We start from the raw sequence: 72,089 nt of genomic DNA on the forward strand, positions 1-72,089 counted from the left end.
TTACCATTCACGCCAGTCTTGGTATGCAGAGGCAGATTCATTGAAATAAGATATTTCTTTTAGCAAAATATAGCAGTGTGATGAATATGTTGGCAACGATTAAATGACCCCTGGTCCACTGCAACGAGGAGAACATGATTCAATAACTATTCGAAGGCTTTGCATGTACAAATGTAGTACACTGTTTTCTTCTGCCCAAGCTACATTTATGGTTGTGATCATCACAGTCTTGTTAGGCATTGAAGTTTTTTCTCAACCACTCCCTAAATCAAAGGCAGTTACAGATGAATTCAACTCTGAACTCTGCAAGAGATTGGCTCTTAATTGAACCGTAATAGCCATGGAAATTTATTTATAAAAAGTATGCCATCAACCAGACAGTGAATCTGACCTATTCATGCCTCTTTGTTCTCTGAGTTATTGAAGAGAAAAAGTTTTGTTAATGTCGATTGTTTTATCTAAGAAGATGCCTACTTATTCCTTGTGCTTGTAATAAGGCCAAGAAGCCTATGTCACATAAAGCACTGCTATATACTATCATGCTCTGTGAATTTGGCCGACCAGTATAGGTCATTGGGGCTGTGATTTCTTGATCTCCGGGCTATAAAAGAAGAAAGGTGGTGGACTTCTCATTCCACATATTTGTAAGGAAGCGGAGAATCTTTTAAAGGACAGTTCTAAGGCCCTTCATAATTTAAGGAAGTCGAGATTCTGTTTGCATATATTTGCAAGCCTTGAAAAGACAATCAGTGGGCATCCTATGTCATCTATATTAGTAAAATCAAGGAACCCTATTTGTGTATTGAAGAAGAGGCCAAGTCCTTATCACTGTTACAAGCGCATATATATATATATATATATATATATATATACAAGTGTTAAAAGCCTGTTCCATTCAAGCCAACTTGCAAATCAATAAGGAATATATATTCATGTCTTCGAAACCTTCATAAGAGGTGCCCTGAAGCCAATAAAAATAGAGGATGCAGTTATGAGAAGGGATGGTCCCTTTAGACATCAGTCTGAAAATGATTTTTGAAGAATAGTAAAAGCCCTCCATAATGTCATTATCTAGCAGTTGATGTGATTTTGTTGAGAAGGTTTAGTGGCAGCCCTCCATGTGATCCTATTTTTGTCTAGCAGCTGAAGCAAAGGAAGTTCATCCAAGAAAAGTATGCAGCTCCTTTGTGTCGGCACCATTGGATAAGGGTGACAGTACCCTTGGAAGTCTGGAAGATAGAAGAAGTGCGAGGCACTTTGGAGCAGACCCCTGTAGCAGCGTGTATGAACATAAAATCAGAGGTATGGTATCTCTCAAGGTGCCTCATGAAGAACACATTGGAAGAAGGATGTGCATGGCTGATCCTATGTCTTGGCGAGCACAATGAGCAGAGGGCACTGTGAGGACACTGATTTTGGCATCTTGATTAGGTCATTGGGCACTTTGATGCGTTGAGCCAGGATCTTATGAAAGACGGTCTTATGAATATGGATGCCTGGATGCGAAGGACCCCTCCTCATCATGGATTGGGTAATTTAATGCATATTACCCATTTAATGCAGTGATTTATTTTTTTTTAGGTACTTTTGATATGCTATTTGCGGAGGTAATATTTCAATGTTCTTACAATAGGAAAGTCCTCCTTCAGCAGCTAAACCACGTGTCATGATAAGAAGTCAATGAAGAGTTTTGTTTTAAGAATTTGTTGATCTGAGTCCAATCTTCTCAGTGGATAAAGCAGTCAACAATATGTTTGAAGATCTGATCCCTTTGGCACCTCTGCATCAGAATTCTGAAGCTAGCAGTCCTTCCATCCAGTCACCTGTGCTCACATAAATTCAAGTCTTGTAAACAAAGATGTCCAACAAGAAAATTTGTTGAGGATCAAATAAGTGACTCTAGGGATACATATATTTATTTGGATTTGATCAATGAATTAAAGAGAGTCCTATGGAGCAATGAAGAACCAAGTTGTTGGCCTAGTTCTCTGAACCACATTAAGAAGGAGCCAAGTGTTCCTATTGTTCTGAGCACAAGAAACAATAAAGGTCTGCTATGCAATGGAGCTATCTCTCTTTTACATTCTGGGCATAAGTATGCTTTTGGATAAGTCTTTTGAAAATAACTTTATTCTCCTAGGAGGCCAAGAAAAGTGCAAGAACACAAGAATATGCCAAAGGTCATTTCATGAAGCCAACCTTGGAGAAAGGATTACTCTGTTCTCGATCTTGTGGTATGGAGGCAGAAATGTTATGGTGGACTGCTTAATATTAAAAAGCGGACACACCTGCACTTCTCAAAATCCAACATGCATGATCGCTGGCCTCATCCCTTTGAGGGTTACTGCCATTAGGGTAGGGCACACTACAGTAAGAATGGCCAGATGACTAATGCCCTTAAGATCTTAATTAAACAAATAACTTGCTGAATTTAATTAACCAGAAATTAAATTTCAGGCCATATCATCAATCACACAATAGCTGGAAATTAAATAGTGGAAGCATAAAACAGTTTCACACATACAGAGGTAATTTCTCCTTCAAAATCAGATTTTCATTCTTTCAAAAACACTTACGAAGAAACCTTCACAGTGTGCTAAAATCCAACAGCTCTATGGTCAACAAATCACCCTAAACTGAGCAGTACAGTTGGCCCGAGAAGATACGGCATGTTGTATGTCTGGACTGTGTTGCTTTATGGATTGCATGGCCCTATCTGCATGAACATATGGAACTGTTTTGTAAACTACATGGAACTGCCTAGATCCGTATGAATGTACATATCTGCTCTGCATGGTCTCTCCCTGTTGTCGTATATTCTCTCTTGCTCTTCAATTCAGACAGTGAATCCGACCTATTCATGCCTCTTTGTTCTCTGAGTTATTGAAGAGAGAAAGTTTTGTTAATGTCGATTGTTTTATCTAAGAAGATGCCTACTTATTCCTTGTGCTTGTAATAAGGCCAAGAAGCATATGTCACATAAAGCACTGCTATATACTGTCATGCTCTGTGAATTTGGCCAACCAGTATAGGTCATTGGAGCTGTGATTTCTTGATCTCCGGGCTATAAAAGAAGAAAGGTGGTGGACTTGTCATTCCACATATTTGTAAGGAAGCGGAGAATCTTTTAAAGGACAGTTCTAAGGCCGTTCATAATTTAAGGAAGTCGAGATTTTGTATGCATATATTTCCAAGCCTTGAAAATACAATCAGTGGGCATCATATGTCATCTATATTAGTAAAATCAAGGAACCTTATTTTGTGTATTGAAGAAGAGGCCAAGTCCTTATCACTGTTACAAAGAGTTTGGACAGAGTACACAAATTCTACATTTCACAGCCATAAAAATAACGCGATTTTACTGTATACCGTATCTGCTTGTTATTCCATTCGTAATTCAATCTCGATGAATTTCAGTTAATTTGCAGTTTCGCCATTGCAGTCAAAACCTACTAAACATGGCCATTGAATTTCAGCCCTTGACCATTACAGACGAACCATCCACATTTTTTCAAAAATCAATGAAAACCATGGCACGGTAGAAAATCCAGAAATTCAAATTGCAGATCTATTTTATATATTAATATGAATATGAAAATCTTGGAGCCCTAAATCAAACCCAGATACATGAACCATACACTGAAAGTGGCAAATATCTTAAAAACAGGCAAGGGCATCATATATATTCCCATAATTGAAAATTAAAATACATTACAGAGAGAAATGTTTTAAGTTAAGGGACCTTAAGCCCATGAAACTTAAAACTGCATCTACAAGTAGCCTGCTCACTGCCTCTTAAGTGGCTTCTCCAAGATAGTAGAGATATACATTTCTTTGAGCTCAGGCCCTCTATCCAACTTAGGGGCAACAGACCATTTCAGCTTCTTATACCCTAGCTGCTCAATCATGGGCACATAGATCTTCAGCTGATCCTTTGTGCAGAAAAAATGATCTAGCCAGAACAGGCCTCCAGGCCTCAGAATCCTGTAGATATCATAGAGTACAAATTCCAGCAGCTGTGAGGGAATCCAATTGCTCAAGACATGCATAGAATGAACAATGTCCAAAGTATTTTCAAAGAATGGCAGCCTCTGTGTTATAGTGATATACATGGGAATAACCCCTCTGGAGGCAATGAAACTGTTGAAGGGCCCGTTCAAGTTCATGGAAGTCGTACCTGTATGATACAGAAGAAAAGATACTGGTATAGAAATATCAAAAGCACCTGCACTTCAACTCCGCCTCAAGTAGGACACAAAAAATAAGCAAAACCTGATGCTTACTTCAATCTCTAGGGTACCAGGTTCATTGTCGGGACAACTGGTCTTCAAAGAGGTTATATCTGACCAATGAATCTCCATCTTGCTCTTCAGACCACCCTCCAAGACTTCCCAAACAAGTCTACGCTTTGCATCATAGCATTTTACCACCAAGTCTCCTTCATATCTTGAAATACGCTGGCATCATCAGCATCTTTATGTCAATGCAATCTTGCTAAATGTGCATTACTTACTACCATATCATGAGTTTCCATCAGTGGCTATCAAAAGGCTTGTTCAGGTGAACAAAAAATATTTAATATGTTTTGACAAGATTGAAGAATTTAATATGCAAACTTAGCTGTATTAATTTCTTATGCATATTACCTCCCAAGAACCAATTCTCAAAACCAAGGCTGGGAAGTTTGAGGCCTTGTACTTGTCAGCAATAGCCGGTCCTGGTGCACACTTTGATTCATTCTTTCTCCCCACCTCCAGGCTGGAATTATTTATAGCTAAGGGAGCTGCTGAGTCCCCTTCAGAAAGATTCATTTGAATAAGTTCTATGAATGAAGGTGTTTTCTTCAGCGTTAAACCCAATGGACTAGCCTCCTCGAATGGATGCAACAAAAATCCTGGAGAGAATGTCGTGCTTGTTACAGGGCTCCCCTGCTAATCCACCAAAACATGAAATAGAAGCATAATTGCCAAAGAGAAAGAAGGTAGATACAAAAACAAACTAAGGAAATCCACACCATGCAATGCCTCAACGAAGTTTTGTAGAAGCACACAACTTTCTTAAATTCCTCAACAATGTCAAAAGACATATTTTCAATTCTTGATACCCTACAAAAAAATCAAGATTCTCAAGACATTCAAAATTTATTAATGACCAACCAGGTAAAAACAAAAATCTATTTGAGGTTGTAAACAAATTCAGAGTGCCACTAATACGGCAAACATCGTATTATTGACGATTTAAACAAATTTTGGGCAAAAACGTATTTTGAGCAAATGATGTTTTATTTAATTTTGCCCAACAGAATTTCAGGGCTCAAACATAGCTTCATACTTGTAAGTCACCAACATTCTTGAAGTACTCTGGGAGGTTTCAACCAATTGCTTATCCATTTACACTTTCATTCATAACAGTCTTGGTGACCCAGGGTACTCTTCAAATCACTTTTCTCAAAACATTTCAACATAGCCGTTGGAAAAAGGGAGGTGAATTGAATAGTTAAAAACTTAAAGACTCTTTTACTCCACCTCTACAGGTCCTAAGGAGAGATGTTTATTTGGTTTTGCACTAGCAAAGCTCAAGGCTCAATCTTAACTTTATGCTTATGTTCCACTCACGTTATAGATGAGGCTTAGTAGTTCTGCATAAATTTTCAAACATCATAGCCGTTGGAAAAAGGGAGGTAAATTGAATGGTTAAAAACTTAAAAATCTTTAACTCCATCTCTGCATGTCCTAAGGAGAGATGTTTATTTGGTTTTGCTTTCTAGATGTGGCTTATCAGCTCTGCACCAGCTTCTTAGAAATTTTCAAACATTTCATTTCACTCGTTGCAATCATGGTGACCCAGGTCCCTCTCCAAATCACTCTCCCCAACTCCATCTGTATTCTCACAGGTTGATGATACGGATACCTTTAGGCTCCTTTCGGCCTAGAGACCAACCCTGATCCATTTATTTCAAAAATAAAGACTCACCCAAAGCAAACTACACTCCATAAAAATGAAAAGAACAATGAATATGTCCTGTAACAACCATAGGATTAAAGTCTATTTGTTGGTTTTATAACTCATACTACAACATATAATCAAACTCAACATAATCAATGATGGGTATGTTCATGCAGGCCAGATTCGTAATAAAAAAAAAGCTAAAACTCAAATAAAGGACTTGAAAAATAAAAATATAAACAATGAGCATTATTCACTGGGAAAATTACCAGATCATACTTGGTGCGCTTGTGTCTCAGATGGCGTTCTTCACCAGCAGTTTCATCCGCATCTATTTTTGTAGTGCCATCGTGATATTTAGTCATTGTTGGTCGCTTTAATTGTTTTCACAATTCAAGCTCCACATAAATTGTCAACCCGAGGAGGTCTTTTTATTTCAAAGATAATCACGCACTGGATATGCTCAATTTCAAAAGCAGAAACAATGTTGTAGTAAAAGAAGGACACACAATTATTAATCTCATCAATCTACTGATTCACACTCTACTTAATCAAAGCTGAAGTCAATTAAGTTATAACAGAAATGATTTCTCTGTTGCAGTTACAATCCAAACAAAGGAAGATCAATCTACAAGGAAAGAAATCAATCAACCACAGCAGGAACAGGACCCTATTCCTTAGTGAGGAACTTCAGCACCTGATGCCTGACACTTAATCACACTGTAGGAAAAGTAACTCCAAGAGATCAAGGCCCTATTCCCATGAACAGGAACCTTCAGCACTTGTTCTCTTGTTCCTAATCACACTGCAGGCAAAGGAAAACAATCAATGGGAGCAAGACCCTATTCCTTTATGCAGGAATCTTCAGCACATGCTTCCCAACATCATTCATTCATGCATTCAATACATGTAGTGCTAAAGAAACAGAGTGTTACTAAACTGTGTAACTAATGTCCAACAACAGAATTAAGGTGAAGTGCAAACACACAAAGAATTAAACAAACTATAGGAACCAAAAGGGTGAATCTTGTGAGGAAGGCGGGCCCTTTCCTTCTCACAAGATTCCCCAGGAGAAAGAATTAAATTGGAACGCTCAAAAGAAGAATTTATTCATCTGTCAAAGTAACTGATACATTACAGATGGAGACTAGCTCCAGTTCTCACACAATACTCTCCTGTAGCTTACAATTCAACTCCCTTCTAATGATGATGTCTCCTCTTTTTAAAGAGGAGACATCTTTTACAATTTACATGAGAGCGAATCTACATTATCTCAATTCTGTTGTCTTTCCCCAAAACAGGACTATTCTGTTCTTCCAAAAAAAAAGATACTGTTACAACAGAGACAATAAGAATGCTATCTTCAGGATAATCCAGGTAACCGTGTCTTCATGCTGCTGCTACTATTCCACAAAAAGTTCTTCCAGAATCGCAAATTACGCATAACGGGATTTGCGTGCTTGACGGCTGTTTCAGCAACGGGGTTAGCTGTTTCAGCAACGGAGTCAGCTGTTTCAGCAACGGCCGCTTGTTCCTAACAACGCATAACTTATCTGCGATCTTTGGACTTGTGTTAGCAACAATACACTTCAATTAATGATAAAATATAAGAGTATTATGGAATTAAATGTAAGACAGATTAAACATATAATAAAGAAGAGGTTTTCATATACCTTGGGATAAAGTAGATGAAAATGATAATGGAGTTCATGGTTATAAGAGTAAAATGGTGTCAAAGTATATAGCAAAAATGATACATAGTGGAGTCCTAACATCCCCCCCAGCTAAAAATGTTGCATGTCCTCAGGCAACCCCTAGTCTGAATCAGAGTCTGAGTACTGGGACTGAGCATGCAAATTACTCAAGCAGTAGCTGGAGAAGGTGGCATCTGTAGGTCCTCTGAATCCGTTGTTGTTCTGCAAATGTTGCCATGCCAAGGCTTCATCTCTGTCAGTCAACTGGTAATGACATTGATATTTGTCTGAAGGCAGCCATAAAATTGGAAAACGGAAATGATACCCGATCCAGTTTACTCCACAATGTTGAATGCAACCAATGTAATTAGGGACCCTGGATAATGCAGCTTGAAGATTGTGAGGGTTAAAAGGGTGATAATCCTGTCTTTCTTTACATGACTGCTGCCAAAACATATCATTGGCCTTCAATGCAGCAGTACCCTTTACTCTAATGTGCTGTTGACACTTAGAAAGTGTTGAAGCCTGTAATTGCTGCATATACTCGTGCATTCCTGGCTTCTGTAAGAATTCATGATATTGTGCTATGAACACGGCTGGGCCTAAAGGCTCTGGTCTAATCCACAGGAGTTTATTCTCCTCATTATGACTGCTTGCAGTGAACGCAGTTTGCCAAGTGAGCTGGTTAGACAAAAATGAAACAAATGCCCTGATTTGTATATCTCCTGCAATTGGAATAAGATTAACTCTTCTATTGTCGGGAATGGCCTCATTATGAAGATAGAGTTCGCACAGCAGATGCTGGTCACTCTCGGGGGCCTCTTTAAAGGTCTCAACAAATTTCTCTGAAGTCATTAATTCATATGGTCTGCCATTTTTTATTGCTTTTAATTGAAAATAAACTAATCGTTCAGACAGAAAGAGAGAGTAGTTTACAGAGGGTTTGCGCGTAGCCATCAACTTCTGGACTAATGAAAACATCAAGGCTATCTTTGCCTTAGATTCCTTGGCTTCCTTTTTGGACTCCCTGTGCTGTTGCATCATTTGATCCCAACTATCCCAGTTGGCATATACATGGTTCTGCCATTGTAACTTATGTTGGCGTAATATTATATCTTGTTCTTCAGCATATTGCTTCTTCCATTTGTTCATCTGTTCCAATTGATTCCATGGCAGGGTCTGTGTCGTGGCATTAGAAGTAGTGGGTTGGGACGTTGTTTCCTCTGTCTGAATGGCTGCATTAACCTGCAAGGGACGAGATATCTGAGGTTTGATTTCTTTTTCTTGCTTTATAGAGAGCCCTACTGGTTCTTGTGGAGCAGTAGGGCATTCCTCTTTTATTCCAGCTGACGTAGATGCCTCAGATAATTGAACTTTAACTAGTTTGTAACCTGCATCCTGGTAAATGCTGCCACACTCCTGGCACATATATTCCTTGCATGGCTCCTTATTTTGCATTAAGGCTGCGTGTGCTAACGTATGGAGATTCAGTTCTCTTTCAAAAGCCTCTCGAGCCATGGTTAGTTCCTTCTTGTAGGTTTCTAATTCAGACTTCAGGAATTCATTCTCCTCCAATAGAGATGTCATAGTATGTAACCCTTGTGCGCTAGTTGACTCTGTTGGGGTAGTTTGTTGATGCACAGCCGTAGCTGGTTCTTGTGGGACAGCTACTGCTGATTTCCCACTATCGTCATGCTTGGTGTATTCTTGTACCACAGTGGCTGGTTCTTGTGTTTCAGCCACTGGGTAAGTGACTGGTTCTTGTGTGACAGTCACTTCTTGAGCTGTAAACAATGTCGTATTATCCCGGGGCACTGGTTCTTGTGTGGCAGTGCCTCCGGACGAGACGGGTTGGAGGGTTTGAGATGGGGATAAAGGTTTTAATAGAATAGTGGCAGGGTCAGGGGAAATGGAGGTGAGTCCTGTCTCAACAGTCATTTTCATTTTTCTTTTTGGTAGGAAGGCAACAAGATTACTGCCTTTCCTTTTCTTTGAAGGGGAGGGTTCCTTTCTGGGGAGAGGGTTTTCCGAAGAAGTAAGAATTTGGGATGTAGACCTTGTCCGTCGTCTGGAGACTGCGACTGTTGGGGTTCTCTTCTTTTTATAAGTGGGTGGGGGAGGGGGTGTTAGAGAGTCGTCACTAGGGACAGAGATAGTGGGGGCAGTTGACTCTGCTAATTGGGGCGATCTCGGGGTTGGGTCAACTGGGGAATGTGGAATATCGTCCTGCTGTCCTTCATAAGGAATTTCCGGAGTATCATGGGAACTTTCGGGTGGTTGGGACGTTTGAGCCTGCTGAGGAATTTCAGGCGGCTGGGGAACAGGGAGTGGGACATGCAGAGGGGGATTTTGCTGAGCAAAACCCCTCTGTATCAACAACTGGCATAAACGGTGGTGGGTAAGGGATAACATTGGGAATTTAGCGCTTCTACAATAATAAGACATGTTTTTAATACAACCAAGCAGATAATAGGGGATATTAATCAGTTGTCCATTTCTCAAATGATTCATCAAGACAAAATCATGATTGTACACTACCTGGTAACGCCCTTCACATGTTAAGTAGTGTTTGATGAACTCTGCCACCGATGGCCATGGTTGAGGAAGTGAGTGCAGACTAACCCCGCGGCCTCTGGGTTCCACTTGCTCATCTGGGTGAAGAAACTCTTGCTGGGCATTGAGAACAACCTGCTTCCTGCTGAACCAGTGAGTACCAATAGCTGGCAACCCTGATACCTGAACTATGTCCTCCTCTGTCACTGAAATGCGAACCCCTTGGACCACTGAAAAATCGCCTTGAAGGTTTTGTGCAAACTCTAATACTTGTTCCTGGTCAAATTCACCCAATCTTTCAAAATATATTGTCCATCCCGCTTGTTGGAAAATCTGATAGACTTCGGGAAACAATTGAAGAAGATTTATGGAGCCGGGCTCATGTCTAACGGCCGACCCTCCCATGGCTGTAGCTTTGAGTTATACGCAGAGGCACAGACACAGTAAACACAGACCCTGATCGCGCTAGTTGTTGCAACAGAGGCTGCATGGTCTAAATGACGGCAGAAATAGATATGACAAGGGACGGAAGCTTGGTTAATGCGAAATGATTGTTCAATTTTTGGAATTCCCCCCCCTACGTATGGTGTAATAATGATTGGACGTGTGAAGATCTGTAATCATTATGAATGAAATCCTCTCTTTAATATAATTTAACTGAATTACATTAAAACCTCATACCTTACATTTTTACCTTTGGTTTAATAATTCGAAGTGTCGGTTGCTTCAAAATAGCTTATTGTACATGGAAGAATCTGTAGATTTCTCTGAAATTTAGAACAGGAGTGTAATTGGATCTGGTCCGTGCTGAATAATTTTTCACCAAAAGGATCTGAAGTATGATCGTGGAGAACCAAAAAGCTTATATAACAGCGAAGAGAAATACTGTTTTGATGATAACAAGTTGCTGAAACTGGTGTTTCAGCAACGGAAAAAAATCAATGATACGTTGCTGAAACAGGTGTTTCAGCAACGGGAAAAATCAGAGAAATGGGATAAATGACTTAGGTCTGTAAATGGAGAAAATATTTGATAGGGGATAATTTCAGCAGTAAGGGATGGGAAATACTGACTGAAGGAGGATATTTCAGGGATGGTAGGAATGGGAATAATGGAAAAAAAATGGAAATAATGTGGGTATGGAGGGATATTGCTAGGAAAAAGGGGTAAAATGATGGGAACAAGCTTCTGTGATTAAAGCTTCAGATCTTCTCATGATGAATCTGTCCTTCTTACTGCTTTTTCCAGAATCTGCAAAATTCAATTGTAATATGCCAATCCTTGACAGGGATTATTAGTGCTAAATCTAATCTAATACTAAAAAAATATAGTGCAGAAAATTAAATGTTGTGAGGAGCAGGAGACTCCCCTAGAAAAAGATAATGAATATCAGTCATGCAAGCAGTCTTGAAATCCTCTTTAGAAACAGGGCGCTGATATAGACGGAGCCTATGGCCATTGACTAGTAGAGGTGTTTTAGCATCATCAATTGTTACAAGTCTTACTGTTCCATTTGGGAAAACAGCATCCACTTCATATGGTCCAAGCCAGCGTGTACGTAGCTTACCCTGAAAATTTTCAAACCGAGAGTCATACAACAAGGCCCAATTACCTTTTTGGAACTGCTTGTGTTTGATAATTTTATCATGCCACTTCATCCTTTGTTGCTGTATCATGGTTTTTTGATGAATGGCATCTAATCTCTTTTCATCCAACTCCAGAAGCTGCTGCAATCTAGCTGTCTGCACATCAGTCAAATCAAGATTAACAGCTAAAGCAGTCCTTAAAGTTTTAATTTCAAATTCCACAGGAAAAACAACATTTTTACCGTAAACCAATTCATAGGGAGAAAAACCTGTAGTGTTTCTCCAAGTAGTTCTGTAAGCCCATAATGCCTCAGGGAGCCTTTGGGACCAATCCTTCCGGTTGTCCTTCACTGTTTTGGTTAGAATGGCTTCTAAAACTTTGTTTGTGCTTTCCACCTGCCCATTGGCCTGGGGGTGGTATGGTGTAGTCATTCTATGTTGAATATGATATTTGTGAAGGGTAGATTTAAAACCATGAGAATTGAATGGAGGTCCTCCATCAGTAACTAGCTCTCTAGGAATTCCAAATCTAGTGAAGATTTCTTCAAATAAGAAAGCTAGGACAGCCTCTTCATTGGCTCTAATAAGTGCTTTGGCCTCCACCCACTTAGTCATATAGTCTGTACAGACTAATATATAGGTTCTTTGATTGGATGGAGGGTTAATGGGTCCTATGAAGTCCAAGGCCCATCTTTCAAATGGTTCAGAAACTACCTAGGGGTTTAATGGCATTTGGTCTCTATGATTGGGTTGACCCATTCTCTGGCAGCTGTCACAAGCCCTTACATATTTCTTTGCATCCTTGAATAATGAGGTCCAATAGTAACCCATCCTCAGAATTTTGTGTGCTGTTCTTTTATCAGCGAAATGGCCTCCACAAGGGCCATCATGACAAGCTTTCAATATGTCATACACTTCATCCTCTCTAATGCATCTTCGGATCTCCTGATCAAGCCCAGTATAGAAAAGACACCCGCTTATCCAGCTATACCTGGCACTTTGTTGAACAATTCTTCTCTTTTCTCTATATGACAGGTGTGTTGGTAATTTTCCTGCAACCAAATAATTAGCAATATCTGCATACCATGGAGAGTGAGCAGAAACTGCAAACAAATATTCATCAGGAAAAGAATCATCTACTGGAATATCATTGTCAGTTTTTAACCGTCAAGGATAATTTTAGGGGCGAATGTTCGCCCTTTGGCGAAATTAAGGGGTTTTAAATTTTTAGTGGGCGAATATTTTGTATCATAGTACATTTTTACAAATCACCTCAAATAGCCCACCTTATTTTAAGGGAGAGGGTAAAAAAGGTAAATTTAGCCCATGAAATTAGGACTTACAACCTTCCATTCGCCCATTTTCAAGAATAGGTTTTATTTAAGTGAATCCATTCGCCCATTTTCAAGAATAGGTTTTATTTAAGTGAATCCTATGGGCCAAATACCATATTTATAAAAGAGGTATGGTAAATTAATAAAAATATAAATAAATGAGAGGTATGGTAAATAAATAAAACATTTTTTATATTTACTCCATAAGTCACCTTATATACATGTAAGGGTGTAAACAAATAAAAATATAAGTAAAGTGGAGGTATGGTAAATAAATAAAACGTCTTTTTATACTTACTCAAAAGGTATGGTAAATAAATAAAAATATAAATAAACTAGACGTACCGTAAATAAATAAAACCTCTTTTTATATTTAGTCCATAACCCTCGTTCTATTTATGAAGGCTCAAGAAAGAGGTTTTATTTAAGTGAATCCTATGGGCCAAATACCATATTTGTAAACGAGGTATGGTAAATTAATAAAAATATAAATAAACGAGAGGTATGGTAAACAAATAAAACATTTTTTTATATTTACTCCATAAGTCACCTTATAGTTAGGAACACTCAAAAAATGGGTTATATTTAGGTGAAACCTATGGCCAAAATACTATGGGACAAATACCATGGACTAGATTGTTATTAATACCATGCAAAAAACCATTATTAACCCTAATATTAGAATTAATAAAAATAAAAATGGCACATGGTATTGACCCATGGTATTCACCAAAATGGCACATGGTATTGACCCATGGTATTCACCTGGAATGTAGCCTATTTAAATGGGGAATTAAACCAGCATGTAGCCTATGCTAAGATTCACTAGGACTTTACAAAGTTATATTATTTAGTGAAAGACTCACCAAGATCTTACAAGATTTTATAATTGAGTAAAATATTTGCCATGCCTGGTGAGAGATTCGCCAAAAAATTATATATACATATTATATTATTGATAAAATCGCCTTTCATTTTTCTTATATACCATGGAGATTCGCCCATTTATTATATTTATAAATTTAGGGGGGGTTCTTAAAATTTTCCCTGTTAACCGTGAAAGGAAATCAGCCACCACATTTTCTTTACCAGGCCGATCTACAATTGTGATATCAAATTCCTGCAATAATAATAGCCATCTGGTAACTCTAGCATTTGTGACAGATTTGTTCATTAAATATTTAATAGCTGAATGATCAGTGTGCACAAAAGTAGAATAACCAGTGATATAGTGTCGGAATTTATTAATGGTATAGACTACTGCAAGAAATTCTTTCTCGATAACTGTATAGTTAAGCTCAGCAGGGGTCATATTCTTACTGATAAAGTATATAGCATAAGGAAGATGATTTTCCTCTTGTCCCAAAACAGCTCCAATTGCAATGTCTGAAGCATCAGAAGATATGTGAAAAGGAAGATTCCAATCAGGCCCCCTCAAAATAGGAGCAGTAGACAACTGATGCTTGAGTTCTTCAAAAGCTTCCTGACAAGAATTAGTCCACTTAAATTCAGCATTTTTCATAAGCAACACAAATAATGGAGAAGCTATTTTAGAGAAATCTTTAATAAATCTCCTGTAATATCCAGCATGTCCTAGAAAACTTCTCACATCAGTTTGAGTTTTAGGAACAGAAAGATTCTGAATGACCAATATTTTAGATGGGTCTACCTGAATACCTTGAGATGAAATAAAATGTCCAAGCACTATTCCTTCACTCATCATCATATGGCATTTTTCGGTACTTAAGGAGAGGTGAGCTTGTATACATCTTTTAAGTACTTTCTCAAGGTTTTGTAATGCCTCTTCGAAAGACACACCATAAGGGGTAAAATCATCCATAAATATTTCCATAGAATCATTCAGCATATCAGAAAAAATTCCTATAACAGCTCTTTGAAAAGTTGCTGGTGCATTACACAACCCGAATGGAAGAACTCTATAGGCAAAAGTTCCCCAGGGGCTGGTGAAAGTGGTCTTGTCTTGGTCTTGGGGTGCAATTCTTATCTGATTATACCCACTGAATCCATCTAGGAAAGAAAAGAATTTCTTCCCTGCCAGACTGTCCAACACCTGATCAATGAAGGGTAAAGGAAAGTGATCCTTTTGAGTAGCTTTGTTTAAAGCTCTATAGTCAACACATACTCTCCATTTCCCGTTTTTCTTAGGGACAATTACTAATGGGGAAACCCATTCACTGTCAGATATGGGGTATATAAATCCTGCATTAAGCAATTTTTGAAGTTCTTCCTTAACAATTTCTCGTAAATTAGGATTCATTCGTCTTTGGGGTTGACAAACAGGTCGGCATCCCTCTTTAATGTAAATTCAATGAGTACATAATTCAGAAGAAATACCTTTCATATCTGTGTAATCCCAGGCAAATGCCTCCTTATATTCATGCAATAACTTCATTAATTGCTGTGTTTCCACATCTGTTAGATCAGGATTTATGTTTAATGTCTTGCCAGGTTCAATTTCAACTGTTATGCTTTTAGATGAGATCGTGGTTAAAGTCTGAGATGAATCTTCAGATTCAATCTTTTCTTGTGCATCAGTTTCAAAAATTGCAGTTAATTGATTGTGTGTTTCAGCAATGACAGAAGAAGGTCCACAAATAAAATTATTGATTATCTCATCCTCTGTATTGTCTTTAAGAGTTAAAGCTTGTCCTATAGTTAGAATAGGCTGAACAGCATTATCATCATAATCCATCCATATAGAATCTTCGTTATTAACTACCGGTGTAGCATGAGGATAAAGAGTTAACTGTTTTGTTTCATAACCATTAGAAATTGTCATTGAACCAGATCTGCAACTAATAAATGCATCAGCTGTGGCCAGCCATGGCCTTCCTAGAATTAAGGGATGTCCCCCCAGCTTTGTTTTAGTCTGCAATACAACAAAATCAGCTGGGTATTTCCAGGATTCAACTGAAATAAGTAGATCTTCAACAATTCCTTCCGGTTTAATTGTGGAACGGTCAGCCAACTCTAAAATGGTGGGTGTATCTCTGATTGTGTTATTCAGCTGTAACAATTGTGAAGTTTCAAGAGTCATTATATTAATTGCTGCACCTAAATCTACCAGAACTCGGGGAATCATTGTTTTACCAATCTGAACTGTGACTGTAGGATGGCCGGGATCACCATATTTTACAAGAGGGGCTTTTCCGGACATTAATGCAGACAAGTCTCCCATCACATGTACTGTAAGGGGGTCCTTGGTTTTCCTACCAGGTTTCTTAACACAAATATCCCTTAATGTTCTGGCATAAATTGGTACATCTCTTAATGCTTGTAAAAGTGGAATTTTAATATACAAATTTTGCAATTCCCCTAGAAAATTAAAAGCAGGTGTTTCAGCTGTTCTGGTTAAAACCAAACGTTCGGGGAATGGTGGTTCTGTTATTTCAACATTCTTGTTAGGAGGTGGTTGTGCTTCTTTATGTTTCTCGGTTTCGTTCTTATCTGAATCAGAAGAAGTTATGTCATCAATAATAGGCTCTACTATTTTTCCAGATCTCAAATGAATATCATTACATTGCATAGTAGGAAATATAGACTGATTCTGAATATCAATGACTTGCACAACTTTATTATTGGGGTTAGGATTTGGTTGCACAGGTAGCTGGGGTCTCATTTGGTTATTTGGCGGAGCATTTGATGGCAGAGGGAGTGGTTGTTGGAATTGAGGCAATTGATTTGGATACGGGAGTGGTTGACTATTCCAATTTGGATTCCAAGGGTTGAAAGGAGATGGCTGCTGTGGAGGCCAAGGAGTCCACATTGAAGGATCGACAAAGGGAGGGTTTTGCATTTGCATGGGTGGGAAATTCATTTGATTGAAAGGTGGGTATTGCATTTGGTTGAAGGGGGGGTAACTTGTTTGGCCAAAAGCAGAATAATTGTTCCAACGATTAAATGGCATACTAGAGTTCATACCTTGTCCTTTTGGTTGCCATTGTCTTCTTTGAGTTAGCAGGTAAACTGCTTCAGCTTCTTCTTCCGTTGGCTGCAATGCTGCCTTTATTCCTGGTAGAGATGGACATTGTTCCGTCTCATGATCTTTCTCACAAAGGGTGCAAATTGGTATTTTGTCTCTTGGGCATTCCCTTAGTGGATGTTTGTCTCTGCATTTCGGGCAAAAGACAGCCAGAGTTGCTTCTGCTTCGGCCTGCTTCTTTTTAACCTGCAAAGTGTCAATCTGCGAAGCAAAAGAACTTAACATTTCAGTTTTAAATTCTTCAAGTAAATTACCTATTTCAGCTCTTGTTGCTCCTCCATTGGCTGATTTCTGCACTCTTGAATAGGTGGAATCTCTTATTCTGTTTCTTGCAGCTCCCCTAGAGCACCTCTTAGCAAGTTCACAAATCTCATCATATGATTCCTTAGATATATCTCCCTTAGCAAGCATATTTAACATATTTAAACAATCATCCCTTAAACCTCTAAGTAATATTGTTTTACGAATTTCCTTACTTATATCCGGATGATCAGATCTCTGTATGTTGTACTGCAGCCTTTCTATGTAGTCCTCCAGACTCTCATCCGACTTTTGTGCCATGTTGAATAGTTCATCCTTCTTCTCTCTCGTCCGGCAGTAGTCTTGATATTTAAGCAGAAATTTTTGTTTCATCTGCTCCCATGTTGTGATTACCTGACTTCCAAGGCTCATGAACCATCTTAAGGCATTCCCTTTTAAGGTGGCTGGAAACAGTTTCAACTTTTGAGCATTAGTAACATAATCATAACTTCTGCATAATATATCAAATTCAAAAAGAAATTCATCCGGATCCTCAGAGGATAAACCATGAAAGTTAGGTAAAGCAGACAATGGAATATTTTTCATTGTTCCTGCAGGGAGATCACTGATAGGAAATCCCAAGGTAGAGAGGGAATTTTCATCCCTTCTTTCTTCTTCAGGACCTGCACGTCCTCCACCAAAGAAACCATCATTGTTATCTTCCATTGTTGGCCCTCCTACTGCACTTTCTCGATCGTCAAGATCTTCTATTGGCTCTTCAATGTTCTCTACCGGTCGTCCAACGCTTTCTATTATTTCCTCAATGTGCTCTGCTGATCTACTAACACTTTCCTCTGACTCTTCAGTACTGACTGCTGGTTCTTCTATATTTTCAGGACCCACAACTTCCTCTGTTTTGTAATCTGACTGAGGGGAGTGCTGAAGTTTTGATTTTCGAGAACTTAATCTCTGTGATGATTCAGCCTTTGATACAATCTCGTCAATAAAAGTTTTTCGTCCTCCCCAGCCTTTGCCACCTGTGCGGTTAGTTTTCTTCTGGTTTCCGCGTCCTCTCATACAATCTGCACATTTAAAAAGAAAAGATGAATACTTTTGAAATCTATAATTACCTTCCCCGGCAACGGCGCCAAAATGTTGGTCGCTTTAATTGTTTTCACAATTCAAGCTCCACATAAATTGTCAACCCGAGGAGGTCTTTTTATTTCAAAGATAATCACGCACTGGATATGCTCAATTTCAAAAGCAGAAACAATGTTGTAGTAAAAGAAGGACACACAATTATTAATCTCATCAATCCACTGATTCACACTCTACTTAATCAAAGTTGAAGTCAATTAAGTTATAGCAGAAATGATTTCTCTGTTGCAGTTACAATCCAAACAAAGGAAGATCAATCTACAAGGAAAGAAATCAATCAACCACAGCAGGAACAGGACCCTATTCCTTAGTGAGGAACTTCAGCACCTGATGCCTGACACTTAATCACACTGTAGGAAAAGTAACTCCAAGAGATCAAGGCCCTATTCCCATGAACAGGAACCTTCAGCACTTGTTCTCTTGTTCCTAATCACACTGCAGGCAAAGGAAAACAATCAATGGGAGCAAGACCCTATTCCTTTATGCAGGAATCTTCAGCACATGCTTCCCAACATCATTCATTCATGCATTCAATACATGTAGTGCTAAAGAAACAGAGTGTTACTAAACTGTGTAACTAATGTCCAACAACAGAATTAAGGTGAAGTGCAAACACACAAAGAATTAAACAAACTATAGGAACCAAAAGGGTGAATCTTGTGAGGAAGGCGGGCCCTTTCCTTCTCACAAGATTCCCCAGGAGAAAGAATTAAATTGGAACGCTCAAAAGAAGAATTTATTCATCTGTCAAAGTAACTGATACATTACAGATGGAGACTAGCTCCAGTTCTCACACAATACTCTCCTGTAGCTTACAATTCAACCCCCTTCTAATGATGATGTCTCCTCTTTTTAAAGAGGAGACATCTTTTACAATTTACATGAGAGCGAATCTACATTATCTCAATTCTGTTGTCTTTCCCCAAAACAGGACTATTCTGTTCTTCCAAAAAAAAGATACTGTTACAACAGAGACAATAAGAATGCTATCTTCAGGATAATCCAGGTAACCGTGTCTTCATGCTGCTGCTACTATTCCACAAAAAGCTCTTCCAAAATCGCAAATTACGCTTAACGGGATTTGCGTGCTTGACGGCTGTGTCAGCAACGGGGTCAGCTGTTTCAGCAACGGAGTCAGCTGTTTCAGCAACGGCCGCTTGTTCCTAACAACACATAACTTATCTGCGATCTTTGGACTTGTGTTAGCAACAATACACTTCAATTAATGATAAAATATAAGAGTATTATGGAATTAAATGTAAGACAGATTAAACATATAATAAAGAAGAGGTTTTCATATACCTTGGGATAAAGTAGATGAAAATGATAATGGAGTTCATGGTTATAAGAGTAAAATGGTGTCAAAGTATATGGCAAAAATGATACATAGTGGAGTCCTAACAGTCATAATATCGCTAGCCATGATTGCTAAAAACTTTCTCCTAAAACCCGGCTCCATTTCCACCACGGTTAAATCCAGGCCCAAAAACAAGGTTCAGTTCTTATTATTGTTATCATAAAAGCTGCCCTAAATTGCTCCCTGCACCATGATGCCGCTTCACCCGAACTAAAATATATATATAATCAAGCTGAATATAAATAAAAGACAAGCTCACAAGCTCGATTTTCCCTATTATGCCATTATGTTAATTAGCACATTCAATCAAAATCATCAAATTGGCAGCAACCTGCAAATCCACTTATTCTTCTCTCAATAACCTCCTTTCTGCAGATTTCAAAGCTCGATTATAACTGAAACCCAAAGCTCGATTATGACTGAAACCCAAAGCTCGATTATGGCTGAGACCCAATTCACCTAGTACAGAGCAGATAAGAGAAATTTGATCGAAGCCTCGAAAAAAAGGAGGAGGGAATGCCAATGGCTGAGTGGGTTTCTAATCAATTTGTCTGCGTTCGAATCGGAGGAAATTTTTTGACAACAAAATGGAAAGGCCCACCGATAGTTCCTGAATGGGTGATCGAAACATGCAATCTCGATGATGCCCAGTGGCAATCTCGATGATACCCAGTGGCAAATCTGCTCAACCCACCTGTACATACTTTCGATTTTTCCCTTCTTCGCCCCCTTATATTTTCTTTTCTACGGTTTTCTTGTCGCTATTACAGGCATATACGTTCATGTTTGCTGACCCGACGGCCCCGTCATATCATGGGACCGCCTGGCAGCATGCTGTGAGGGAATCCAATTGCTCAAGACATGCATAGAATGAACAATGTCCAAAGTATTTTCAAAGAATGGCAGCCTCTGTGTTATAGTGATATACATGGGAATAACCCCTCTGGAGGCAATGAAACTGTTGAAGGGCCCGTTCAAGTTCATGGAAGTCGTAATAATTGTTACATTCCGCTCCCTCATTCTCACGGCGAAAGTTCCTGTTCCTCCTCCGATGTCCAACCCAATTCGAATTGTCTTCTTCTTCAAATTCAAGACCTCGTCGACAGAGTAATCCATGGAGCCACTGCCATTAGGGTGGGACAGACTATAGGAAGAACGCAATCCTGGTGGACTGCTTAATATCCAATATGCATCATCACCCAGCCTCGCCCCTTTGAGACTCTTGCCTTCAGATAGAACACACTACAGCAAGAATGTAACCCTGGGGGACTGCCTAGGATTCAGTATCCACCATCAACCAGCCTCATACCTTCGAGATTTAGTAGACACGCCTGAACTTCTCAAAATACATTATACCCCGTCTCCCAGCCTCGTGCCTTTGAGATTTCCTGCCATTTGGGTAGGGTCCATTACAGTAAGAATGTAATATGGGTGGACTGCATGGTATCCAATATGCATCGTTACCCCAATCTCATCCCCTTTGAGATTCCTGCCATGAGGATAGGGCATACTGCAGTAAGAATGGAATCCTCGTGGACAGTTTATTTTTAGAAAGTAGACACACCCACTACTCAAAATGAATATGCACCATTTCCCATCCTCATTCCTTTGAGACTTCCTGCCGTTAGGGATCAGGACAGGGCACACTACATTATGAACTGAATACTGATGGAATGCTTAGTGTCTGACATGCACCATCGCACAGTCTCATCCCTTTGAAACTCCTACCATTAGTTTAGGGCAGACTACAACAAGAAAGGAATTCAAGAGGACTGCCTAGTATCTAATATGCACCATCACACATCCTCTGCCCTTTGAGACTCCTGCCATTTGGGTAGGTCATAGTGGACACAACAGTGAAAAATGAAATCCTGGTGGACTGCTTAATATTAGAAAGTGGACACACCTGCACTTCTCAAAATCCAACATGCATGATTGCTGACCTCATCCCTTTGAGGGTTACTGCCATTAGGGTAGGGCACACTATAGTAAGAATGGCCGGATGACTAATGCCGTTATGATCCTAATTAAACAAATAACTTGCTGAATTTAATTAACCAGAAATTAAATTTCAGGCCATATCATCAATCACACAATAGCTGGAAATTAAATAGTGGAAGCATAAAATAGTTTCACACATACAGAGGTAATTTCTCCTTCAAAATCAGATTTTCATTCTTTCAAAAACACTTACGAAGAAACCTTCACAGTGTGCTAAAATCCAGCAGCTCTATGGTCAACAAATCACCCTAAACTGAGCAGCACAGTTGGCCCGAGAAGATACGACATGCTGTATGTCTGGACTGTGTTGCTTTATGGATTGCACGACCCTATCTGCATGAACATATGGAACTGTTTTGTAAACTACATGGAACTGCCTAGATCCGTATGAATGTACATATCTGCTCTGCATGGTCTCGTCGACAGAGTAATCCATGGAGCCACTGCCATTTACCTACCTGGTTTTCTCCCTGCCTTGAAGATTGAAGCAGTCTTTGCAGTCATCGAAGCCCTTCTGGTATTTTCTCTGAATGAGGCACGAGTAATTCTTGCAAGAATATGCAGTCCAGACGACACTGGAATCAGGGGCTTTTCCCATGCTCGGCGCACAGATGTCAAGTGGAAAGTGGAACGTTTTTAAATGTTTTTTAATGTTTTAAAACATTTTTTATTAAATCAGACGACTGATTTTTGTTCAATCGTCTAACAAAAGATCTAACGGCTACGATTAGGACAGAAAGGCATTTGGGGGAGTTCATTTCAGAGGGAAACGCCTTACGGCGTAATTATATATTAAAATATTTTAATTATATGGTATATATTATATAATAATTATGGTGGATAAGGTTTTGTTTTTTTAATTAATTATAGAACGGTTGATAAGTTTTTTTAAAGAACTTTTGATTTTAATATTAAAAAAAAAAACTAAATTTTATAGGGATGTAAATTTATTTTATTGATTACATGTTTATAATTGCTGGGAATTTCATAAACAAACAACCCAAATAAATATATTAACATTATATCAATAGTGATTGGAAGTTGTTTCACAAAGAGACTTTGGTTAATCACAATTAAGGCTCTTTTAGGGTTTTACCAGTCACTTTCATATCTTCAAATATCGCTCTTAGAATACCATGATGATGCTATATTCCGAAATTAAAAATAAGAAATTCACTTTATTTGTAGTGCCAAGGAAGTGCTTTTAAGTTATCTCAATTATGTATACTAATAACTTGATTTACTGGAACACATGAATAATATTACAGGGTTAATAGCATTAGTGTAGTAGTTACCTTATTAAAGGTTTTGGAGGAGGAAGGGCACATGAGGGAGTGATATAGTGATAGACTTAATGTGAATGACATGACTCTTTTTCCACAACCTATCAATAATCTACTAATATATAATGATAGAACAATTTATTACAAGGTAAAAGTGACAACATTAAATCGAAAGCACTTCATGTTTTCATAATAGAACATTAAAAAGATAAAGTTGACATATTAAGTACATAAATGTAGGCATATCTTTCACTTCTTATAGCTAGATACCCAACCATACAGAGGAAGGTTCTAAAAGGTGGGGCCATCACATCCATTGATGCGACAACATAAGTTGTCTTTCATACACACTATTTGTTTGTGTTCCAGTATCTTAATATTATAAAAAATAAATATATTGTGACGTTGCTTTTCCATGATTCAAGGAAACCCTATGCCTGTAGAGCCACACACTATCAAGTGGAATGCCCATACTATTAATTCTATAACCTAATAAATGTAGCTTCAAAGTCCATTCCAAATGAGCCTACACTCTACCGATTATGATTAAGAAACCCAACAAAAGAAGAAATAGCCCCTCAAACCATCTGGGACCCATCTTTGGACTATGCCTCAATGATGGTATGAGGATGGAGAGCATGCTTTTTTTCACTCGACTCTCATAAACAACACCCCAAGATTCTAATAGTAGGGCCATTGTAAGCGGAATTTGCCTTACACAAAATTATTTCATTATTTTTTTGGGTTATAAACATATAGTTCTCACCCTTGTTCTAGGTTCAATAACTAAACAAGACATCCATTGATCCAAACTTATGCAGGAACGCAACAAAATATAGATATAAACATAAACACAAAGATGCAATAGAAATAAATCTTCATTTCATTAATATCAAAGAACTGAAAGATGCTTACAAGCATAATGGAAATAAACTAGCTCGAGTGATGGTAGCTTATCTCTGAGAAGAGATGTGGCGGCTACATGCCTCTTAATTGTGTTACAATGAGGCTTAAGGGAATTTTTATTATTGAATGACGAAGGGAAACTCTAAAAAACCAAAACCCTAACACTGGGAAATGGAATGCCAAGAGTTTGTGGGCCCAGTTGGGCTTAGTTGGGTAGCCAACTTCCCAGGGTCGTAACTTGGTCATATGATCTATGTTTGGCATGTATGATACCTCGTTAGAAATATCTCTCCAAGTACTATAGGATTTGCGGCAAGTCCATAGCTGTAGTCAGGGGCCTGCTGTGGACCTACAAAAACGTCGATTAGAGGGTCAAAACAATTCTGGAAGTTCATGACCTAAAAAACTGCTAAAAATAGTAAATGTTGCTATAATCAAGGAAACTGATGAAACCGATTGAAGGTCTACGTGGAATAGGCGGGTGGCCAAAAATATCCACCTGGATCATTCCTCCCCCCTTAGGAAGCAATGGTCCCCATTGAGTGCAAAGCCTCCATGAGGTGAGGAAATTTCTGTTGAACCTGGTCCCTGGTGAACCACTTGCCCTGGTGAATGAGTTGGCCTACTTTGACAACTCAATATAGTTGGATCTTCTGCTGGCGAGTATTCTTCATATGCGTGTCCATAATAATGTCAGTTGTGGCATGTTCAATGTAGCTTAGTTTGAGCTTTGCTGGTGTCAACAGCTTAGCAACATCAGATGTGTCCAACAATGGGGGAAAGTATGGTCGCAACCAGTCCACATTGAATACTGGGTGCAAGCCAAGGAACGGTGGAATGTTGAGCTTAAAGGCATTGTCCCCTACAACCTTGGTGATGGTGTATGACCCATATCAGAGTGGGTGAAGCTTGCAGTGGGGCCCAATGAGGCGCTCCTTCTACAAATGTAACCAAACTTTGTTACCCACCTGGAACTTGTGTGGCACCCGATGTTGATCATGACATTGTTTGTACTTAGCATTGGCTCTGTCCAATATGTCATGGAACTGCTAGTGGATGTGTTGAATGCACTCAATGAAGTTGTTAGCCCTGTCAACTTTGGACTAGACATGAGCCGAATATGCCTGAGTAGCTGCAAATGGTATGGCCACATCAATGGGACATAGTGGCTGGAATCCCAACCCCACCTAAAAAGGGTTGTGGCAAGTTGAGCTATGGAGAGCTCTGTTGTAGCTATGTTGGACACAAGGGAGGCTTTCATCCCATGGGCATGAATTCTTTGAGTTGTACATGCGCAGAATGTGCACAATCATCCTTTTGATGACCTCTGTTTGGCCATCAGTTTGGGGGTGGAAGGTCGTGGACTTAGTGAACTTGGTATCCAACTTCAACTAAAGGCTTGACCGAAATTTACTCAGGAACTTGTTGTCCCGATCTGAGATAATGGACTGTGGGATCCCAAAGTGTACCACACTTGTTCAAAGAAGAGCTTAGTAGTGGCTTATGCTGTGATACTCTTCTTGTAGGCCGCCATAATGGCCATCTTAGAGAATCTGTCGACGATCATGAAAACACAGTCATTTCCATGCTTAGTAGAAGGAAGGCTCGACATGTAATCCATGGAGATGGTTTCCAAAGGCCAACTAGGAGTAAGCAAAGGAGTATATAGGCCTTGCTTCTTGATTGTTGGTTTGGAAATGGCATGGGCAGTGCAGGATCTGATATACTTCCTAGCATCTTGTCAAAGGTACGACCAATAAAAATACTTCTACAACATTATCATTGTTTTCTCTACTCCAAAATATCCAGCGACCCAACTACAGTGCGCCTCCCAAATCATCTTGGCACGCTCGCTTGAAGGAACACAAAGGTGTCCCAGGTGGCATAATAGTGTGCCCTAGAGGTGAAAATCTGGAACTTCTTTTCCTTCGAGGAGCATTTGGTATGTGTTTCCGAATTTTGGATCACTCTTGTAAAGATGCAGCCACCTCGAAGTCTCATGTTGACAAGAGTCAAGCACCATAACCGGTGGTCGGCTAAGACAATCTACAACATTATTGGTGTTTCCCTTCTAGTACTTGATGTTCAAATGGAATGGTTGCATATATGTGGACCATTTCTTATGGAAATCGTTCTACAAATTTCCTTGTGTCTGTATGAACTGCAAGGGTCGGTGGTCTGTGTGGATGATCGTTTCCTTCCCCATAATGTAATGCTTCCATTCTCGGAAGGTCTGCACAATGGAATGCATTTCTTTTTTATAGGTGGGATACTTTCATACTGTTTTTAAAAGTGTCTCACTGTGATATTCCACCAAATTCCCCTGCTGAGTAAGAACTGCCCGATAGCATAGTTGAAGGCATTTGTCTCAATCTCAAATGATTGTTGCATGTCTGGTAATATGAGCACTGGTGCAAAGCAGAGACGATGCTTCAACTTGACAAATGCCTTTTGTTGGGATTCATACCATGAGAACTTTTCTTTCGCTTCACCCTTGGTGACTTGACTCAAAGACCAAGTGATATGAGAGAAACCCAACACGAACTTGCGGTAGAAACTGGCAAAACCCAGAAAGCTGCGTAGCTCTGTTAGAGTGATTGGGGCTTGGAAATCTCAAATAACTTGTATCTTTGTTGGATCCACATGCATACCCCTCTCATCAATGATCTACCCCATATATTGAGCCCGGGTCATATCAAAAGTGCATTTATCCAAATTGGCACACAACTTGTGTTGTCGTAGGGTTTGGAGGACCTACAAGATATGGTGTAGGTGGTCTTCCCAACTCTAGCTGAAGATTAGGATGTCATCCAAATACACTACCATGAATGAGTTGGTGAAGGGCCGCAAGATGTTGGCCATCAACCTCATGAAGGTTGCGGGGGCATTTGTCAACCCAAAAGGCATGACCAACCATTCAAAAAGGCCCTCCTTGGATTTGAAGGAAGTCTTCCACACACCAAAGGGTTCAATTGACACCTGGTGATAACCAGACTTCAAATCAATCTTTCTGAAATATTTGGCTCCCTTGAGCTGGTCCAGAAGGTCATCAATCTATGGGATTGGATACCTATTCTGGATAGTGATCTTATTCAGTGCTCAATAGTCAATACAGAGTCTCTAGTTGCTATATTTCATATGTACCAATACGATCAGGCTCCCATATGATGATGAACTTGGTCTGATGTACCCTTTCTACAACATCTCTTGAATTTTCCTTTTAATTTCATCGTTCTCTAGAATAGAGCGTCGGTAGATCGATCTGTTGGATAGCAGTGTGCTCAGGGTCAGATCGATGGATTGCTTGACCTGACAGTGCAGGGGTACCCTATGGGTGAAGTGAAGATGTCCCTGTACTCCTCCATAACCTTGTCCATCTGTTGTTAACGTGCAGAGGAGCCATGTTTGGAGGATGTGGATGTGGTCACAATCTTCTTCTTTTTGTGAGGGCGAATCATAAGGAAGACACATTTCTCAGTTTGGGAAATGATCTTACTGCATTGCTTCACAGAGATCAAAGAGATGGCGGTAGGTGGTGCTATCTCCTGTATCCTGTATAATTTATCTCCCAAAGAAATAATAACAATGTGAGGCCTAGACTCATACACAACATGACGCTTCCACAAGTATGGTTGGCCTAATAATACATCACAAACTTTAAGAGGAGCAACATCACACAATACCTCATTTATGAAGGGCTTGATGTTGTAGAGAAGGCGACACTATTGGCTGACGTGGAGATCTCATCCTTGGTGAAGCCACCCAATGGTGTACGGTTGTGGGTGTGGTGTGGTCGGTAGGCCTAACTGCTTCACGACCTCTGCTGAAATGAGGTTCTTTTGGCTTCCACTGTCGATAATGAACTGCAGCGAAGAACCCTTCACCCACATCTGCGAGTGGAAGAGTCATTCCCCCTCCTCTAGATATTTGGGCTCGATCTTCTAGATCTTGGTAGTGACAATGGTGGCACTGGGCTCCGCATCAATAATATGTTTCCCTTTGTCATTCTCCTTGTCGGGTTCTAACTCAAAGTCGGAACATGCATCTGATTCAGAAGCCTTAAGCTTGGCCACCAGTGACTGCTTGGCTCGGTGATGAGCCCCAAATTTGGTAACATTTTGGGCTCATTTGGCCTAACTACCCTTGCTCAACCTTTCATTTTTCATAAATTATGCATCATTTTTTAGTATATTTATGTCATTTGTACGAATAAGGGCAGTCACTATTCCTAGGTGGCTAACACGTGCTTATTTCAGGTTTTTTGACATTTAATGGAGCAAAACCACGCAGATGAGGGCTAGGAGATAGCCAAGATGGGATTGAGAATTTGTAGGAAGGTTGTCCACAACATTGAATGGCCTTCCTCGTGATCTTCACCCCCAACTCCAAGCTCTGACAGCCACCACCACCGAGTTAGAAGGCAGCCAAACGGATTTTGAGGAAGCAACAGTTCACTCCTAGTTTGGTCAGCCAAGCCCCACTGATTTAGGAGGCCAGCTTGGGGCCTCGTAATGTATAAATGATAGGGCTGTAGCCTTCAAAAAGGACTTTTGAAACCTTGTTGCACATTCTGGATTACGAGCTGCTAGCTCTGTGTTGCTCTTTTGTAGCCATTATTGGCATGTTATTTGACTTATGATTATTATCTTTTAATGGAAAGCAGGCGGATTTGAGTTCAGTTCTGAGTTCTTAAAGGAGCCATAGCTCTCGGGGTTGGGCCCAACCTGAGAGCCTAAGGCCTCCTTCCTTTGTATTGTTATCTTTTTCTTTTAGCATTATGGTTTTGTTCCTTTACATGCATTTAGAACGCAGTTTGCTGAGTTAGATTTCTTGGTGTGGTTAAGTAGGTTAATTGTATGAGACAGAGTTGCTTCAGCAGTTTAGAATAGAGTGAATAGATTGGAGTTGATAAGAGTTCTAAAACAGGGTTGCCTGCACACTCATTTTCACCTCTTTCTAGGGGCTGGAATTGCAGACAGTGCTGCCCACCAAAAACATTGGTTTACATGTTCATGCAATCCTTGATGCAATATTTTTGTTTATAGAAGTGTCCATGCGTTCAGATCTCTTGGAATGTTTCTTTGTTTCAGTACCATGCATGATTCTCCTTAGAAATAATGTTGTTGTTCCTTGATTTTATTAAACAGTTAGAATAGGCTAATAATATTTCGGTTATGTGCAGGACGTGGATGATTTGTTTCGTTTACACTGTGCAGCGCTACTCCCTCACTCTCTTGTCTTTCTAAGTCGTGCCCAGGCCAACTACTCATCTTCCACTTAGACCCATTATCTCTCAACTATTCTATTACCCTCGTTATTCTACCTTTTTCGGCCTTCCATTCCTTCTACCCTCTTCAAGACAACCTAGCTTAGCACACCCCCTCTTCATCTCATCTCTCTGTCACTGAGTCACTACAAACTCCTCCCCTACCTCCCTATCCATCCATGCAGCCTCTTCCACTCACCCATCACCCTAAAATCTGATTATAGGACATCCTGTAGGAACTACTGAACTTCCTATAGAAATTCTGAACATCCTGTAGAACCCCTATAGACTTCCTGTAGAAGCTCATAAACACGGTTGCTTGGCATCCAAACTTTGTGAAACTCTCTGAAAGGATGTTAGGGACCCCTTAGACCCTCTCTGAGCCTTCCTGACCTCTTCCAAGCATTTCTCCCCCTTGATCTACCCCTGCACAGTAAAAGACCTAGTTAGAAGCACATGCATAATAATCCCAACAACTTGAACAAAAATACAAAAATGTGTTCTCTTCAGATAAACGTAGTCTAGACACATGCATCTCACCTTCATAGAAGTAATGGCATCTCTTTCAGTAGTTTGCATTCCCACCTGTTGCATCAGTAGGACTAGCTGGTAGAATTAGGGTTTGCTAGGGTTTGTGTTTCTTGTTGGCTTTCAGTTCCTTTCTGCAAGTAGGTTAATTTCCTTTGAGTTAGCTTTCGTTCATTGGTTAAAAAGCTTCTTCTAAGAGCTCATAGAAGTTGGCTTGAGCCCTAGCAGACTTGTGCCAGCTGACCAACTGACAGCTGCGGCAAGAGCTAGTATTTGTGCATACAGCACCGTCGCTTCCAAGTTTGTACGAACTACCGGGTTGATAAAATTAGAGAAGGAAGCTCCAAGGGTTGTAGCATTATTGCTACAATACTGGAGCCCACCATCTTTTTGGCGCCATTGCCGGGGAAGCGTCAGAGTATTAGTAATTGTTGCTTTTCTTCTACTTTCCTACTCTCGCCTTCTACTAAGTAGTATTTCATTTCCATTCTGCAATTTCCTTTCTGCAAAAGTAGTATAGACATTTCCTGTTTTCATAGATTAACATTTCAATTCCGCAATTTCATTTCTGCAAGCGTAGATTAGCATTTCCATTCTGCAAGCGTAGCTTAGAATTTCATTTCTACAATTTCATTTGAGCAAAATAGATTAGTTCTTTCATGCTTTCATTTCAATTCCGCATTTCCATTCCAGCAAGATAGTTAGTTGCAATTCAATCTATTTTAGTTTTGCAGGTACCAGAAAAAAAAAAAAAAAGCAATCAGAAGTCTTGTCATTTCATGCCTCGTAGAAACCGAGATAAAACAGGCAAATTCTTACCCAACACCCCCACCACATCACTAAGTCACCCTTCTCTCTTCTTTGGTGACAGTGATCCAGAAGAACCTATAGGTGAACCTCCTGAGATATACGAAGATCCTATAGCAGAAGAAGAGTTAGAGACCACTCCATCTGAAGCTATGGTTGACCATAGGGGAGAAGATGAGAGAATAGAAGGTGCCTTCCCCATCTGAGAGACCAATGGAGACATGAAAATGAAGAACATCAGTCCCTCCGCTTTACCTCACTTCCATTGACTGACTACTGAGGACCCTGATACCTTCCTGTTTGAGTTTGCTGTCCTTTGTCGAACCTATGACTATACTGAAGATGAGCAGAAACTGAAACTCTTCCCCTCAACCCTTAAGGATGCAGCATTACGCTGGTTCATGGGCTTACCTGGGAACAGTATCACCACTTGGGCTCAGATGCAGCAAGCTTTCAATACCAAGTACAGGGACTACTATAGGTCCAAGGAAACCAAGGGAGAAATCTTTCGGATGACCATGGGGAATGATGAGTCTTTAGAAGATTACGAGGAAAGGTTCCAACTCAGCTATAAACGGGCCAGGTGCACACTTGACCCTGAATCCCTCAAGTTGGTCCTGCTCCGAGGAGTCCCTGAAGACGTCTTAGATACCCTTCACATGCTAGCTGGAGGAGATATTTACCAACTGCCTTATGAGGACATAAAGACTGTGTTTAGAAACCACTCTAGGGCAACCCGGAAGAGAGGTAGAGGAAACCTCCTCTCAGCTGGTATTCCTTTCTTCAAACATGAGTTTGCAAATCAATTAGAGGATCTCAAGAGTGAGGTGAGACAGACCATCGCCATGCAACTTGATACATTCCGAATCCAGCAGAAGAAAGAGGAAGCTGAGAGGGCTTTGGCTATTTTCTGCCCTAGGTGTACAAGGAAACACCCTAAGAATGAGTGCCCATTACATTCGGTTGAGGTATGTTTTGTCTGTGAGGAGGACCACCCCACAAACCAATGCCCAACCTTACCTGGGCTTAAAGCCATGTATCAAGGGACAGAAGCACCCACTGAACCTCTCTATTTCCTCAACCAAAGGAGGCCACAAGGACCTAGACCTTACCAACAAGGGATGCAAGGGACACCCCAAACCTATTACAGCCCCAACCAATCTGCTCCTATGCCTTCTTGGGGACCCCCTGTTCATCCTTCCTGGTCTATACCTCCTCCATGGTCTTACCCACCTCAGTACCATACTCAACCCACTACTCCTTCATTTCACTCACATGCCCAGCCACAGCCTCAGTGGAATGCACCTCAACCGGGGTGGAGGCCCTAGTACAATACTCCTCCCGCCATTTTGCCTCCACCACCAGCTCAACCACAACCATTACCTCTTGCTCCTCCAAGGTAGCCCCAAATGCCTGCTCAACCGAACCCGAACCCCAACAACAGACAGGCCCAGCAGGTATATACTGGGGAAACATCATGCCCTACCTATGCTGTGGAGATCCAGGAGATCAATCTGTGATCTGGAAAGACTCTTTCGGATCGCCAACCTCCTCCCCCAGAGGACGAGGAAGATAAACAGGAAAGTGAACCAAAGGCTATTCCACCCTTTCCTGAGAGACTAACAGCCACCGCACAACCCAACCCAGAGGAGGATGAGCTTCTGGGAGAACTCAAACAGTTGTGTGTGAAAATACCACTTCTCCAAGCCATCAAAGATGTACCGATATACAACAAACTGGTTAAGGAAAAGTGTTTTAGACACCCAGGCAGGTGAAAGAGAGATGCTTCAACCATCAATGTCATAGGACAACTGTCTGATCTTATGTTGGGACAAGTCATCTGCCCAAAGTATCTGGATCCTGGGAGTCCTGTAGTGGATGTCCACATCAATGGCACCATCATACCTCACACATTGATTGATCTGGGGGCTGCCATTAATGTGATGACCAGGGATACCATGCTCAAACTCAACCTTCAGGGTTCCTTGAGAAAGACCTCGACAGTCCTACAACTAGCAGATCGCTCCACCGTGACTCCCGAAGGGATTGTAGAGGATGTCTTGGTCTCTGTTGACTCTTGGGAATACCCTGTAGATTTCTTGGTTCTACAACCAAAGGCAAAACTTACTGGATACCCTGTTATTTTGGGAAGGCCTTGGTTAGCCACTGCAGATGCTTACATAAGCTGCCGTGCAGGAAACATGACCATAAAAAATGGTCCTATGTCCAAGCAGCTAGTCCTGTACCCTCCTGCCCAACCCTTATTAGAGCATGACTTACCACTTTGGTTGGAGGAAGGAGAAGAGGATGAGGTGTACTCGACACCTTTGTGCACCCTAGACACCCCTAGGGGAGGCCTCCCAACCGAGGATGATTTGATTGAGACCTTGATTTAGACTCCACCTCCCAGTACATTGTCCTTAGAAGAATTGGTGGAGGATGCCCAAGCCAGCACCTTAACGGACCTTTGTGTGACCGACCCTGTCACTTCCAGAGTCAAAAATGTGGAGTTCGGTCCTGAGAGAACATTAAAGATCAGCTCCTCCCTATCTCCTTCCCAGGAAAAGGAGCTGTGTAGTCTGTTGGCCAGTCATCTAGATGCTTTTGCTTGGAGCTATAAGGAGATGAAAGGAGTCCATCCTTCAGTCTGTACCCATCACATCTACATCAAAGAAGGCTGTAAACCGGTTAGGCAACCCCAAAGGAGAATGAATCCAGCCCTGAAGGACATCGTCAAGGAGGAATTACAAAAACTGTTGGATGCCGGATTCATTTACCCCATCTCGGATAGCGAATGGGTGTCCCCTTTGGTGTTGGTTCCCAAGAAAAATGGGAAGTGGAGAATCTGTGTGGACTACCGAGAACTGAACAAAGCTACCAAGAAAGACCATTTTCCTCTACCTTTCATAGATCAAGTGTTGGATGGACTGGCAGGAAAGAAGTTTTTCTCTTTCCTGGATGGGTTTAGCGGGTATAACCAGATCCAAATCAGCCCGGAAGACCAAGATAAGACCACCTTCACTTGTCCTTGGGGTACCTTTGCTTACCGAGTTCTTCCCCTTGGACTATGCAATGCTCCTGCCACCTTCCAGAGAGCCGTCTTGAGCATCTTTTCTGAGCTGGTCCATGATTTGGTGGAAATCTATATGGATGACTTCACTCCTTATGGGTCCAACTTCCAGGAAGCATTGTCCAATCTGGGAAAAGTCCTCACCAAGTGCATTGAGATGAACCTGTCCCTTAGTCCTGAAAAGTGTGAATTCTTGATCACTGAAGGGACCGTGCTAGGCCATACCATTTCTTGCCAAGGGTTACAGGTGGATCCTAACAAAATTGCTCTCATCAAGAAGGTTCCACCTCCTCAAAAGGTAAGAGATGTTCGAAGTTTCTTAGGATTAGTAGGGTATTATAGGAGATTCATTAAAGACTTCAGCAAGCTAGCCTCGCCATTGTTTGGCCTCTTGACAAAAGATGTTGAGTTTAAATGGACTGACGATTGTCAGAAGGCTCTGAATGAATTAAAGGACAAGTTGGTGTCTGCCCCAATCTTGAGAGGTCCAAACTAGGCCCTACCTTTCCACATCCACACTGATGCCTCGAACAAAGCCATAGGGGCAGCCTTAGGACAAGTTGAACAAAAACTTCCATATGCCATTTACTTTGTCAGCAAAAACTTATCCAAGGCAGAACTGAATTACACTGTAACTGAGAAAGAATTCTTGGCCGTGGTCCATGCACTGAACAAGTTCCGACATTATATCACTGGCTATCAAACATTTGTACATACTGATCATGCTGCAATTAGATATTTAATGAATAAACCAGATGTGAATGCTCGTATTATTAGATGGTTACTTTTGTTGCAGCAGTTTGATTTGACTATTGTTGACAAACCAGGTAAAGAAAATGTTGTTGCTGACTTTTTGTCTAGATTGGATTTACCTGCAGATGAGGATGGAACAGTGGATGACCAGATGCCCGATGAACATCTGTTTGCTATTTCAGTACTCTCTCCATGGTTTGCTAATATAGAAAACTACCTTGTTTCAACACAGTTCCCTCCGCACTTATCCTCAAGAGAAAAGAGCAGAATCGTCAGAAAGAGTGCCTCATTCACTTGGATTGGGGGCAACCTGTTCAAGCTTGGCCCTGATCAGATCTTAAGGCGTTTTGTAAGGGAGGAGGAAGTCTTTGATATCCTCCTCACTTGTCATGACGGGCCTTGTGGAGGACATTTTGCAGCAAAGAGGACTGCCTTCAAAATCCTGCAGGCAGGCTACTATTGGCCCACGCTTCATCAAGATGTCAGAAGGTATATCAGCCAATGTGACTGATGCCAAAGGATGGGGAAACCGACTCCAAGGGATGAAATGCCTTTCCAACCTCAAGTGACTCTTGAGCCATTTGAGAAGTGGGGTGTGGATTTTGTGGGTCCAATCAATCCTCCTTCGAGGCAGAGGTCTTACATCATTGTGTGCACAGACTACCTGACAAAGTGGGCAGAAACCAAGGCAATCAAAGCAGCGACAGAAGAAAAGGTGGCTGAGTTCTTAAGAGAAAACATTTTCTACAAATTTGGCTACCCAAGAGAGCTAGTCACCGATCAAGGAAGCCAGTTCACCTCCAACTTAATTGAAGAACTACTAGCTCATCACAAAATCAAGAATAGGACTTCCACCCCCTATCATCCTCAAGAAAATTGGCAGGTGGAAGTCACCAATAGAGCATTGGAAGGGATCTTGACTAAGGTGGTGAGCAGCAGCAGGAAAGATTGGGCAAATCGCCTGGTTGAGGCCACATGGGCTTACAACACCACTTGGAAGACCACAACCGGATTCACACCTTACGAGCTGGTCTATGGGAAGAGAGCTTTGCTGTCAATTGAATTCGAGTACAAAACTTTGAGGATGGCAGCTCAGCTGAACCTAGATCTCAGCCATGCCCAACAAGAAAGGTTATTGCAGCTGAATGGATTGGACGAGTACCGAATGCAGGCCCTTCTTCACTCAGAAGTGGTTCAACTTCAGAAGAAGGTGTGGCATGACCAACACCTCAATGACAAGCAATTTCAGCCGGGAGATTGGGCGCCGTTGTATGATTCCAGGCATAAAGATTTCAAGGGAAAGCTGAGAACCAGATGGCTGGGACCATATGCAGTGGAAAAACGTAATGACAATGGATCTGTTCTTATTCAGACCATTGATGAGGAGGCCATCCCTATGCTTGTCAATGGGCATCGGTTGAAGATCTACAGAAAGCCTCTGTCAAGGCAAGAATTCATCAAAACTGTGGAAAAATCAGTGCTGGTCATAGAGAAGGGTTCTGCCTCTGTTTTGGGCATACCCTGAAGATCTAAAAAAAGAAAGAAAAAAAAAAGTAAAAAAAAAAAAGATCCTTGGGTGAAAACCTTTCTGAGGCTCCCAAGGCAGATGGTAGGGGTGAAAACCTCATTGAGGCGCCCCTGCTGTCTTTCAAAAAAAAGAGGTTTGAAAAAGACCCTTGAGTGAAAACCTCTCTGAGGCGCTCAAGGCAGATGGTAAGGGTGAAAACCTCATGGAGGCGCCCCTGCTGTCTTTCAAAAAAAAAAAAAAAAAAAAAGAAAAAAAAACAAAAAAAACAGGGACAACAAGTTCACAATGTGGCAATGCATGCAGGTTGCAGGTATTCTATGAAGGAAAAGAGGTCCCTCAACTCAAAGACAAGGGTCCTTACTATGCTACCAGGTGACCTCACCAGCACCCCCTCTAGAAACACTCATCTTCTCCAAGGTCTGGGCACGAGTTGATCACAGGTTAGCCTCCTACAGGAAGCTACAGGACTTTCTACAGGAAGTCCTGTATTTCTACAGGAAACTTCCTGTAGAATCTTTGGACGGCCCAGAACTGACTTTGTGAGGAAATCTAACGACCGAGGTCCGACATGGAGGCATGCAAGCTAACATTTTCTCCATCACGCACTGCTGTCACCTCCTTCTACCACCCCAGTTGCCATGCAATGAAAATACCTGCACAATCAAAACAACACATTGAATTATCAGAGGAAGCGATTCTCAAATGGAAAAAAGATGCAGAGATACCATGCAATACTTATCACAGCTATCCAAGGGCCCTGCGATCGTGATCGTGATGCCACCGTCTTCACCGTTCAGCATGCACCCGAGGAGGAAAAACTGCTACAGGGCATCCTACAGGAATCCCGTAGCAGTTCAGCCAGCTAGAGTGTACACCATCAAGGCGCCTGCAACATACAGAGCGGGAACATGCACCATCTGCAGCCAGGTAATAAACTTCGTACCAGCAGCAGTCTGCGAGGAGGAACCTCCGTGCCTGTGCACGAAACAGCAACAAGCAAATCCAATCACCATCATCTTGAAGCCTGGAAATCATGTCGCGGCCGCACAGGTAAGTGTCTCACCCTTCTTTCGTCAAATTACATGAATCATACTATGAAATGTTTGCAAGTGTGGGAATGAATGGGTTGAGCAGTCGAATGGCCGTTCAACTGGCCACGACGACCAGTCAGATGGTCTAGTCGGATTTGGAAAGTGGCGGTCGTGGCAAGCAAAACGGGGAATAGACACGTGAGAAGTGTCCAGTCGGGGAGAAGCGGCGTTTTAACAGAAATGACGGTGGCAGATCTGCGGAGAATGATGCGGCAGTCAGGGGAACTTGTAGTGGAATGAGTAGGTGATGTCGTCCAACGGTCCGGCAGGGACAGCTCACCCCTGCGCCACGAATTCCGCCGGGATTCAAATCCATCGGCTAGATCGCCACCCCACGCATTTATCATCAACCGTTTTGAAGTCGAGTGAGCGTTCGAATTTCTCTGAAGCTCGTTACTCCAAGTCTTCAGCTTGTTCGAACATCTGGTAGCGGCACAGGAGGCGCAGAACCACTAGCGTGCTCCCCAGAACCCGTGCGCTGCTTCTACAGGAAAGCTATGCTACAGGAAGCTCACTGCCACGAGGAAAATTGGTCTCTTCACGTCAAAGGTGGCGAATTGGAAAAGGTAAGCCTGAACCTGTTCCTCCCATGCAATTGGTTTCGAGGGTGGCGGAGTCGATGTTCTCAAAAACGTAAAACTACAGTCTAATCATAAAAATTGCAAGCGTTATCTTCCTTTAGCATAAATTGTCATCGAAGTATATGTGGGGTTTTCTACAGGATGTGATTTGTAATTAAGCCCTGTTAAGGCTCATCTGTAGATAGTCTTCGCGAATTGTGTGCGTGGCAGAGGCGTAGTTCTACGCTTTGTCCCAAAAGGCTAGTTTTTGATACGCACCCGCCACCTCCAGCTAACATAGCAGGTTTTCACCATGCCGGGTGGATTCATCAGAAAGGAATTGACCGACTCAAAGAAACTAAGGGAGAACCCTGAGGTGGTAGAACTGTTCACTCGTGCGCGATGGATGTCGTTCTGCGACAAACTTCAAGGATATGATGATGAGGTGGCAGAGGAGTTCTTGCGAGCGCTGAAGCCAAAATAAAAAACGCTGGCCACCGTCAATTTCAGGGGTTTGAGTCTCAGACTCACCCCACAGTTCATCAGCCGAGTCACTGAGCTCCCAATGGGGGTACCGTGGGACAAGAAAGAGAGGAAATTAGGCCAGAAGGCTAAAAAGGAGTTCTTTCCATCGGAGGAGACATTCTTAGAGGATAAGAACGGGGTTCGCAGAACTAGCTTGCAGCCACTTTGGAGCGAGGTCAGCCTCCAAATTATGAAATACATCACCTGCGAAGGACGGTTCAGCATTGTTTATGGGTACCATTTCCGGCTACTCACAGAATTAAGACATCAGATGGACCTACCTGCAGAAAACAAACTAAGTATTCCCTACTTTCTACTGCAGTCTATGACTGAATGTGCCACCAAGTTAAAAGAAGGCATGCCAGACCAGGTAGCTCATCATGGGCTCATTAAGCTCCTCATGGAGGATGCACTCCACACATACAAAGTCCCTCTCTCGTGGGAAGCCTTCTGAAATCTGACTAAGGATGGCGATATAAAAATGTTGACCGAAGAGCTTGGTTCCTCCAGCAGCGAGGAGAAGGAGTCAGTACCCACAGAGAAGAAGGGAAAAGGCCGAGAACCCACGGCCAAAGCACCGAAGAAAGAGCAAAAAGGGAAACAAGAGAAAAAGGTTGCCGAAGAAAAGGATGACAAAGCTACATTGACACCCAGGGAGAAAAGGTTACAAAGTAGGGTGGACAGGACTGAGCAAGTCCACGTCAGCAAAGGCACCTCGACAGCAGCCTCAACAAAGTCAAAAAGCAAAGCACCCGCAGTCAAACAAGCTAAACCGGTGCCACCTGTTTCTACAGGAAAACTGAAAACGGCTTCTACAGGAAGCCAGAAATCAGCTGATACAGGGCCTTCTACAGGAAGCCCTGAGAAAAGAAAACCAAAGGAAAAGAGAGCCGAAATTCTTGCAAGGGAGGCAGCACCCGTGCTAGCCGCCCTTAGTACACCTCCTAAGCTGAAGGAAAAGCGAAAGAGGGAGATCCCTCTGTATTTTAAAGCCCGGAGAACTGTGAGAATCAAAACAGGGAGGCCACAGCCTCCATCCAGCAGCCCAATTACTATAGAGGATGCCCCTACTTCGCCCAGGGAGAGGTCCCCCTCAAAAATATCGGTCACTTATGAGCGGGGGAGCCCGAAGACAACCACGTGGAAAGAGAGAATGGACAGGTTGGCTTCAGAAGCCCGGCTACAGGATGCTGAGGCTGCTCTACAGGAAACCTTAGCCCAGCTTAAGGAGACAGAGAGAATGGAGGGAGAGGCACCCTCATCACCACCGAGGGAAGACGAAGTAGAGCAACCAAGAGAAGAAGAGAAAGAGCATATCCCGGAGCCTAGTCCCCAGCCAAGTCTGAGCTCATATTATAACTTCTTAGAAGCTGGGAAAATTATCCCACAAAAATTCACTGTACCGCTTTTCTTTGCATTGGAGGAGGAAAGGGTGAGAACCCACACGTGGATGAAAATAGCCAAATCAAAAGGTGTGGCGGATATAGGCCCCTTGGAGGAACAACTCAAGGAGGCAAGAAAGGAATTGGCTATGGCTAAACACGTGGCAAACTGCCAGCGGGTGTTCCTACAGGAAGAAAACGAGAAACTTAGACTGCAGCTACAGGAGCTGAAGAAGGAAAAGGGCACATCCTCAGGGGACACTACAGCAGAACATCAAGGCAGAGAAGGACTGCAAATTGGTCTTGGGGAGCCAACCTCACATCTACAGGAAGGGGAACTGTAAGCACAAATTGAGATACAAGCTCTCAAACAGCAGTTGCAGCAAAAAGAGGCACAACTGGCTTGCGTGGCCAGTTGGGCCATGGATGCTATACAATGCAGACAGCCGGCCAAATCCTATGGCCTGTACCTACGAGACCAGTGGCTGCAATTTCAGATCAACGCATTAGCGCAGAGAGGTATCTCCCAGCTCCAAGACCCCTAGCAGTTCACAGCATTATGTAATAGCAGTTCATCAGAGGATAAGGCCAAGCTCTCAGAGTTCTATCTCCATAACTTGGCCCTTCCTAACGTGACTACATGGGATCCCAACACAGTTGTAGGGGATATGCAATTGATGGCATTTGCCTCATGGTTGAACCATGAAGAAAAGAGGGCAGCAGAAGTCAAGGAGGTCATGGATCGAGAACTACATGAGCCACTGCTGATCAGAGCAGAGCCAGGGAATCCCACTGTGTTGATATCGGCCCACCAACACTTAGCCACCAACCCTCAAACTTTATTGAAATACATGGATCAGTAGGCACAGGCCATAGCACATTTCGAGGATATGAAGCGACTATTAGGGGACAACTGTGTTCATGCTTGCACCCGCCGATGGAACTCATTGTCCCACAGCCTTAAAATCAGGGAATATCATACTCCAACTCGAATGAGGGAAGCTCTAGCACGGGTGCCCCTTTACAAGAAATCCATACAGAACCTCCAAGCCAATTGGATTGGCCTCAAGCTAAGCCCACCTCTGCTGTTAGGATTGATGGAAGGCAACACAGAAAAAGAAGAGAAAAAGCAGTGGGAAGGGGTGGAAAGGAAGGCTGGGTTCCATGCCAGTGAGGAAGAGACCACTTCAGAGGCTTGGGATGTGAGGGTGGCAGTGAAAGCAATGAAGGACGAGGAGCTGGATTAGTTGCTCAAGGATGAGCAATCATTTTAGCTGGGGGGTGATGATGAGCCCCAAATTTGGTAACATTTTGGGCTCATTTGGCCTAACTACCCTTGCTCAACCCTTCATTTTTCATAACTTATGCATCATTTTTTAGTATATTTATGTCATTTGTACGAATAAGGGCAGTCACTATTCCTAGGTGGCTAACATGTGCTTATTTCAGGTTTTTTGACATTTAATGGAGCAAAACCACGCAGATGAGGGCTAGGAGACAGCCAAGATGGGATTGAGATTTTGTAGGAAGGTTGTCCACAGCATTGAATGGCCTTCCTCGTGATCTTCACCCCCAACTCCGAGCTCTGATAGCCACCACCACCGAGTTAGAAGGCAGCCAAACGGATTTTGAGGAAGCAGCAGTTCACTCCTAGTTTGGTCAGCCAAGCCCCACTGATTTAGGAGGCCAGCTTGGGGCCTCGTAATGTATAAATGATAGGGCTGTAGCCTTCAAAAAGGACTTTTGAAACCTTGTTGCACATTCTGGATTACGAGCTGCTAGCTCTGTGTTGCTCTTTTGTAGCCATTATTGGCATGTTATTTGACTTATGATTATTATCTTTTAATGGAAAGCAGGCAGATTTGAGTTCAGTTCTGAGTTCTTAAAGGAGCCATAGCTCTCGGGGTTGGGCCCAACCTGAGAGCCTAAGGCCTCCTTCCTTTGTATTGTTATCTTTTTCTTTTAGCATTATGGTTTTGTTCCTTTACATGCATTTACAACGTAGTTTGCTGAGTTAGATTTCTTGGTGTGGTTAAGTAGGTTAATTGTATGAGACAGAGTTGCTTCAGCAGTTTAGAATAGAGTGAATAGATTGGAGTTGATAAGAGTTCTAAAACAGGGTTGCTTGCACACTCATTTTCACCTCTTTCTAGGGGCTGGAATTGCAGACAGTGCTGCCCACCAAAAACATTGGTTTACATGTTCATGCAATCCTTGATGCAATATTTTTGTTTATAGAAGTGTCCATGCATTCAGATCTCTTGGAATGTTTCTTTGTTTCAGTACCATGCATGATTCTCCTTAGAAATAACATTGATGTTCCTTGATTTTATTAAACAGTTAGAATAGGCTAATAATATTTCGGTTATGTGCAGGACGTGGATGATTTGTTTCGTTTACACTGTGCAGCGCTACTCCCTCACTCTCTTGTCTTTCTAAGTCGTGCCCAGGCCAACTACTCATCTCCCACTTAGACCCATTGTCTCTCAACTATTCTATTACCCTCGTTATTCTACCTTTTTCGGCCTTCCATTCCTTCTACCCTCTTCAAGACAACCTAGCTTAGTAAACCCCCTCTTCATCTCATCTCTCTGTCACTGAGTCACTAAAAACTCCTCCCCTACCTCCCTATCCATCCATGCAGCCTCTTCCACTCACCCATCACCCTAAAATCCGATTATAGGACATCCTGTAGGAACTACTGAACTTCCTGTAGAAATTCTGAACATCCTGTAGAACCCCTGCAGACTTCCTGTAGAAGCTCATAAACACGGTTGCTTGGCATCCAAACTTTGTGAAACTCTTTGAAAGGATGTTAGGGACCCCTTAGACCCTCTCTGAGCCTTCCTAACCTCTTCCAAGCATTTCTCCCCCTTGATCTACCCCTGCACAGTAAAAGACCCAGTTAGAAGCACATGCATAATAATCCCAACAACTTGAACAAAAATACAAAAATGTGTTCTCTTCAGATAAACGTAGTCTAGACACATGCATCTCACCTTCATAGAAGTAATGGCATCTCTTTCAGTAGTTTGCATTCCCACCTGTTGCATCAGTAGGACTAGCTGGTAGAATTAGGGTTTGCTAGGGTTTGTGTTTCTTGTTGGCTTTCAGTTCCTTTCTGCAAGTAGGTTAATTTCCTTTGAGTTAGCTTTCGTTCATCGGTTAAAAAGCTTCTTCTAAGGACTCATAGAAGTTGGCTTGAGCCCTAGTGGACTTGTGCCAGCTGACCAAGTGACAGCTGCGGCAAGAGCTAGTACTTGTGCATACAGCACCGTCGCTTCCAAGTTTGTACGAACTACCGGGTTGATAAAATTAGAGAAGGAAGCTCCAGGAGTTGTAGCATTATTGCTACAATACTGGAGCCCACCACTCGGCACTCACCTATGTTGTGAGTGGGGCTCCTATGGAACTCACACCACTTCCCTGTGTTCTTCTTTATCTTCGTGGTGTTGTTCTTTGCTTGTGGCTTCAACGGGCTGTCCTAGGTCACCCCAACTTGGATTTGTCCTCTGTTTTGCGGTTTTAGGGTGCCTTTCCCTTGCTTCAGATTCGTAGATCCAAAGTCTCGCTTCTTCTGTTTAAATTTATGCTCGATCTTGACAGTGTATCGGTAGGCGACGCCAAGCGAGGAGATGTCCAGGAACTCCATCTTGTCCTGGATGTACTTGTGTAGAAAGTCACGATACTTGAGTACCAAATTCCATTCAAAATCCTTGATACCCAACTTCGTGCAAAGGGTACGAAAAATAATTGTGAACTCTGGCACATCTTGGTCCCTTCCCTGTCGCAGCATGGTCCACTTTATGTATTTATCTTCATAGCTCCCTGTTGATTTCTAGTAGCATCGAATATCCTCTAAGCCTCAAAATTTGCAAGGTGGCTAGGAAACACGTATTCCAGAATACCCAGAAATCGTTTTGGGAAATTCCATACGAAGCTAGTTTTATTAAAATAATTAATTATTTTTAATGGATGCCTAAGTCTAAACATAGGAAATTAAAATAATTAAAGGGTATTAATTAAACTAGGGGTGAAACTTCTAGAAGAAGACGAGGATCAAGCTAAAATGATTTGAGCCATTGATTAGAATCTAATCAAGGTTGTTTATTGAGCAATGAGAGCATTATGAGAAGAGGCTTGATGGGCATTTGTAAAATACACCGAGTGAGAGATCAAAGATCGATTTTCTCAAGAGAGCAGCGCAACAATTGCCAGAGAAGTCAACTAGGAGATTTCTTGCAGTGAGGGGTAGGGATAGTTTTCCTGTTGGAGAGTTTTCAGATCTGGGGATACATTGCAGAGGAGGCAGAGAGAGATCTAGAAGAGGCAACGCAGAGCCACGTTGAGGTAGCGCAGAGGCCTTGAGGAGATTTGTGGATTTGTTGAGGAGCAGATCATATCCAGTGTCAAGATCCGAGGTGTGAGACCGAAGGGCCAAAGGATAGAGCATCCATCCAGAAGGAGTGATGCAGTCCCCAAAAGGTGTGACGCAGAGAAGCACAGTGATTGCGCAAAAGCAGCTTGGGGCTAGACATTCAGTGGCTGGATCAAGGTCGAATTTCCAGTGATAGTGTGAGGTACTTCTTAATAATTTATTTTCCAGTGAGATTCCGTGTATCAGATAGCCAGCAAGGCATCCAAAGATTGTATTCATAAATTATTGCATAATAACACAAACCCTCAATTGTTGCACTAGTTTTCCCGCATTGGGTTTTTTCCGGGGACATTTGTCCAAAAAAAGGGTGTCACTTGTGTGTGCTCTTTATTTCTTGTTTAGTTCTTGTTTCTGCATATTATTTAAGTTGTGAAGGCTGTAGTTGTATTTATTTCGATGTTTACGGTATAATACTATAAATAACTTGATTCAATAGGAGAAATATAACCAACTGCTGCAGTAGTGATTCAGGGTTTCCAAATTTTCACATGGTGTCAGAGCGCAGGTGAAGCAAGAGAGCAGACCAGAAGGGTCGAGCATTGAAGAGAAGGAGGGAGATCAAAGTGCTATGTAGGCAGAAAATCGAATCGCTAAAGGGATTCAGCAATCCAGGCCAAGAGGGCAAGATTCTCAAGGAAGATCTCCCTCTTAGTGAGTTGACAGAGAGGTAAGATTTCTAGATTGAGATTTGTTAGCAATAGAGGGAGTAGTGCAGCAGAAGCTTCAACGCAGAGCAGTCTTCAGGTGAGAAGCAATTTTCTGCAGCAGTTGTTGGGGTAGAAAAATGTTAGAAGAAGGAAGGAGACACTTTTTGAGGGAATTTCTTCCTCAAAGAATTCCTAGCCAGGGAAATCAATTTCTCAATTGTTGAGCAGTAGAGAGGAGAAAATCTACTAACTCCAGCAGGGAGTGCGTAGGCCAGCCTAATAGCAGCACAGAGGAGAGAGGAGGCAGTTCGACATTTTTTTGGCAGAGATGGCAACTAATGGGTTGAGAGATCAAGATCGGTTGGACAAAGCATCCCACTATGTGATTTGGAAGGCTAGGATCTCCTGCCTTTTGGATGAACATAATCTCAAAGCCTATGTCGATAGTGTGGTAGTTGAACCTACAGATGCATATCCACTCAAGAAGTACAAGGCTGAGATGGCGAAGGCCAAGTGGTTGATCCTCGACGGAGTGAGGGATCACGTTGTATGTCTCATTGTTGGCAAAGGGACAACCAAAGAGATGTAGGATGCCTTGACTACGTTGTATTAGGGATCTTTCGAACAACGGAAGATGTACTTGGAGGAGAAAATGAGATCTGCGATGATGCAAAAGGGGGAACGCATTGATCTGTTCCTATTGAGGCTTCAGGAAGTCCAAGATCAGTTGGCAGCTGTAGGGTCATCACCTTAGCCTACAGAGATGGTAATATTGGCCCTGAATTCAGTCTTAGAAGAATGACAAGTATTTGTCCAGAGTATCCCAGGGAGAGAGAAATTGCTAGATTGGGAAGGGATGTGGGCCGCTCTTCAACAGGAAGAGATGAGGCGAGATTTAGTGAAGTAGAAACTTGATGGGAGCAGGAGCAGTTGGACAAAGCCCAATGAGGAGGAAGAGAATGCAACCCTTGCATCAAAGGGTCAGTAAGAGCAGTGGAGGTGGAAGAAGGATGTCTCAAAGATCAAATGTTTCTAGTGTGGTGAATTTGGTCACTACGCTACGCAGTGTCCTCTCAAGAAGAAGGACAAGGATGAGAAACATGATCCGCAAGCTGCAACCGCTAGGATAGAGGAGGAGGAGTTTTCCATGATTTCTCAAATACTTCTAGGGGAGAGGTGGGGTGATCCAATATTATAGTTTGAAAGAACTGCAGATGGGCAGGATCCTTGAGGAGTCCACCTATTGGATCAATACCTTGCTATGGGAGCCCATATAAGAAGTAGCAGGATGGACCAGTTTCAGTTGGTGCAAAGGGGTGCCGAAGTGACAGTTGTAGTGGCTAAGAGTGCCAGAGACTGAGCATCGCAGAGCAGAGTTGGCAGCAGTGCAGTTGGCACAGTTCAAAGTCAACAACAATGTAAATGCTTTAGAGGGTCAACGTAGAGACTAGTAGCAGTTAGAACTCCAACAACAAATGCATCATGTTGAACACCTGTTCAGTATTTTGGATGTTTTTCGATTGTAGTTGTTGCAGAAGGCAACAACAGCAGTTGGAGAGGGTTGCAGCGTAGATGCAGCGTTGGCAGTGGCAGGGCCAGCAACAACACAAATGCAACATTTGTGTAGTATTGGTGGGCAGAGATGTCAGACATCAGCAGTGTAGAGGGAGATGTTACAGAGTCTGGGTGATGCTTTAATAGGTTGCATTACTAAATCACATTCTTCGCTAAGAGGGAGTGTTGATTTCTGGTATCATCAGATGTGCTCTAAGCCTCAAAATTTGCAGGGAAGATAGGACACATGTATTCCAGAATACCTAGAAATCGTTTTGGGAAATTCCACCCAGAGATAGTTTTATTAAAATAATTAATTATTTTTAATGGATGCCTAAGTCTAAACTTAGGAAATTAAAATAATTAAAGGGTATTAATTAAATTGGGGGTGAAACTTATAGAAGAAGACAATGATCAAGCCAAAATGATCTGATCCATTAATTAGAATCTAATTTGGGCCGTTGAGTGATCAACGAGAGAATTATAAGAAGAGGCTTGATGGGCATTTGGAAAAGACATCGAGTGAGAGATCAAATATCAATTTTCTCAAGAGAGCAGCGCAACAGTTGTCAGAGAAGTCATCGACGATATTTCTTGCAGTGAGTGGCAGGGATAGTTTTCCGGTTGGAGAGTTTCCTGATCCGGGTATACATTGCAGAGGAGGTAGAGAGAGATCTAGAAGAGGCAACGCAAAGGCTTTGAGGAGATTCGTGGATTTGCTGAGGAGCATATTAGATTTAGTGTCGGGATCTGGGGTGTGAGATCGAAAGGGAAAAAGGATAGAGCATCCAGCCAATAGATCGATCAGCCAGAAGGAGTGACGCAGAGCAACGGAGTGATTGCGCAGAAGCAGCTTGGGGCTAGCCATTCAGTGGCTAGACCAGGGTCAAATCTCTAGTGATAGTGTGAGGTACTTCTCACTAATTTCTCTGCTAGTCAGATTCTTTGTATCAGATAGCCAATATGCATCCATAGATGGTATTCATAAACTACTACATAATAATACAAACCCTTAGCTGTTGCACCAGTTTTCTCACATTAGGTTTTTCTGGGGACATTTTTCCAAAAACAATGATGCCACTTGTGTGTGCTATTTATTTCTTTCTCAGTTCTCATTTCCGCATATTATTTAAGTTGTGAAGGCTGCAGTTGTATTTATTTTGATGTTTACCTTATAATACTGTAAATAACTTGATTCAATTGGAGAAATCTAATAAGTTTCTGCAATATGTTGAAAATAGCAACAAGAAATGCTAAAAATAGAAGTGCTAAAAATAGCACTACTATAAATAGCAGTTTGGGTACCGGTGCTGGATTAAGCAACAGGGAATGAAAAATGGAAGTGCTAAAAATAGAATGGAAGTGCTAAAAATAGCATTCTATTTTTAGCAGTTCGGGATAGATTCCTATTTTAGTTAGTCCCTGAACTAAAATAGTCAAGTAAAATTCGAATTTGATCTTAGCAGCAATTTGTAAAATAATTAATTAATTCATCTTGAGTTAATTAGTTGAGGAAAATCAAACATGAAGTCTATGTGGGGACATGCAACAGTTTCTCCATTGATTGAGGAATTTATCCATCAGTTAAAGAGATAAGGATGAGTTGTAATTAGTTGGCTCAGTTAACTAAGTGAAGTCCAGTTAGATTGATTTAAACAATTTGTTTAAATTAATGTGAGTTCAGTTAGTTAATGCATGCTTGCATATAACTACTGCACTTCAGATAACTGAATATTCTCTCATGAATAACTCATGCATGTCAGTTCAGACAGAGACCCAGTTGAGATCAGAGGAGGGACAATGTACTATCAGTTGGATGGATTTTTCCTATAAAGGAAACTCATCCATGGAGAAGGATTTATCTCCTTCAGGATTGCGCAGTTAGATCAGAGGTTAGTGAGTGTGTGAAGAGGCCAATTCACACAAGTGACAGCACTGGACCCCAAGGAAAATTGCGCAAAGAAATAGGAGGCTTGGAGGGCAGAGGAGAAGGTTTGAGAGAGGCCTTTGACTGTCTATGAGCAGCAGAGGGATTGCAGAGAGAACATGATAGCTTGTGAGCTGATTCTTTTTGTAATCCAGACTATATTTCCACTTGTATGATAATATAGAGTTGGGGTTTTAGGCCGAGGCTTTCTCTAGGTTATTTCTTCTGTGTTATGCGTGATTGATTTCTCATTCTCAGTTATATGTGTTCTCTTGATCTTGCTCAATTCGATTAAGCTTCTGCAAAGTGTTGTAAAAAAAGATCTTGTATTGTGTTTTAGTATATTGCATAATCTGTTGATCTACAGTGGGAATTTCTACATAGTAGTGATTCGGAGTTTCTGAATTTTCACACTCCCGATATGGTAATATTGTTCCGTTAGGTTTCCTACCAGTCTTTGGCATGGGTGACATATTTGAGGAGTGCAAAAGTAATCTTTTCCCTATTGGAAAAGTCATGGACCAAAAAATATCCTTCCAACAGATTTAACCATCTATCTACAACGTCTAAATCTATCTGACCTTCAAATATGGGAATGTCAAAGTTGACTTGTACCTGAAAGGGAGTGGTGCCTCTAGAGTGGCTGCTGGATGAAGATGTGTCGCTTGTGGGTAGTCGTCGAAGGATCTAGGCAAAGTTATCCATCATCAACTTCCTATGTCACTCGAGGGCTTCCTCGAGCAATACTTTGAAAGGATCTCTTGCTCCCTCATCTTTCTTTTCTTCTGCCATGGGAAGCTATCGAGGTTTGCGAGGTTGGTCTTGCAAAGGTTCAACCAGTTCGAGCACTAACTCCTTATACCTTGACCTCGTTGGGGACATGCAAAGAAAAACAGAGAAAGAGAAGACCGCTCTTATACCACTAATCTGGACTTATGCAAGAATGCAACAGAATATAGATATAAACTTAAACACAAAGGTACAACATAAATATATCTTCATTTCATTAATATCAAAGAACTGAAAGATGCTTACAAGCGGAATGGAAATAAACTAGCTTGGGCGATGGTAGCTTATCTCTGAGAAGAGGTATGGAAGATACATGCCTCTGAATTGTGTTACAATGAGGCTCAAGGGCCCTTTTATTATTGAATGATGAAGAGAAACCCTAAACAAACAAACCCTAACCCCAGAAGATGGAACACCAAGAGTTTATGGGCCCCGTTGGGGTTAGTTGGGCAGTCAACTTCCTGGGGTCGTAACTTGGTCATATGATCTCCGTTTGGTGCGCATGATACCTCATTGGAAAGATCTCTCTGAGTACTATAATATTTGTAGCAAGGGCCTACTGCAGACCTCAAAAAAATGTCGTTTAGGGTGTTAAAAAAACTTTGGAAGTTCAGGACCTAAAAAACTGCTAAAAATAGTATATGCTACTATAATCAAGGAAACATGTGAAACCGATTGGAGGTCTGGGTGAAATAGGCGTATGGCCACCAATATCCACCTGGAACATACTGCCACTCAACATGTTGTTGAAGAGCCAAGTGGATTGAATAAACCATTTGACATTTGCATGGATGTACATGTAAAAGATATTGCTACTGCCAACGACCACAGTGTCACCACATTGAATATAAGGGCCAAGCTAAGTCGTTTGGATTAATCTTAAGCGGGCCTAATGTTGTCCTTACCCCCTCTCTACTCCTATGTTCTCTCCCCATTATTGATGTGTAGCACATTTAAGAAGGAGAATCATTCTATCCACCGAATATAAATAACTGGGTTCAAATGTTATGTTTATCAAGGCTATAGGAATAGAGAATATGATTGTTACCACCTACCTCTCAAATTAGGAGTTAAAAAGATCTAATGAAGAGCAAAATCCATCGAAAGACATCAAAAAATTAGGGCAAGCACAAATAATTTAATTCCTAGGTATCAAAGTACCTCTACCAACCATTTCACAGCCAACTGAACCAGTCCGAGATGATCCATATAGGAATTAGTTATTGCATAAATATGACAAGGTTTTGACTACATCTGCAGGTCCTCGCTACAATACAAAAAAACATGATAGAGAGGAATGCATGATTATTTTTGTGTTAAATAACATACAATTTTCATTTTTCAAAAGTATAATTGTACCAGTGACAATTTTTTTTTGCACAAGTACAACACTATATATTCCATATGAGGAATATACATATACTGCCAATATTGCCAACATTCATCATGTTATTTTGTGAGAATTGAACCATGGTGGGGAGGATTTCATTCCTTTATCCCAACCATCCGGGACAACCCCAATTAACAAAAAAATAGAACCAATGACCAAGATGAATAAAACAAAATTATTAATTGCTGTTATATTTCTATATTAATTGTATATGTAATTGTTACTTATTATTCATTGATTTCGAGTAAAACTCATCTCAAAATATACCAATAAAAGGAAAAAAATGTAAAATGTTTAAACTATAATTTTTAAAAATACACAAAAGAGAAACTTACATTGTTTTTTAAGATAGCCACAACCATTATCACTTCATGCTTTTAAGTATTATTTTCCATATATATATATATATATATATATATATATATATATATATTATTTCTTTTTCTCTTTTTCTATTATTATATAAAATTTAAACAAATAAAGCCTTTTCTTGGTAAGTTAATTTTGCATTGAAAATATCAAATGATTACATTCAAGAAACTGTTCTTACTATCTCTCACCTATCACCCTGGAAACCAGACCAAACAACAAAATATAAAATCTAGGAAATCTAAATTTTAACTTACTTGACAATCCAAAACTAGAAAGTTCATAAAGCTAAAGTTGCCTTTCCATAAAGGAAACCAACAACAAAAAAAAATGAGTGGCCTTTAACATCTGCAGTGTTTGAGTGAACAACTAAAGGAAACTAGACATATACTCTAAAAATAAGATATTAACAACCCAGATGGGAAAGCATGAGAAACAAGGATTGAAACAATGAAATATAAGAAACCTGAGCATCAAGAAGATAATGAAGTGTCGAGGTTGATGGGTTGTTCCTCAACCTTGCATGGAGGTGGAATTGGAGAGGCTTGTGGCGATCCCATCTCTAACATGGTAAGCCTCCCTTCTCCATCCAACATGAGATCCCTAAGTTTGTCTAATCTATGCATAAGGTTGACTTGACCTTATCTCATCTCCACAAGAATATTTCATAGTAGTAGCTTAACATGTTAGTATAGGTCCATTATATGAAGATAATGATTTTGACAACATATGGATTTAACAATGTTAGGAACCCAAAAGGCAATGTTGGACATAAGCTTTGAATCCAAGGTGACTTGTCTTTCCTACTAAATTTATGCCTCTACTAGTCGAATTTACTCCCAAATGTATGGAGGGGTATTTTCATGGAAGCTGCGAGCTGAGGACTCATCACGCAATCTCGCTCTGGAGCCTCCCAAAGCATTGCAACTCCCACCTTTGTGTCGACATCTACCTCGCTGGTGGTTCATGCTTTCCGGAGGCAACAAGAATTCATTAATACTGGGTTTGAGCGGGATGGAAATCTACAAGAAACTATTATGGAAGCCGCTAGGGGAGGAGGGAAAGTCAGAGGGGCTAGAAAGGGCTCCCACACTTGGGGAACCAAATGGTAATCAAAATTCATGGCGAGCAGAGGGAGCATTAAGAGGAGGGCTGTTGAACTAGCAACAAAAACACAAACTGGTTACTGGGGTGAAGGAGCATGATGGAGCATGCAAGCCACGCTCAAGAGTTGAAACATAAGATGTGTCAACGAGCCTTGCCACCCTCCTTAGGAGGCAAGGTTCCATTAATGTGTTGTGATATGGTGGCATGCACGAAGGAATTGCTAGTGGGAGATCCTACTATTTAATCATCATTACTGTAGTAGTAACATCCCCATTGGAGGAAACAAATAAGAACTAATGTTTCATAATATATTTTTATACATTTCAAAAATTATTTATTAAAATGAATATGTTAGATCTAAGACTTTTGTGATCCATAATGTAGATATCAGTCTTTCGGATTAATCACATCGTTAGGATTGGGTCGACGTTTCGAACCAACTAATGTGGTTCATCCTCAGGACAAGGTGAGAAATCACTGGATCTGAAGGAATAAATAGCATGGATGCATCATTGCCCAGAGTTAGTCGTTGATAACTAGCCGTTGGTTAATTTGCTATTGAGTTAAAAACTAGTTGTTATGTGATAATAAAATATTTTATTCCGATAGTATAAATATATTATTTAATAATATCAAGTTTTATAATAATAATTTTATCTAAAAATAATTAATATTAATTTGTTAGGGTTTGACTTATTTAAGATAAATTTGATAATATTTTAGATTAAAATATTATTACTTTCTATAATAAGAATTTTATTTGTTAAATTGTTTAATATTTAGTTAGGCATTAGTTGTTATGTAATAATGAATAATTATTTTATTTCGATATTATAAATTAATTAATTTAATAATATTAATTTTTATAATCATTTTATCTAAATAATTAATTTATATAATGGAATTGTTAGGGTTTGACTCATCCAAGGTAAATTAGGCCTAGGAATAATTCAGATTAAAGTATTTAGATTCATTATAAGTTAATATTATTGATTTCGATTAATAAGACTATTATTAATATGACCATAATTTGTTAGAGGAGAACTTAACTAGTTTATATAGGAGGATGGCTCAGATAATTATAAAGGTTTACAAGATGAAAATTAAATTTTTTAGGATAGGTTAGGTCAACCAATTAGATTAGAAATTTATTTCTCATGTTAAGCAAAGGAAGTTAAAGAAAATAATAGAAACAAGGGGGGGATAAAGCCTGAAGACGAAAAGGGAGAAGCAGAAAAACGAACAGGAGAAAGGAGAGGGAGGGAAGAGTCAAGAGGAGAGAGCTGGAATCCAACTTTTACTTAATTTCCAACCATCATCCCTATTAAGGTTTCTTGCATGCCTCTCAATTTCAATCGCTTCCTTGAGTTTCCTATGGTGGAAATGATCAACCCTGGCAATGACTTTGGATTCTTCAATGCAGACATGATGCTTCGATTTCTCTGCATGTTCGGCAAGGGTTGATGTGCGGGATTGATTGTGTCTAATGTCAACAGCATGTTCGATGATTCTTTGCTTAATAGATCTTCCCATTTCCCCAATGTAGGGGATACCACAAGAACATGGAACAAGGTAGACTCCTTTCGTGTCCTTGGGGTCAATAGGGTCTTTAACGGATCTAAGAGAATTTTTAATGGTTTAGAGGGGCTTGAAAGAGGAAGAGACATTCATCTTCTTAAGAATATGGGCAATCCTATCCGTGGTTCCTTGGATATACGGCAGATGAACCTTGGATATAGGATCAACTCAAGCGGGTTTAACTCTAGGTGCTTTGCTGGCTTTGTCAAGTTAAACCCGCTCGAGTTGATCCTATCTCCAAGGTTCATCTCTCGTATATCCAAGGAACCACGGATAGTATTGCCCATATTCTTAAGAAGATGAATGTCTCTTCCTCTTTCAAGCCCCTCCAAACCAAAATTTTTTCCCTTAGATCCGTTAAGGACCCTATTGACCCTAAGGACACAAAAGGAGTCTACCTTGTTCCCTGTTCCTGTGGTATCCCCTAGAGTTAAACCCACTCGAGTTGATCCTATGTCCAAGGTTCATCTCCCATATATCCAAGGAACCACAGATAGGATTGCCCTTATTCTTAAGAAGATGAATGTCTCTTCCTCTTTCAAGCCCCTCCAATCCATTAAAAATTCCCTTAGATCTGTTAAGGACCCTATTGACCCTAAGGACACAATAGAAGTCTACCTTGTTCCCTGTTCCTGTGGTATCCCCTACATTGGGGAAACAGAAAGATCTATTAAGCAAAGAATCATTGAACATGTTGCTGACATTAGACACAATCGATCCCGCACATCAGCCCTTGACGAACATGCAGAGAAATCGAAGCATCATGTCTGCATTGAAGAATCCAAAGTCATTGCCAGGGTTGTATCATTTCCACCACAGGAAACTTAGGGAAGAAATTGAAATTTAGAAGCATGCAAGAAACCTTAATAGGGATGATGGCTGGAAATTAAGTAAAAGTTGGATTCCAACTCTTTCCTCTTGACTCTTCCCTCCCTCTCCTTTCTCCTCTTCGTTTTTCCTCTTCTCCCTTTTTGTCTTCTAACTTTATCCCCCGCTTGTTTCTATTATTTTCTTTAATTTCCTTTGCTTAACATGAGAAATAATTTTCAAACTAATTGGTTGACCTAACCTATCCTAAAAATTTTAATTTTCATCTTGTAAACATTTATAATTGTCTCAGTCATCCTCCTATTTAAACTAGTTAAGTTCTCTTCCTCAAATTATGACCATATTAATAATAGTCCTATTAATCGAAATCAATAATATTAACTTAGAATGAATCTAAATACTTTAATCTGAATTATTCCTATGCCTACTTTACCATGGATGAGTCAAACCCTAACAATTCCATTATATAAATTAATTATTTAGATAAAACGATTATACAAGTTTATATTATTAAATTAATTAATTTACAATATCGAAATAAAATGATTATTCATAACAACTAATGCCTAGCTAAATATTAAACAATGCAACTAATAAAATTCTTATTATTGAAAGTAATAATATTTTAATCTAAAATATTTTTAAATTTATCTTAAATAAGTCAAACCCTAACAAATTATAATTAATTATTTTTAAATAAAATTATCATTATAAAACTTGATACTATTAAATAATATTTTTATGCTAGCGGAATAAAATATTTTATTATCACATAACAACTAGTTTTTAACTCAATAACAAATTAACCAACGACTAACTTTGGGCAATGATGCATCCATGCTATTTATTCCTTCAAACCCAGTGATTTCTCACCTTGTCCTGAGGATGAACCACATTAGTTGGTTTGAAACGTCGACCCGATCCTAACGATGTGATTAATCTGAAAGACTGATATCTATAAAATGAATATATATATATATATATATATATATATATATATATATCCTTTTTTTTGGTATTTTTTCTAGTCAAATTTGTCCAAATTTTGGTATAAGTTTTAAAAATCATAAGTTTATGTTGTTTAATTTATAAATATTGAACATCTCAAGAGTTTTCCAAAGTGTTGAATCCATTTATGCATTCAAAAATGTATTTTAAATAACAAAAAATCATATTCTTGTTAGAAATTGTATTACCGAATTCTCGTAAAAAAATACCATTTCATTTGTTAATTAAATTACACCCACACATATATAAATTACAAACATCCTTAAAAAAACATCGTACTAGATTTATATTTCAATTATACTAAGAGATGTTTTTTTTGGGTAAATTTCATCCATAGATTTCTATTGATAACAAAAAGAATACAAAGATAAAACTTTACGTCCCCGATGACTGATCATAAGACTATTGAGATCATCTTTGAGCCAAGAAATATACATATGAAATCCTTGGAGTTACATCCAAAAGTAAAACTATAACTGCGAGATCGAAGAGATTGACTTGAAAGCTACAACTGTTGTGACAAACCAAAATTACAAAAGTAGGAGATAGCTAACAACAACTGGAAATGACCATAAACTTAGTGTTCACAAAAGTAGACTTAATGGACATGCTAGTCCAAAATGATAACTGGAGAGAGAGGAGGAGAGTTTTCATCTGTAGTGTGCAATGGTGGAACATTGATCACTGCGTCCTTAGCCTGGTGACCATTTGATTATGTCCCTGAGTTAGAAACCATCAACTTTTCCACTATGTTCAAGCAAACCACTCTATCATTAGGTCATATCTAATGTCTCACATAATTCTCTTGATATCCTCTTGTCCAACAAAGAGCTTGTAGTTATCCACCTGTTTGTCCTGTATTACCATGCTAAGCAATGTTTCCATATGCCGATATAGGGTGATGGAATGGAGAAAATGCAGTCTTCTCTTCCTGAATTTCCCGGAATCAGGAACCCATTTCAGAGAGCTACTACTAATTTCATAATCAAAATGGTACATTCGGTCCCCAAACTCCCTTGCTTCCAAGTGAAAAATCTCCTTTCTGACTTCCAGTGGAGTTGCATAAAAAAAGTTAGCTACTGATTCCCAACCAAACAACTGACTGTGTTTGGATGAGGATGCCCTCGAAACACCTCCTCGACGACTGGGGTGTCGTTCTTGCAGTACCATTTCCACAGGTACCCTATTAACAAAACACACAAATGAGACTTCAAACCATTGAGATAATAAGCCACTATAAGAGTGCTCCCCGGAAGGACCGAGCAAACAAAAGAGGGATATGTGTAATGACTGGTAGAATGAAAGACGTTGGACCTCCGAATGAAAACACCTCTGCAACGATGACGCAAACAAGTTGAGGGTCACTGGCAGAAGGACGAGCGAGCTCAGACCACAACCACTGCGTCGCTTGTAGACAAGTTTGAGGAATGTGAAGTGATTGCAGTCACAAAAGACCAACTGCTTTCTAATAGACAAAGACTCGCCACAAAATAACTTCATCGAGACCCAAAAAACTTGAAAACCAAAACACAAGAGGGTTTGTATGCTTTGATATACCAGAGGGTGATGAAAGGCTAGAAACATATCAAAACGAGACCGAGAAAGTTCCTTGATACCATACACCACATACTAGTATTGGGAAATTGAAAGAAATGTCGTTGGGTCAGAACTATGGGAGGTCACGAAAGGAAGTACTGCCACCAATTCAAACAAGGGACCTGACCCAAAATTGTTTAAGAATAACAAAAAAACATGGCCACCATAGGTACTGCAGAAACAAAATAAAAAACCAACGTAGTTTCCCACGGTTACAAGTGTAAGGGAGTATGGGTACCCAATGTTGCAAGACAAGGGAGTACTGAACCAGTAAGAGAAATTGAGGAATAGAGAAAATACCCAATGTGACCAGCCTATCATCCATTGTAGCTGCTTGAGACCATGAACAACAGGAGGATTTCAACAACTGAAGAAAGTCGATCACATGATAACCTTTCTTCCACCACTCTGAGCCCACTAAGAAATTCATATAAATAGTTGTTAGAGAAAGGTCACGAACATCACAATTTAAACATGTTGTCTGCAACTTCTTCAATAGTAACCATGTGTACCACAAACTCCAAATTTTCTCCATCCCTCAACAGTGACCCAAAATGAGATCATAAATGAACATTCCTTTCTTGTCAGTACAAAGCACTGCAATAACTAATCCACCATGAGACAAGTGTTTCATGCCTGTACAGATTAGAGAAATTCCGTTAATCCAAAAGATGATCCAAACAAAAACCTTAAGCCACAACATGCGACCTTTAATACGATGAGCCCTGGGTTGGTGACTCCGATGGAATGGGCAGATAAGGTGCCTCGCGTGGCAAAGGTAGAGCCCGGCTCTCACCCCAAACCAAAAAAAAAGCTTTTGACAAGAGACAATATACCAAAAGATATACCTGTTGCAATACTATCCGACGACTTTTAAACACCCCATCGGGGAATTATATTAAGAGATCTAAACACCACCGTACTCGCAAGATTCAGGTACAAAATTATTAATCACATTTATTGCTGTGTACTTAATCTATAATAATTGTATGCTTTTTTATTCCCGGTTCTTCTTTTTCTCTTTACACTTTGCTTCCCTTCCCCTTTTGGACTTTCTCTAGCATGTCATTTAATTTAGGCCACACGTACACGTTAAATTAAACCAAATTACATTTAACGAAGCTAAAAATCCTATGATATTTTTTATTTATTTTAATTAAGTAGATAGTTAAAACTATATAATTAATTTTTTATTGTTAATTTTAGTTATTATATTTTTTTTTCACAAAACAATAAGCGATATATATGAAATGAAAACTCATTTTTTAAAATAGTTTTTTAAATAATAATAATAATAAATTAACTAATAATAATGGTCTTTATTATCATTAATAATTGTTTAATAAGTAAATTATATTAAATTTTCACAATTCATTTATTTTAATTTTATAATAATTTTTTTTCTTAGTTTTGAAATTAATTAATATAAAATTTTAATATATAAAAAAATTATATTTATAAATTATTAATATTTTATAATTAAATAATTAAATAATGTTTAAATTTTATATAGATAAATATGTTAATTTTAGAATAAGGTTTATTCATTTTTAATTTAATTATTATTAATGATTAGATGGACAATATGATTTAATTTCCATAAAATATTTATAGTAACATACACAAATTAAAAATTGAGATTTATGTTTAAAGTAGTTATACTCTTTTGGTTTTTTTAATTAAATTCATTACTTAAAAAAAGTCATATGGACAAGTGTCATATGAAATTAGTAATGGTAGTTTGAATATGTGGTATTGATAAATCATGGAATTGGCCCATAGTGTTGTAACAAAGGTATAATCTAACTTATAGACTAAATGATCTTTTTCATGACATTTTTTTTCTAGTTAATTTTAACCAAAATTGCTTATAAATTAGACTACATCTTTAATTTATATGACTACATTATTATAATTGGAATAGGTTTAATGATTAATAACATGTGTTTCTTTTAAAATGGTTAATAATATGTGTTTTTTAAAAGCTTACATAAGACCTCTTTTAATTGAAGTTTCAATAGACTTTTTTTTATAAAATTATTTCTAATTTTATTTTGGGCTTGGAGTATGTTCTAAAATTACTTTTGCTTGACTAAGAACTCATCTTTCTAAGACATAAAGAAACATATTGACTGCACATGACGTGCATGATATGACCGCTGGGGCGGTTGGCTTTCGCACCCCCCAGCCATGTTCAATTCCTGCGGTGACATTCTCTGCCCCTTGCTTCGGCGATTTGTAACGGCTATGCCGTATTCTGCTGGCTTCGGCCGTAAATCTCTGCTGGCTTCGGCCATATTGATTGTAAATATCTGTAGACTTCGGCCATATGAAGATTTCTCCCTGAAAAAAAAAAAAGAAACATATTGACAACCCTTTTACAATACCAAAAGTAATAGCCAATAATAATTATCCCTACTACTAATTTAACAATTAAATGGTTGTAATTTCCCTACTATTAATAAAAAAAATCAAACCTTCTAATAAAAAATACCACGTCAAAATTTATAACACGAAGGTAAAAGTATGCATTAAATTTTTTGAATTAGTTTTCTAAACGCTTTTTCGAAATAAAAGTTGGAAAATGAAATTTGATAGGGATTTTCCATATTAGAATGTTACAATATAAAACTCCCGAGAAGCCAATCTTTTATCTTGGTACTTCTTTTAAAGCTTATGTCTGTACGTTTAATTTTTTATTATTTATAAGATTCGATGGTGTATTTAATAATGGCAATTAAATTTGAGTTAGGTAATTTATATAATTTAAATACTTAAAAAGTTTTTAGGTTATTAAATTTATTTATATATTCAAAAATATAATTTAAATAATAGAAAAATTATAATTTTTTAAAAAATTTATCATTGAATTTTAGTAAAAAATACTGAAATGTAGAACACTTGAAATGCACTTATATTAATAATTTATATTTAGGTTTTATCAAGATCTTTAAATCTTATCACAAATTATTATTAGTTTAACAAAATGCTTATATCTTATTATAAGTCACGAGACATCTTATATAGGTATTGATTTGTGAAACAATAGATATGTTTACCATGTGGCATCTTCAAAGGCAGAGATAGCATGCGCATAGAGCAGCGTGAGCACAGAGCAGTGTAAGGCATCGTGAACTGGGTTTCTCTAGTGAGCAGCGTGAGGCAGCATGAGCAAGGGTTCTAGTGCAGAGTGAGCAGATATTTTTTAGCATTTTTCCTGTTGTATTACCTTGTCAACAAAGGCTCCACCTAAGGCTACGATGCAGATTGAGACACAACAACCGTCATGCTAGTTTAATTCGTAGTCAAGACTTTTAGATCGCAATTATTTTTCTCCCACAGTTTTTGTTTTGTAGTCCATGCATTCCCTACTCAACTAAATTTATTTCTGCAAAGAGACACAACCTACAACACTTGTGAAACTATTTGAAAGGGACCACATCCAAATTGTTTTGTGCAGGCAAGCAGTGACATGTAGAGTTCCCCGAGCAAGCAGCGGATAACAATAACAGAGTAGCAGCGAGGAGCAGGGCAGATTACTAAAACAGAATAGGCAACCCGAGGATGCACGTCAAGTGTTTGACAGAATCTGCCCACTAAATTTGATAATGACTCTAATACCAAGATGGCGGTAGACAGGTTTTCTCTAAATCCTTTGATGAATTTTACTGCCGAGGAACAAACATAGATAAAAGAATGGGTTCCAAATCCAGGGATTGGATCCGTGCAACAAGACGAGTTGTGCCAAGATGACATGTTTAGCCTTGCTGAATTATCAACTGTTGAAAACCAGCAAGAGCAAGTGGTAGTCAGCCCAAAGTCTGATTTCTCATTCTGGATAGCCTTGGTAAAACAAATGCTGCAGAAAATGGAATTTCTTGAAACTAAAAACAAGCAGCTCCATTCAAAGATACACACCCTCTCTGCCAGAGTTTCAGAGGTGGAGGGGGATAATTTATCCCTTAAGAATATGTTACATGAAACTAAAGAGTAGGAAATTCTCCATCCTCCAAATGGTGCACTGCATGTAGAAATTCTTGATCTTAAAAGCAAGCAAGAAGAAATCTGATCCCAACAAGCCACCTTCAAACAAGAAACGAAGGCACACATCAGTTCTTGGGTACAGGTGGTTCGAGGGAAGGATAAAACTCCTACTCCTCTTGCAACAGTTGAGGAGGTGATGCAAGCAAAACTTATGGAAGAACGCAACAGACGGGAAAGAGAATTGAATCTCAAGGTGAGAGGTCTCCCCTTACCCCACCCCTCTCTGGATCCTATGGAAGTGGGGGCAAGATTCCTTCAGGACACCCTTAACCTCCCCGATATAGCTTTGGAAAAATCTTGGTTGGGCTACGATTCCACTCTCTTCCTCAGGTTTCAGACTGCGTTTGATTGACTCTGCGCCCTCAGGGCTAAGCGGAAGTTGTTTTCTCTTCCCAACAAGATTTTCTTGGACGAGGACCTCACTCGAGCACAGGTTGTGGAACTTAAACAATCCAAAGAACAAGTTATGGCAGCATGACAGGTAGGGAAATGGGCAGTTATCAGGAATCTCCAGACAGTCATTCGAGACTCCTTCCCACCTGGGTGGGAACCCCGAACTGGAGGTTCCAAATGACGGGCCCACTTGGGGAGGCGACATGGTACATGCATTTCTATTTGTTGTTGGAATGGAAATGGATCTTTCTGGTCATCACCGAGACTCTTGTATGATGCTCTCGAATCAACGGACATCCTCTTCGTGATCGAGACTCATGCGAGCCCTATTCGACCCCTCCCAGATATTGCAGGTTACCATTGGATCTCAGTTTGCAGGCAGGAGATGAGGAGCTCAGGAGGGGTCAGAGGATCAGGTGGAGTTGCTTGTTTGGCTAGTGACTCACTTCGGAATAGAGTATCTTTTGTAGCCGAAGATGAGTTTGCCAGGTTTATGTGGATTCAGATTAGCGTCAGAGTCTCTCCTCCGAGGGACATCTACATTGCAATTTGTTACTCCTCCCAACCTCTTCACCATTTGATGTCCATAATGGCTCTAATGGTGACCCCTTTATAGAATTGTACACCGACATCACTCGGTACTGTGATATTGGGGAAGTCATCCTCCTAGGTGACTTCAATGCTCGCACTAGAGATCTCCAGATACCTCTCCACGATCGATCAGAGGATGTGTTTTGTACCTAGGGGATAGATCCAGATCCAGTGGGGCTTCATCGGATGTTAGATGATGCTTTAGGGCCCATTACAGTTTATGGTAAGCATCTATTGCAATTGGGGGAATAGTAGGAGTTGTTGATTCTAAATGGTCTCCCCTATTTCCCAACCTCTTGCTTTTTCACATGCTCGCCATATGGCGGGGGTGCAAGTGTAGTTGATTATGTACTTGCTAGCCATAACTTGCTCCCTTTTATTCGCCATTTCTCAGTCTCCCCCATCCCCCTTGCTGATCATGCACTTCTTTCCTTCTCTCTCTGGTTTGACCCTCCCCTTCCACCCCATCCCTCCCCTCGGGGCCCACCCCGAACTACCTTCCGATTTAACGAAGGAGACCTTGACATCTTCTCCTCTACCCTACGCAATATGCTCCCATCAAAGACCCAATTCTCCTTGCTTGATTCTGCTTCCACTAAATACACCTGTCTTTCAGCTGCCATTTGTGAAGCAGCACTCAAATCCTTCCCCCACTCCACTCGTTCCACTTCCATCTCCCCTAAAGTTAGATCTTGCCCCATGAACAAATGGTACGATGATGAATGCAAGACTCTACATCGAGAAATTCGATATGCTTTCACTCACTCTCAACCCTTCTACTCCAACCTCAAAGCTTCTTATCGTTGTCTCCTTCGACACAAGAAACGACTCTTTGTCTCCCATAGAAGGCGAGAACTTTCTGCCCTCCTTGCCCACTCCCCTAAACAATTCTGGCGTACCATCCTTCCCCTACGCTCTCCTCTTCCACTTGACCTCGACCCTACATCCATGTTCTCTCACACTTCCAACCTTTACGATATTCCCGAGCAAGCCCAAATTCATGTTACCTCCCCACCCTCTTCTTGTTATCTATTCTCAGACAAAGATATTAGAAGCAGCCGATGAGGAAGGCTACCAAGCAGAGTTCTTTAAGCACGGTTTTCGTGCTTTGGTTAGCTACTTGGATGATCTCTTCAACCATGTAGTCCGTGAAGGTTTTCCACCGACATGGTCACACCACATCATCCATCCGATCCACAAATTAGGTTCCAGCTCAAATCCTAATAACTACAGAACGATCATGGTGGGTCACACGTTCTCGAAGTTGTATGCTACTATTCTACATAGGAAGCTTTCCAGTGACCTTGAGAAGAGACAACTTAGAGCTAGGGGACAGGTAGGTTTTCAACTGACTCATCAGACCATTTACCACATCTTCACCCTTTGTGCCGTGATTGAGGAGGCACGACACCGCTCTTCGAAAGTCTACTGTTGTTTCATAGATTTTCGGAAAGCTTTTGACTTTATTCCGAGGGAGGCCTTGCTCCAGAGACTCATAGATATTTGCATCTCTGCAACCCTATTAACCACTATTATGCACCTATATGAGTCCATTCTTAGTTGTCTTCACGCAGCCCATGGGATGTGTGATTTCATTTGAAGCACTATTAGGGTTAAACAGGGTTGTCCACTATCCCCTACCCTATTTGGGATCTATATTGACGATTTGGAAGCATTTCTACACAAGCATATCCAGGACACTAATAGCTGCCTTCTTCACCAGGTTATGATATCTATTGTACTCTTTGCTGACGATGTGGTCCTCCTCTCCTCATCCCTAGAAGGATTATAGAGGCAGCTGGATGCCTTAGCTATGTTTTGTGATCATCGACAACTAATGGTCAACTTGGGTAAAACCAAGGTTATGATCTTCAATGGGGTGAAGAAAACCTAAGACCTTCACTTTCTATTCAGAGGGGAGGAGATTGAGATCACCAACACGTATACTTACCCGGGGATGCAATTCTTAGGTCCCCACTTCAGTTTGCGACCAACGCTTCAACCTTGGATCAACAAAGGATATGGATCCTTAGCCCTTCTCGAGAGACAATGCTTTCAACATCACTTCCAGGACACCTCGTCCAAGATGAGCCTCATGGACACCTTGATCCGTCCCGTTGTTCTATATGGCTCAGAGATTTGGGGATTGTATTTACTTGAGTCAGACTGGGCTTCAACTGAGAGAGTCCAAATTCTTCTTCTCCGCCACATCATTAGGTGCAAACTGATAGTGCTGCAACACATCATCCTTGCAGAGTTTGGAGCTTAGCCCTTTTGGCTTGAGACAGTCTTCAGATTGGTTTCATTCTTGCATTGTGTTTAGGGCTTGACAGACTCGATAAAGAGTAGGGACCAATATCCTTACTTGGCATATTGCTCTTATGAGACTATTTCTCGTTCTACTCCCTCAGGCTGAACCAGATGTTGGTTTATAGGAGTTTCAAATCTCTTAGAGTTTGTGGGAATTCAGTTGGATCGTCTCCCTCCTTTCCGATATTCCTTAGATGCTCCTGGTCACCTTTTAACTACTAGACATGAGCTAAACAAGATCATCAGGGAGGACATCTATAGGTAGTTTGTCCAGGTCACCTGGGTCAATCCTCCAAGAGGGTTGTGCCCAAAGATGGCCTTTTACGCTGAACACTTCTTGGAGTTGGGCTCATTGTTCGACCCCAGTATACGTTTCACCACTCGATGCTTTCTCCTCACATTCCTCTAGGCTAGTTCAGAGTAGGTTCTCATAGAATTTCGGTAGAGACATACCACCAGGTGGATAGACCAAATAGACTCTGCCAGGTATTTCATTTACAGGAAGTGGAGACCGAGGTGCACTTCATTCTTGGATGCCCTGTCTACTACGAGATCAGAGGAAGGTTTCATTGCTTATTCAGATATTCTCAGACCCTCGCCAACTTTTTCAGGTATCTCGATTAGAGATGTTTGGCCCTATATATGTAGGAGGCTCTTAGGTTCCGAGCGCATATTCTTCAGCCTCTCATCAGACCAGACCCCACACAGAGGATCACGACATTTTTCAGGGTACTACCTTCAGACATGGGCACCGAGAGATCAATTGATACTTGTTAGCTCTGCTACATACTTCGGCATTTGGAGGACCAAATACCAGCTTGGCCATGTGTTTATGCAAAAGGGGAGCTCGCAGCAGTCTGCTTCTTTCATTTTCCTCATACTCTCTTAGCTCCTCTATCTCTGTTTTTCCTCCTAAAATCTCTCCATTCCCCGTTATAACCCTCCAAAATCCAACAAAACCCCTTCGAGCCCCAGTCCTTAAGCGCAAGTTCAAGCCTTCCATAAGACCCAACCATACAACTTTGCGCTTTCTTTCCTCATCGGTATCGGCAAATCGCATGTGCGTGTGCGTAAAGGCCATACCCCTTGACATCCATCGATGCGATATTCCTGAAATAAAGTTAATTCCTTCATCGGATCCGGGCTTTAGTCGCTATCGCAAATCGACAAATGTAAAGGCCCAAGGTTATCAAAGGAAAGCGCCGATCCGATTACTCCTTCACCGTTGGATTAGTTTCGCCATGAACCAACGGCCCACGCCCCGCAAACCAGTCTCCGCCATTCAAGCATCCGCCGTAAGATCCAACGGTATTCGCTCGTTCCACTCCCGCAAGCCGCCTGCGCATTAACTCGCGATAAAGCGGTTTTCCTCCTGTCCCGTCCGCCACGCGTCATCACTTGAATGGAATCGCTGGCCTCTGTACGATTACCGCTCACCTTCGAAAGCAGTGCGATAAATACAGCTTACCACCCACTCATCCGTCCCTGCTCGCTATCTTCCGTGTATCTTATTCCCCCGATGGCCGTCGGATCTGACCACCCGAGATTTGACAGCTCCTGTTTGTCTGTTCTCGCTTCCGCTTGTTTCCTCCCGCTGAGCCATATCTGTCGTCCATCTATTTCATTCGACGACCAATCTTGCTCTTCTGACCAGATCTTCCACTCGTCGTGCTCATTCGTCCGCCATGTATTGTCGGTGTCCATAACCTGTCCCGTGCGCCCGAAGGAAGAAGAAGGACAGCGTTCCGCTCTCGGCGTAATAAATCTTCAACCACCGCATTCAACAAACAACATGGCCGAGGAAGGAAAGTGCAAAGCCGAGCAGGTAAATGCATTCAATAGTTATGGGATGTCATCCCATACGACACTCCAGTTATCTGAGAGGACTGCAACACATCCGAGAGCGTCAAATCCATTTGCAGACACAGTCAGATTGTAGTAGAGATTCCATCAGAGAGTTAAAGCGGTTGGTGATCCATTATGACACCTCCACGCGTTGAATAGCAAAATATCTTTGTAATGAAACTCTATATACACCCAGAAAACAGATGTAATCAAGGTTGATGGTTGTTGTTTTGGTGTGAGGTTCAACTTCTGAAGACTGTAACTACTTTGATACTTACAACGTCTGGTCTTCATTTTCAGCTAATACAAGCTTCTTTTGCTGTTAATTGCTAACTTTCCATTTCTACTCTATTCTAGGCTGTGCTCGTTATGCATTTGTTCATGTGCCCTTGATATTTAGCATTAGAGGGGCTGTCATCCCACCTCTGTGTTGAAGTCTATTATGTATAATTGAAAGTGTTATGCAAGTTTCTGTTTACTTAGTGCCAGAGAGCTGTCATCTTGTCTATGCATTAGGAAATAGATTTGCAGACCTCTTTACTGGTTGCAGCCGGCCATCACATGGTCTTGTGCATTTGCTGGTGTGGTCAGTATTCTCCATGTTCACCTAATCCTCAAACTGTGAGTAATTGGTGGTCTAAAGCCTTGTAGTCTGGGGGTGTTCACCCATGTCTGGAGTTAAGCATAGTAGGAGTGGTTATCTGGCTTGGACAAGCATCATTCCTTCCATTCATCCATTTCCAACATTTTGTTGAGTTTTGTAATGTTCCCGAGCATCTCCGAGATATAATCTAGGAGATTTCTTGTGGTGATAACAATAATTGGCGCCGTTGCCGGGGAGAGGAGATTGAAGCTTAGCTTCCCTGGGAGACGACACAGTTCCAGATTTTGATGATAGACAAAGTCTGGGCACATTTCTGGTTGTAATCATCTATCTGGTGACTCCACTGGAGGAAGGACAACCTTTGGCAACTCCACGTTACAGTTCTGGCGCAGTTTGTGATGCATGCTCGGAGAAATCCTCAGAAAGCGCCAGTTGACCCAGTACCTGACCTTGAAAAGATCGTTAAGCAGAAGAAAACATTGCAGAAAGGAGCATCAGGATGAGGTAAGCCTTAAAAGTCCCATGTATCTCTTCTAGTGAAGAAATCACCTTCAAAGATTCATAAAGCTCCTTGTTCATTCATTTCCCTTTCAGATCTCATTCCAAAGAAGCATCCATGTTGTCCATCATATTCCTCTGTCTTTGTCATCCTTTTCATTGATCCATACTTCTCAGTCTACCAGTATCCTTTCATATACCCCAGTCATGGCAGGTCAGCAAGCTCTTACAAAGATAGAAAGAATCGTTGCTGCTAGGTATGGACCCTTGGTCTTGCCTGTCCCTTTGAATGCCATGCCCGCAGGAGATTATCAAGAATATATGCCTAAGTTTACTGGTACAGAAGGAGTAACAGCTGAAGAGCACCTTGAGTCTTTTTATAGCTATGCTGATAACCTGGATATCAATGAAGAGGATGTGTGGATGAGGGTTTTTGTCCAAAGCCTAGATGGGGAGGCTAGAAAATGGTTTAGAGAATTACCCCCTAGGTCTATTGTAGACATTGAGGCCTTAGATGATGTGTTTTTAAAGCATTGGGGGGATAATAAAGATCTGCTCTTTTATTATACTGAGTTTGGGAACTTGCAGAGGGAGAATGGTGAGCTGCTGTCTGATTTCAACAAGAGATTCAATCATTTGTACAGCAGAATACCATATGAAGTGAAACCCACCCCTACTTCTGCCATGATCACTTATGCCAATGCCTTCGATTCTCAGTTCTGCCTGCTGTTAAGAGAAAGAAGATGTGCTTCTTTGGCTGATATGCAAGATGCAGCCTTTGAAGTAGAATCAAACATCATGGCTGCAGAAAGACTCGAAGGTGATGCTGAAAGGAGAAGACAAGGGGGTGAGTCCTCATCATCCTCAGATCTTAAGATCAATAAAATGGCCAGGATGATAGAGTTATTAGCCTCTGAAGTTTCCAAATTAAAGGCTGAGCAGTATTCTGAGGAAGCAGGAGCTCCTATTACCTTTACTCTTTCAATTTCAAATCCATATAAAGGAGCAGTTGCAGATTTTGCGGAGAAGCAGAGATACAAACAAAGACCAAAGGCTGAAGAACTTTGTTCAAAATATAGTCATGGAGGAAGAGCAGTTTGAAGCAGAGGAGGAGGTCCACGGTTTGGAAGATAAGGGCAGTGCCCCTTTCTTAACGAGAGCTGCATATGAAGAAGCATTATCCAAAGGCACTTCTCGTGAGTTTGTTGTACTTGCAGAACAACAAGTTTATCAGCAGAAGAAACCAGCAACAGGTCCCACCATCCTCGAAGACCCTAAGCTTGAAGCCAGCCCATCTTCCCATGACTATGCAGATCTGAAAATTCACCAGCCTACTAATGTCCCTAGTCCAGTGATCAAAAAGGGGGAAGTCAGTTCCCCATCATCTTTTGTTTCTCTGTTTGCTCAAGTGACAATCCCTCACGATTGCCTATTAAGCACTGAGGTAGGCCGTAGCTCGATGCCCAAGGCTGATACTAATCATCTCAGTCTTGATATTCTGATGCCTGCCTAGCCAGCATCCACACAGCTTGAAAGGGTAGTGTGCCAGATCACAGAGGAAGAGGATGCATAGTTTTGGGACTCCTCCTTGGATGTGGACTGTTTTAAGAAAAATGCAGGAGCAGGTGATGTCTGTGTGTCCTCCACACAAGGATACATTGGTTTGCCATTTATATTAATCGTGCAGGCCACAGATGACACAGACAAGTACACAACAACTATTGTTATTCAGCAGGTGTACAAAGGCTCCTATGAAGAACATCCAAGGATGAGAGCATACAGAGAGGGGGTGAAATACAAACCATCTCTACCTAGTAAAGTCAAATGCCCTAAACTTTTTGAGGTAGATGATCAGATCAACCCAATTTTGTAGAACTATGATGAACCGGCTGAAAGGCCGACCGAGAGGAGTGGAAACAGTTTTGATGGCCCAGCAAATGGCCAGTTTTTGAAGATTTATGTTGTTTAAGGTTCTCAGGCCTTAATGATTGTAAGCATTTTCTTTTACAGGCTTTAGCGTAGACTTAATTAGACTCCATGCCCAATGGAATACTAGGCAATGTTTTAAAGCTTATTTTGTATGAAGGCATTGGTCTGCAGTTCTTGAGACCTCACAGGGAGGATCTCATCCCCAGAAGGAGCCAGTGTTAGCTCTGCTACATACTTCAACATTTGGAGGACCAAATACCAGCTTGGCCATGTGTTTATGCAAAAGGGGAGCTCGCAGCAGTCTGCTTCCTTCTTCTCCTTCATTTTCCTCATACTCTCTTAGCTCCTCTATCTCTGTTTTTCCTCCTAAAATCTCTCCATTCCCGTTATAACCCTCCGAAATCCAACAAAACCCCTTCTAGCCCCAGTCCTTAAGTGCAAGTTCAATCCTTCCATAAGACCCAACCATATAACTTTGCGCTTTCTTTCCTCATCACTATCGGCAAATCGCATGTGCGTATGCGTAAAGGCCATACCCCTTGACATCCGCCGATGAGATATTCCTGAAATAAAGTTAATTCCTTCATGAGGGCCGGGCTTTAGTCGCTATCACAAATCGGCAAACGCAAAGGCCCAAGGTTATCAAAGGGAAGTGCCAATTCGATTACTCCTTCACCGTTGGATTAGTTTCGCCATGATCCAACGACCCACACCCCGCAAACTAGTCTTCGCCATTCAAGCATCCGCCATAAGATCCAACGGCATTCACTCTTTCCACTCCCGCAAGCCACCTGCGCGTTAACTCGCGATAAAGTGGTTTTCCTCCTGTCCCGTCTGCCACGCGTCATCCCCTGAATGGAATCGCTGGTCTCTGTACGATTACCGCTCACCTCCAAAATCAGTGCGATAAATACAACTTACCGCCCACTTGTCCATCCCCGCTCGCTATCTTTCGTGTATCTTATTCCCTCGATGGCCATTGGATCTGACCACCCGAGATCTGACGGCTCCTATTTGTCTATTCCCGCTTTCGCCTGTTTCCTCCCGCTGAGCCATATTTATCATCCATCTGTTTCATTCGACGGCCAATCTTGCTCTTCTGACCAGACCTTCCACCCGTCGTGCTCATTCGTCCGCCATGTATTGTTTGTGTCCATAGCCTGTCACGTGCACCCGAAGGAAGAAGAAGGACAGCGTTCCGCTCTCGGCGTCATAAATATTCAACCACCGCATTCAACAAACAACATGGCCGAGGAAGGAAAGTGCAAAGCCAAGCAGGTAAATGCATTCAATAGTTATGGGATGTAATCCCATACGACACTCCAGTTATCTGAGAGGACTGCAGTGCATCCGAGAGCGTCAATTCTATTTGCAGACACATTCAGATTGTAGTAGAGACTCCATCAGAGAGTTAAAGCGGTTGGTGATCCATTATGACACCTCCACGCATTGAATAGCAAAATATCTTTGTAATGAAACTCTATATATACCCAGAAAACAGATGTAATCAAGGTTGATGGTTGTTGTTTTGATGTGAGGTTCAACTTCTGGAGACTGTAACTACTTTTATACTTACAACGTTTGGTCTTCATTTTCAGCTAATACAAGCTTATTTTGCTGTTAATTGCTCACTTTCCATTTCTACTCTGTTCTAGGCTGTGCCTGTTATGAATTTGTTCATGTGCTCTTGATATTTAGCATTAGAGGGGCTTTCATCCCACCTCTGTGTTGAAGTCTAGTATGTATCATTGAAAGTGTTATGCAGATTTCTGTTTACTTAGTGCCAGAGAGCTGTCATCCAGTCTGTGCATTAGGAAATAGATTTGCAGACCTCTTTACTGGTTGCAGTCGGCCATCACATGGTCTTGTGCATCTGCTAGTGTGGTCAGTATTCTCCATGCTCACCTAATCCTCAAACTGTGAGTAATTGGTGGTCTAAAGCCTTGTAGTTTGGGGGTGTTCACCCATGTCTGGAGTTAAGCATAGTAGGCGTGGTTATCTGGCTTGGACAAGCATCATTCCTTCCATTCATCCATTTCCAACATTTTGTTCAGTTTTGTAATGTTCTCGAGCATCTCTGAGATACAACTTAGGAGAGTTTCTTGGGGTGATAACAATACCAGTACGTATCCAGACTCCAGATCAGTGAGGATCCGTGGGACCTCACCCTGCCACATGAGATCTCAGCAACAGTTCCGTTTCAGATTCGTTCTTGGAAGACGGGCTAGGTCCTCCAGAATTCAGCAGCATTTGAATCCCCTAGGAAACAATTTAGTGGATAGTTTGCACTTGTCATCGGCTCTTCATCGGGCCAACAGACTTTGTTGAGTCTTTAGTGTTATTCATTCAGCCTCAGATGTTAGGAGAGATGGGTTTGATCCTCAGACCTATTAGCTCCTGGATCTTCTCCGCTAGGGCCAGATGTTGATTTACTTCATGCATTGTATCTTTTATAGGAGACCGTTTGGTTATTCCACTTTGTATATACATCAGTGTACTAAAAAATCCCTTTGACCTACTTTGTGGTCATGAGTTGGACATAAATGTAATTATCTTATCTTATCTTATTGTATCTACAAGAGTCATGTGTACTTGCAATGAATAATGAATTCATATTTGTCCATTTATGATAAATGATGGTCAATGTGCTCATGATCATAACATATTATCAATATTATTACACTCACTCATATCCACCACATAAAACTCAATATAGTGCCTTATCCTTGCATACACATTGTGGACTTGATGGAATGTGGGAAAGGAACATAGAATAAACCTTTTATGTCCTCTTACTCAAACCCAATATCATTAATTTTATGTAAACACTTGGTGCTTTAGAGAGTTTGAAACTATTTTTCACATGAAATATTTGATCTATTTTAACCATGTGATTCTTTGTGCCAACTAGAATTGAAAAATACTTTTGAACTTTTAGATTAGGGTTGACCACCCTCTTGTAGTATCATAATTTCCTTTTATTTTCAAACTCTTTATTGCACCACAAATTCTCTTTAAATTTAGATGTGATTATATTTTTAATTTTGTTGGTATCCCACAAGATGACATCTCC

General features: G+C 40.8%; 1 protein-coding gene and 1 pseudogene across 1 annotated transcript; both read right to left on the reverse strand.

Moving 5' to 3' along the window:
• Positions 1 to 3,921: 3,921 nt before the first annotated feature.
• LOC149158791 (uncharacterized) lies at positions 3,922 to 4,820 on the reverse strand. Its single transcript, XM_089433377.1, has 3 exons — positions 4,647 to 4,820; positions 4,178 to 4,457; positions 3,922 to 3,984 (listed from the first exon to the last, which is right to left on the reverse strand). Exons 1-2 carry the CDS (start codon positions 4,809 to 4,811, stop codon positions 4,233 to 4,235), a joined length of 390 nt encoding a protein of 129 aa, XP_089289503.1. The 5' UTR covers positions 4,812 to 4,820; the 3' UTR covers positions 3,922 to 3,984; positions 4,178 to 4,232.
• Positions 4,821 to 20,651: 15,831 nt separating this feature from the next.
• Positions 20,652 to 22,470, reverse strand: LOC149158792 (putative methyltransferase At1g29790 pseudogene; annotated as a pseudogene).
• Between the last annotated feature and the right edge of the window lie 49,619 nt (positions 22,471 to 72,089).

The sequence above is a fragment of the Pinus tabuliformis genome, chromosome 5_2 (genome assembly GCF_031772625.1).
Source record: "Pinus tabuliformis cultivar Carrire ecotype Pingquan chromosome 5_2, CPIR1, whole genome shotgun sequence".
NCBI lineage: Eukaryota > Viridiplantae > Streptophyta > Pinopsida > Pinales > Pinaceae > Pinus > Pinus tabuliformis.

Excerpts from the sequence above, each read along its gene's own strand:
- LOC149158791 (XM_089433377.1), bottom strand. The coding sequence starts at position 4,811 with ATGAATCTTTCTGAAGGGGACTCAGCAGCTCCCTTAGCTATAAATAAT. Across the intron at positions 4,458-4,646 it reads TGAGAATTGGTTCTTGGGAG|CGTATTTCAAGATATGAAGG; the intron begins GTAATATGCATA and ends TGATGATGCCAG.